The sequence below is a fragment of the Mauremys reevesii genome, linkage group 15 (assembly GCF_016161935.1).
Source record: "Mauremys reevesii isolate NIE-2019 linkage group 15, ASM1616193v1, whole genome shotgun sequence".
Taxonomy (NCBI): domain Eukaryota; kingdom Metazoa; phylum Chordata; order Testudines; family Geoemydidae; genus Mauremys; species Mauremys reevesii.
This window is the reverse complement of record NC_052637.1, coordinates 3762316-3833318: the sequence shown is the minus strand read 5'-3', so window position 1 is coordinate 3833318 and position 71003 is coordinate 3762316. Positions and strand designations below refer to the sequence as shown.

The 71003-nt window shown below is 49.9% G+C and overlaps 1 protein-coding gene across 1 annotated transcript; it reads left to right on the top strand.

The window, feature by feature from the left end:
• The first annotated feature begins 16058 nt into the window (after window positions 1-16058).
• On the top strand, window positions 16059-61380 carry LOC120383499 (butyrophilin subfamily 2 member A2-like). Its single transcript, XM_039501667.1, has 13 exons — window positions 16059-16367; window positions 19019-19135; window positions 22241-22588; window positions 23754-24035; window positions 25849-25953; window positions 26353-26370; window positions 28905-28931; window positions 34293-34798; window positions 55378-55524; window positions 56996-57018; window positions 57734-57849; window positions 60048-60107; window positions 60737-61380. Exons 2-13 carry the CDS (start codon window positions 19036-19038, stop codon window positions 61246-61248), a joined length of 2244 nt encoding a protein of 747 aa, XP_039357601.1. The 5' UTR covers window positions 16059-16367; window positions 19019-19035; the 3' UTR covers window positions 61249-61380.
• Window positions 61381-71003: the final 9623 nt, after the last annotated feature.

Sequence of the window (71003 nt, the reverse complement as noted above, 5' to 3'; positions counted from 1 at the left end):
AGGTAGTTTCTTCTCGGACCACAAAATAACTGTTGGGGATGTGCAGATGCCTACAGTGATCCTTGGGGACCCAGCCTACCTGCTAATGCCCTGGCTTGTGAAGCACTATACAGGCGCCTTGGACAGTGACAAGGAACTCTTCAAGTACCAGTGAGCAGCGTGACCTGTGATTGTTCAGTTTCTTTACAGAGAAGCTGAACCTGCCCCTGTTTCTTTACCAAGTTACTGTTGACTAGCATCTGCAGTTACATACCCTGTCCACCCCGCTTCCCCCACTTCCAACACATGTGTAAAAATAAAATACATGTTCCATTGTTACTTAACAAAGGTTTCTTTATTAATGACTTTGCGTTAAAGGGTTGAAACTGGGACGCAGACTGTGCTGAGTAGGGTGTGTGGTGATGTAAAAACCGCCTCTGAACTTGAGGAATGACAGGCTCCTGCTCCTAGAGCGGTCCGCAGTGCCGGACTGCTTGTTTCAACGGAGCCTGCCATCCCTCCTTTTTGGGATTCTGTGTGCGGGGGCTATGTGACCTTGTGGCGGAGGAGGACGGATACAGATTCCTCTGCTGCGTGACTCAGCGGTCCAGGACAAGGACCGCTGAATAAGATCTGTAACCCCCCTCCCCCGCTACAAAGTCACGCCCCCCCCACCCACACAGAACCTGGAAACCACCTCCCATACTGACCAGGGTGCCTACTGACTGCACTGTGTGTGTGACCTGCTGCAGATCCTGCCCCCTTGTCTGTATCCTGGTAAAGGTGACTGTCCTATGCAATTACCAACCCCCTTCCCCACCCACCCCTTCAAACACAGTCTTCTGTGAAAAAACGTGACGGAAACAGTAATTAACAGCAAAGTATTTTTAATAATTAACTAGACGGGATGAAACTGGGATTTGGGCTTGGGTGAGTCTGGAAGGGAAGGACTTCTCAAAATTGAGGGTATGAGAGCTTTTGGGTACTTGAGCACTCTGCTGGGGTGCAGTGACAGTTTTCACGGCCCCTGGTGGTTATTTTGGGTGAGGGGGGTATGGGACTTTGTGGCGGGGGAGGGCGGTTGCAGATACACTGCAGGGGCTCTGTCCTCCTGCCTGCGGTCCTGCAGAACATGCACAAGGCGCCGGAGCGTGTCCGTTTGCTCCCTCATTAGTCCAAGCAGCGTTTGAGTCGCCTGCTTGTCTTCCTCACGCCACCTCTCCTCCCGTTCGCTGTGTGAGCGCTGGTACAGAGAGAGGGTCTCCCTCCACTGGCTCTGCTGGTCCGCCTCGGCTCGGGAGCAGCCCATAAGTTCATGGCTCTGGAGATCTTCTCCTAGGTCTTTGCATTCCATTTTTTTGGAGCGCAGCTTCGAAAGCACAGACTCCTCGCCCCACACACAGATCAGATCCAAGACTTCCCGGTCAGTCTATGCTGGGGCCCTCTTTCTGTTCAGAGATTGCATGAACTCCTCTGCTGGAGAGTTCTGCATCGTTGCCGGTGCTGCTGAGCTCGCCCCGATGTCCAACCAGGAAATGAGATTCAAACTGGCCAGACACGAAAAGGAATTCAAATTTTCCCAGGGCTTTTCCTGTGTGCCTGATCAGAACATCCAAGCTCGGACTGCTGTCCAGAGCGTCAACAGAGTGGTGCAGTGTGGGATAGCTCCCGGAGCTACTAAGGTCGATTTGCATCCACACCTAGCCTAATTCGACATGGCCATGTCGAATTTAGTGCTACTCCCCTCGTCGGGGAGGAGTACAGAAGTCGAACTAAAGAGCCCTCTGTGTCGAATTAAATGGCTTCCTGGTGTGGACAGGTGCACGGTTAATTCGAATTAACGCTGCTAAATTCGAATTAACGTCCTAGTGTGGACCAGGCCTTAGAGTTTAACATGGGGGCCCTCTAGGCAAGCATAGAATAACTTTGGTTCATTCAGGCCTAATAAAGATGCCTGATGACACCAACAGATCTGTGTCCTTTGATCTCACTGGGGGCTCCCAGCCCGGGATCAGCAGGAGGGGAAGGGATAAGATCAGGGAAAGAAGAGAGCAGTCGAGGGGGATGATCTGTGACAGGGAGGAGAGAGACAGGGAAATAAAAAGGGATGTAAAATGAGGGCTAGAACAATGATGAATAGAAAAGGACAGTACGAAAGGAAAGGGAACGTGAGCGGGACGGATAAATTTATTATGTTACTGAAAGCGAGACTGTAATTCATTAATTCCCAATATTAATCCCTGGCCATTGGTGCTATTTTAGTGCAGTTAAGAAAACTGTTCTCAGTAGCTGGGGATCTCCTTGCTGTGCTGCTGGTTATTAAAGCTCCTTCTCTGCTCCTTTTACTTTGCTACTTTCCAGCAACTTATTGTAAATAAAACATTACAAACAATTCTTCTTGTTTGTTCCACTTTAATGTCCCAGCTGCAAGGAATATTGAGCCTCTAGGAAGAGAGTTTGGATTTCACTGTGTGATGTGTCACTAACCAGCCTGTGCTCTGCCTCTGTCCTGTGCACACCCATGTCAATCAGGAATTCCCCAGCTGTGCTCTGCGGAGAGGTGACTGGTTGCACAGGGGGCAATCCATGCAGGGACTCGGGTGCTGCAATGCTGAGCATCACAGTAATTTTTAGGCAGCGAGAAAATCACAGGAACAGCAACAGTGTGACCCTCAGAGCTGAGTCAGGGGCCTAAACTCCCTAGACAATGCATGGGCTACACAGGCACCTTACAATGCAATTCACAACTGCCACCTCAGTAGGCGGGGAGCCATGTAAACTGGCCAATGGGAGATGCTGACAAGGGGGGAAGGGATGTCCTAAGTCACACCCCTCTCATGGATAGGTGCCTAAATCTGGGCTGCAGAGAGTGTCTGTCTGTGCTTAGCAACCCACAAACAGGAACTCACCATCTGATGTCCGGGGCCTCCAGTTGCGGCAGCTGCCAGTGCCTGGTAGTGGTGGCAGCAGCTGGGAGCCCCAGGCCCTTTGAAATCGCCCCAGCAGGCTGCAGGGCTCCTAGGCGCACGTGCTGGGTGGGTGCAGTGGCACATTAGGGGAAGGTGAAGCCCCGGACCCTGGCAGGAGCCATGCTGGGCGGGGAGGGAGGAAAAGCCCTGAACCCCGGCAGGAGCTGCACTGGCCAGGGGTGGGGAGAAGAAGCCCCGGACCGTGGTAGCTGGGCAGGGGGTTGGGCAGGGTGGGTAGGAGAAGCCCTGGACTCCAGCAGGAACCACGCAGGGTGGGGTGGGGGGCAGAAGATGTGGGGCTGAAGCCCGACCCCCTTCTGTTCAGAGATGGCCTGTGTCCCTCTCTCTCCCCTGCCCCCTGCTCGGAGCTGCCTCTAACTCTCTGGCTGTAGAGAAATTCAGCCCAAATCTACTCACCTTGGTATCTCCGTTTCCCCCCTCACCACAAAGCCATGAAGGGATTCAGCCTAGGAGGCAGGGTCAGCATTAGCCGCATTTGGCAGATGGGATCTAAGGTACACAGAGGTGAAGTGACTTTCCCAAGGCTAAGCAGAGAATCAGTGGCAGAGCAAAGAACCAAACCCAGCACACCTGAGCCTCAGGCCTGAGGCTTAACCACTGGGTCACCCTTCCTATCCGAGGAGGGGAACCACCCTCTGCTGCTTTGAATGGGTGGGTGGGGGCACTAGACAGAGCCACCAGGAGATGGGGAGCAGAGAGAGATGAGAAAATGGACATGGGTGGGTGGGAAGCAAGAAGGGGAAACATCAGGAAGGGGAGCAAGGACTTAGAGAAGAAACAAGAGCGAGGGAAAGGGGCAGGGAGAGTGATAGGAAGGGAGAGAGGAAAACTCCCCCCTGCTTGCGTCTCCCATCCACCTTCTTCCCACAGCCGTCAGTGGCCCTCAGCTCCCAAACAGGCCCTAAGCAGGGGTGAAGCACAGAGACTGGGGTGTTACTGAAGACAGCTTGTAGCTGAGTGCAATGATTTTAATACACTGTAATTCATGGTAATGTAATGCTGTAGTTCACTGCTATTTTAATAATGACATTGCTGCGATACCAGTGATAGACACACATTCAATAACTAGAGTATGAAAGAAGTGTATAAATATGCTGAAAATTGTCAGTTCTGGGGACAGACTGAGCCCCCCCAGACACACACACCTCACCCTTCAGGCAGGAGGGGCAGAAAGGAGTGAGCAGTGGGTAGGCGGTGGCGGTCGGGGGTGGGGACTTGGGCGCGGGGGCAGCGCAGGGGCAGAAGCGGTGGTGGGGGGTGAAGTGGGGGCTTGGCCTCAGGGAAGGGGGAGGAGACGGGATGGGGCACCCACCGGCACAACCAAAAGTCAGCACCTCTGGCGCGTGGGGTGGTACTAGCGGCAGGAGCGAAGGCAGGCGGGTGGGCATGTGGAAGCCCTGGCCATGCCGGAAGAGCCCCCAGCAGCGCAGTTGAGTGGGGGGCCGAGTGCAGTCTAGCGCAGGCGCAGCACCACCCAAATGTCAGGCAGACGGAGTCCACATGGGCGCAGCTTGTGCATGCGGGCACCAGTGGGGGCCCATTGACTGTTCTGCCCTGGGGCCCGGAATTGCTGTGGTTAGGCCTGGGGGGACTGTGCTCATGTCCTGCTTGGGGCCCACAGCCCAGCTCTGTGCGTTCCCATACCTTGTTCTCTATCTGTTTCCTTTTCTGTTCACTGTGCTGGTTTAGATCAATGATGACACTCATTTAGGGGGCTTCCCTTGGGTAACTGAGAGAGATTTATGGTCTGAATTCTCACTGGCACAGCACTGCCAACCCCAGGCATTTAAAAATCTTAAATCAGGCCAGCCCCTCAAAATCATGAGATTTAATAATAATAAATAGTAACTATTAGTATTATTTTATTTGCCTTTTGGTTTCTCAGAGCTTTAGACTGCACTCAGGGCCCCATATGGCTGGGGCGAGGATTGGTACACTTTACCAAGGCCCGGAGACCCTGGGGGCCCAGCCCAGGCTGCAACCTCCATTACCATGTGTGGGAGGGGGCCTGAATTACAAGTTTGTACTGGGCCTGAAAAAATTATGCTTGAGCCTTGACTGCACTGGGGTGAAATTTTTATGTTTTATTTCTGCAACAAAAAGAGCTAGATTCTTTCTTTGTTTAGAAAACAAAAGCTGAGAGTCTCACCTCCTCACATGCTTCCAGGAGCTGGGGCTTCATCAAACACAACAAATATCACAAGACTCATGATAAAATAATGAAAGTTGGTGATGCTGCAGCCCCTTTCCACTGGAACAAGCAGCGTTAGTGTAAACGAGAATCAGGTCTTGAAAACACTTATTCCAGTTTAACCCAGCTTTTAGCCTGAGAGTTTGTCATCACAAGGCTTGGAAGAATTAGCTTTTATTCATAAATGTTGGCAAATGTTCCTTTTGCTGTCTCCACACAGACCAATGAAAAAATATTTCAATTGATAATAAATGATAATTGGAGATACGCAAAGTAAGAACAAGGCTGCTTGAGAACTTATTTGTGTTTGATTGAAGGCCAGTGACTCTGTATCTTTTGGCAGGTGATGTGACCATCTGTGTTTTCATGGTTATAAAACTTCAACCTTTTGAATCTACTGACATTAAATCATTGGGGTCTGACTCACTATTGACATATTCCCCTAATTTCCTGCAATTGTGAAAATTGAATTTGAGAGCAATTGGAAGGAAATGCTAAACCCCAGATTTATATACAATTGTGAACATTTAACTCAAATATTGGGAAAATGCTTAAAACTGACATATATTTAATATATCAGTGAATTCTCGATATGTAACGACAGAAACATGAACCGCTCCCGATTCGCTACTTTGGCTGCACTGAGCATGCGCCTGAACTGAGCATGCCCAGTAACCACCGCCGTCTCCCCGGCCCTCTCTCTGCCCTCACTTCTACTCACGAATTGCGGCCTGCTCGGTGGGGGCGTTTCACACGCTCAAGGGTGCTAATCGCAGCGGGGGGGCTGCCAGGCTCTGAGCGGGGGACAGAAATTTACTGGCCAGAGGGGTTCAAGCTGCTCTAGGCAGCGGCAGGAGAGAGGATGAAGGGGAAAATTCAGGGGGGGGGGTAGCCGGGGTTAAGCCCGGGGGCGGGGGGGAGATGCTGCCAGACCCTGTGCGGGGACAAAACCCCGTTTAGGAGGGGTGTGGGGAACAGTGGCCCTTGGGATGAGCCACCTGCTGGGCCTGCAGATCTGGGGGTGTCGGGGCTGCGGGGGGCGGGGAGAGGCTGTTTTCAGTTCTGCCGCGTGTCAGCCCCAGAGCAGGGGCGGGTTCCTGGGGCTGGGTCTTAAAGGCACAGGCAGCCCAATTCCTAGACTGGCAAAGCTCAGACACCGCAGCTCCTCTCGATCCTGTACAAGTGCTGCGGGGCTCTTACTGCTCCAGCCAGGAGACTGAATGCGGGGAAATATTGTACAGATGCCCCCTCCCTCCCTCCCTCCCTCACACTCTGCCTCTCACATTTTGACTATGTAAAAGTGTCTTCTATCAGTTTCTATGTCTATATGAAATCCCTGCAGCTCCTTTCTCTTATACAACGTGCTGATTTGGTAACTCCTCCCAGAGCCCACATGTCTGCACCTCCTGTACCCGAATCCCTGCCCCAGGTCAGAGCCTGCACCCGTCACTCAAACTCTACATAGCCTGCAACCCTCCTGCACCCCCAACTCCATCCCAGAGCCTGCACCCCAAACAGGGCCGGATTAACCTGTTGTGGGCCCGGTGCTAAACATATTTGTGGGTCCCCATGGGGGAAATGGGGACATGGGGCAGGGGGGCAGAGTCCTCAGAGCGAGGGGCTGGCCGGGGGCAATGGGAGATGAGTCATGGCACGGCAGGGACAGCCCCACTCCACCCAGCCCAGTACAAGGGCATTGTTTACAAACCAGGAGCTGCCAGACCCACGCTGTCCAGCCCAGCCCTGCACTGCCATTGTGCTTCTTCCCCTTGGGGGTGGGCCCATGCTGCACCATGCTACCCCCTGCCCAGCACCCCTCTGACTCCCTACACCCAGTGCCACACCACCCAGAGACCCCCACAAACCCCCTGCCCTGTACCCCTCTGACTCCCTTCGCCCAGTGCCACACCACCCCGAGACCCCCACACACCCCCTGCCCAGCACCCCACCGACTCCCTACGCGCAGTGCCACACCACCCAGAGCCCCCCACAAATCCCTGTCCTGCACCCTCTGACTCCCGTCGCCCAGTGCTGCACCATCCAGAGACCCCCACAAACCCCTACCCAGTGCACTCCAAGATCACTCCCCACCCACTCAGAACCCCACAGATCCTCTCACTGACCAGTGCCCCAGCTGAAGACCCCCACAGCCCTCCCACAACTGCACAGTGCCCCACACCTTCCCACCCAGAGCCCCCTACAGATCCCCTCACTGTCCAGTGCCCACCACCACCACAACTGCAGTGACCCGCACAGACCCCCCACACTTCCCAGCGCCCACACACACACAGATCTCCCCCACTGACAGCCCCCCAACACATAGATCTCCCCACCCCCCCAGTGCCCAGCACCTACCCAGACCCCCTAGAGACCTACTCTCCCACACCCTAACCCCCAGCCACAGTAGCCGGCCCTGATGGGAGGTGACTGTGGCTGCGAGGCTGAGATGGCAGCGCAGCCAGAACTGGTCCTGGGGCAGGATAACTCTGGCCTCTTGGGAGTGGTGGAAGCAGCCAGGCTGGAGCAGGAGCAGAGCCTACCCGGGCCAGGCTCTCTCAGGACCCAGCTGAGCCTCCCCCCTCCCCGACTGTTCCCTGTGAGTGGCTGAGACTGGCCCAGCCTCTGCACCAGTCCCAGGTGGCTCTTCCCCCAGGGAGGCAGGTGGGACCCCACAGGTCCCAGGCAGTGGAGACAGCTCAGAGCTGGAGCAGTGCTGGGGAGTGGGCAGATCCCTGAGACGTGACTCCCTCGATCCTACCCAGCCCACCCACACCCATTGGCCCCGTGGCCAGCAGCCTTGCAGAGCACACACCTCTCTCTCTCCCTGCTTTCCTATCACCAGTTATGTTACTACAGGAATGAAATCGAGACATCCTGTAAAACAGCTAGTTCCACGTTGTTCTTCAAACCTCAGATCATTGAAATGTAGCTTTGCATTTCAGATACTATATGACTGTAGTACATTTTGCACTGCCTGCATCTACACTGACATCAGGAGAGGAGAAGAGGACAAGACTGTCCCTAGCATATATGATTTTAAAGAAAGGTGAGACACACCCACCCACTATCAATACAACAAGAAGGGAGAACAGTAGCTGGTGCCAAGAGAGAAGATGCAATGAAACCCTTCTGTACCCACAACTGATGTCTGAAAAGCATCAGTCACTCTGCAGATCAAAGAAAGAAAGAGCAGCCAGTTTCAGACAGATAGGATCCTTATGACCTATATAGGAGAAGTGTACTTCCCTATAGCAGTTTCCCAACATAATAAATAAATCCATAAGAAAACTAAGCAAAAATTAAGATTAGGAGTCTGATTGAAATTATGTACATTTTCAGTGTTAGTTTAGTATGAAAATATTGCAGCTACTTTTCTTTTACTCCTGCCTTCATAAAAAGCAACAGAGTTATAACATATAATTACAAAGACTAAAGTGCATGCTTTACTATAATTAGGACTGGGCAACCCAAGATGAAAACTACACCATGGCAGAGTCCTACAACCAGGTATTTGAGGCCAATCCCTTTATCAATGGAATCCTCAACCAAAATATGAGGAAGGAGCTGAGTCACCCTCAATCTTTTGACAATAGCTCAAGGTCAGACACCCAGAAGACCAGCGCCATTCGTATTCTGGTTTTGGATAAAATACTTGATCTTGCCTACATCATAGAAACCTTCCTCTCTCCAAGTCCCACTACACCCTTTAGCGATAAAGTAACCATTAAAGAAGTTCTGAATCAGTCATCTTTCTTCCCAATTTAGGTTTAACAATAAAGCTGCAACCTGAGTAGCTATAGGCTAATTCAACCAATTCCCCTGAATCGGGCCTTGCCCCTAAGAGGGTCCCGCACCCAAGCCCCGGTTTGGTGTATTGGCAAGAGTCAGTGCACTGTACCGGGGTGGCCCGGCTTCTCCAGGGGACAATTTAAAGGGCCTGGGGGCCCTTTAAATTGCCACCACAGCCACACTGCTGGAGCCCTGGGGTAGGGCTGTTGGGATCTGTGGGCTACTTAAAAAGTCTGTGGCTCCCATTGCTTCTATCGCCCCAGCCCTTTAAATAGCCACTGGAGCCCCGCCGCTTCCCCAGGGCTCCGGCAGCTGTGTACATGGCCAGGGCTGTGGAAGCAGGGGAGCCCCAGGTGGCTGCTGCTACTCTGGGGGAGGAGGGAGGAGGAGGAGGGAGCACTTACCATACCGGGTGGTCTGTACCCCCTGTACCTGCACCCCCTGCCCTGTCTCCAGCCAACCCCTGCTGCACCCCCCCTGCCTGAAGCCAGCCATTCCTGCACTCCTCTGTCTTCAGCACTGCCAATCTATGCCACATCCCCCTATGGCCCTGCTTGAAGCCAGCCAGCCCACCCCACCCCACACACCCCTGTCTCCAGCCATTGCTGCACCCCTTGCCCTGCCTGCAGCCAGCCCCATGTCCACTGGTGCCCTGCAATTCCCTGGGCAGTAACCCTGCACACCTGCTTCAATGATGGGAGAAGAGAGCAGCTGGTACCCACACACATGTGCACACCCTTAGGTGACCAGACATCAAGTGTGAAAAATCAGGATGGGGTGGAGGTTAATAGGATCCTATATAAGAAAAAGACCCCAAGATTGGGACTGTCTCTATAAAATCGGGACATCTGGTCACCCTAGCACACTCCCAGGAGTGGCGGGGACCCACACATGTGAAGCGGAGTTCATTTCTAGTTCAGGCCCATCTTTTTAAAAAAGAACTGTAGGTAGTGTTAACATACAGCCATATTTTCCTGGACATGTCAGACTTTTTGGTTCTTAAATTGCTGTCCGGGAGGAATTTTTAAATCTGGAAATATAGTAACCCTATTGGTACCAGAAATACATATTCTGGCACATCCCTTAAATCAGAACTTTTTATAGGGAACCGGTTGCTAAGAAAGGAAAGGCTTTTTTTCCCCCACCTTTTTTTCCTTTTTTTTAAAGTCATCCCTGCTGGGGCCCCATCGAAAATGTTTGAATTGAGTGGGCCCCAAACTTCCTAAAGCCGGCCCTAACTAGTCTGTTCAGTGTTACAGCTTTTAATATGCTACTGCAAACACTGTAATAGAGCATTAATGTCCCAATGTACTGGTGCTTGTTTTAACTTACCGTAATACTAGAAGTGGTGCAGGTGAACATTGCCGTAACGAGGGCAAGGCGAGTGAGGCACTTGCCTCGGGCACGGAAAGTGAGGGGCTCAGAAAGTCTCTCCTTCAGCAGCAATTCGGCAGCAAGTCCTTCCCTCTGAGAGGGACTGTGGTACTCGTTGCCGAAAGTGCCGCTGGTTGTCTTCAATGGAGAGGGGCGGCGCATACGGCTCTTTTGCAGAAATTTGTTGGTGGATCCTTCCCTCCAATAGGGAAGAGCCAGACATGCTGCCTCTGTTCCTTGCCTTGTGTGCCAAAAATCCCTAGTGACGGCTCTGCATGTGAAGCTCTCTTAAAAGCTGACACTACAGTAGTGATATTCCCAAGCCAGCATGCATAGGGCTGGGAGTGGGAAAGGGGAGTGCATTTAGGTATACCCCCAAACCTTACCTCCCTTTTCACGTACTCACACACAAACGAGTGAAAGAGCACGCCTCACTCATCCAATAGGTCAATTTGGCACATTAGCCAGGAGGAAGCAAATCGTGAGAGTTTTGACCACAAACCCCATCCCTCCAGATTTGCAACAAACGCTGGACCAGTGACAGGGCACAGCCATCCCTGGACCAGTGACACGGGCATAGGCAGCCAAATCATTGGAAATAATCAAGGAGGAAGCCAGTGGAAAAATTAAAGGAGCCAATCTGGTTATCACCTTGGAGTCAGGGCATCCTCTGTACCCCAAACCTTACCTCCCTTTTCACGTATTCACACACAAAACAGTGAAAGCATGCACCTCACTCATCCAATAGGTCAATCTGGCACATTAGCCAGGAGGAAGCAAATTGTGAGAGTTTTCGACCACAAACCCCATCCCTCCAGATTTGCAACCATCCCTGGACCAGTGACAGGGGCACAACCATCCCCGGACCAGTGACAGGGGCACAACCATCCCTGGACCGGTGACAGGGGCACAACCATCCCTGGACCGGTGACAGGGGCATAGGCAGCCAAGTCCTTGGAAATAATCAAGGAGGAAGCCAGTGGAGAAAATGAATGGGGCCACTCTGGTTACCACCTTGGGGTCAGGGGAGTGCTCTGTACCCCAAACCTTACCTCCTTTTCATATATTCACACACAAAAAGTGAAAGAGCATGCCTCAAGCCTCCAAAGATCAGGGTTCGCAACCTTTCAGAAGAGCTGTGCCGAGTCTTCATTTAGTCTCTCTGATTTAAGGTTTACTGCCAGTAATACATTTTAATATTTTTAGAAGGTCTCTTTTATGGCTATAATATATAACTAAACTATTGTTGTATATAAAGAAAATAAGGTTTTTTAAATGCTTAAGAAGCTTCATTTAAAATTAAATGAAAACGCAGAACCCCCCAGACCTCTGTAATTGGTCAATTTGGCACATTAGCCAGGAGGAAGCAGAATATGAGTATTTTTGACCACAAACCCTGTCCCTCCTGATTCGCAACCCCATGGACCAGGCGGCAGCAAGTCCTGAGCAGGAGCCCAGACAGTTACGTTATGTGGCAGAAACTGCAACTAGTAGCAAAATGCGAGGGTTTCGAAATGTGTCGGTACACCTGCCCCTGGTTGCCACTACCACCACCCCCAGCCCTGGAGCATCCCCGCCCACCCAGTAGCGTAGTGGGCTGGAAGGGGGGAAGCAGCCGCTCCCTTTTGAGCACATTTTACAAAATCAGCACCTTTTCAGGCAGCCAGCACTGGGCTCCGGACTTGGAGTCCGGACCGGGTTTTGCACGTGGCTGCCAGCTGGCTCTGGGCTCTGCACCGCCCTCCTGCAGGGGGCTGCAGGCAGGTCTGCTGGTTGCCGGGCTCCCCGGGGGTGAGGAGGAGGAGGCGCCCATCCTCTCGCAGCTGCCCAGTACCCTGAGCCGGCCGGGTGGGCTCTGCCGGGAGGGCTGCAGGGCAGCCCCCCCAAGTGCGGCGGGGGACTGAGGAGCAACAGCCCGGTGCAGAGCAAGGCAGCCGTGCGGCAGGCAAGGGGGCTCTGAAGCCCAGCTGGTGCCCGTGGAGAGGGAAGGAAAAGGGGAGGGGGGATGTTTTTTTCTCCTGGTCTCTCTTCAGCGGAGGGGGCTGAGGGATCAGCAGGGCCAGGAGGCAAAGGAGCGACTTTGGGTTATTGCCCCCCCCCACTTACCCTCCCTCAGTGTTGCACCTGGGGCTGTGAAACGGTGCTTAGTGCAGCTTGTGAAGGGGGTGGGGGTAAAGGTGCTTTAAGGTGCCAGTTGTGTCTCCTCAGTCTCACTGCTGACTAGCTGCAGCCCCAGTGCTCAGAACTCAGCAATGTTCTCAGGGACTATGCAGTGCTCTATAGGAGCTTTCAATTACCTGCTAAATGCTTCCGCAATGCCATCTTTTCACTCAGCTACATCCTGAATAGTGGGGACTAGGGGTGGGGGAGGGGGGAGTGTAGCTGATGCCAATTTGAGGTGAATAGTCTCTTGGCCAGATTCTACTGTGTTTATGGTGCTTTGTGCCATGGGCTGGAGCAAAGTGGCTGGTGGATAACCAGGAATCTGGTTAATAATTGTTCTCTAAATTCAGCTTTCTTCTTTCTCTCTCTCTCTCTAATTATCACTAATTCAAAATAGTAGCATGCAAGCTGACTGGATAATGATAATAGCATAATCTCTTGTTATAGCACTGTAAACCTACTACCTGATTAGTAATTGGATATGTTGGCTGGCATCTTTTTTTACGTGTTCGCTCCCCCTGATGTTAGAACCTGGCTACACCACTGGGGAGGGGAGCTTCCTAGACCTAAGCAGCTGGGGCTTGGATGAATTTTGTGATACTCTGCCCCTCCCCAGCCACCACCCTGCACCCCCCACTCCTGCACCATGCTGGGCAAGGGGCAGCCCCATCCCCAGTGAGGCTATGGTGAGGGGTGGCAGCAGGGGAGGCCACACGTGATGGCAACTCCCAGCCCGGTACCCACCATAGGGGAGGCGGCGGGCTTTCTGGACCTGAGAGGGACCCTAGGAGCATGTGCAGTGACTGGGGAGAGGAGGGTCCCTCCTGGAGCTTGCTGCTGCCAGGAGGGTGGAGGAGTCCTCTCTGGCCTAGCCCTGGGGCAGCCTGTCTGCACCCCAAGTTCCTTATCCCCAGCCCTGCCCCGAGTCCTCACCTGACGGGAAAAACACGCTACTTAAATTTGGTGGTCAATTTAGAGTATCATAGAATATCAGGGTTTGAAGGGACCTCAGGAGGTATCTAGTCCAACCCCCTGCTCAAAGCAGGACCAACCCCAACTAAATCATCCCAGCCAGCGCTTTGTCAAGCCTGACCTTAAAAACCTCTAAAGGAGGAGATTCCACCACCTCCCTAGGTAACCCATTCCAGTGCTTCACCACCCTACTAGTGAAAAAGTTTTTCTTAATATCCAACCTAAACCTCCCCCACTGCAACTTGAGACCATTACTCTTTGTTCTGTCCTCTGCTACCACTGAGAACAGTCTAGATCCATCCTCTTTGGAACCCTCTTTCAGGTAGTTGAAAGCAGCTATCAAATCCTCCTCATTCTTCTCTTCTGCAGACTAAACAATCCCAGTTCCCTCAGCCTCTCCTCAGAAGTCATGTGCTCCAGCCCCTAATCATTTTTGTTGCCCTCCACTGGACTCTCCAATTTTTCCACATCCTTCTTTGCAATGTGGGCCCAAAACTGGACATAGTACTCTAGATGAGGCCTCACCAATGTTTAATAGAGGAGAATGATCATGTCTCTCGATCTGCTGGCAGTGCCCCTACTTATACAGCCCAAAATGCTGTTAGCCTTCTTGACAAAGGCCAGAGGAGGGAGTGTCAGTGCCTGTGAGGACTTCCGGGAAGTGCATGGTGTGGAAGGGGATGCTGGGATGCTCTGGAACCACTCCTTCAAAGCCAGTCAGGACTCTGGGGGACCCTCCTCTCTGAGCATACTGTCTCCAGGGCAAGAAGCTTACACCTTCCTGGGTCTGACCTCAGAGCATTCAGCATGCTCTTCCACACTGTGTGCTTTCCGCAGTGAGTCCTCCCAGGCAGGGTCCTGGGGCAGCCAGAGATCCCTGCACCCCAACTCCGCAGTCAGATGTGACTCACAGCCAGACTGTAAAATAGAAGGTTTATTAGATGACAGGGATACAGTCTAAAACAGAGCTTGTGGGTACAGAAAACAGGACCCCTCAGTCAGGTCCATCTTGGGGGGTGGGGAGCCCAGACCCAGGTTCTGGGCCTCTCCCCATTTCCCCAGCCAGCTCCAAACTGACACTCCCTCCTCTGGCCTTTGTGTCTCGATTCCGGACAAGGAGGCCACCTGATCTTTGTCCCCAACACCTTCAGTTGGCACCTTGCAGGGGAAGCTGACGCACCCACACAGTATTCAGAGAAAATATTAAGAACATTCCCACTTCATCACAACAGGTGCAACAAAATATAATACTGTATATTGAAGTAGGCAAGTGCTGCTTCTGACTTTCCACTTTTAATTGACCCTTGTAATCTTGTGGCACTGACACGTTGTAGCTTCATTTTATATCGGCTTGCGGGGGGGGGGGGGAAGGCACCATTTTGGGCCCCACCAAAAATTATACAAACTTGCCGCCTATGGGTGTTGGAAGAGGGCAGGGGAGTTCTGTGGGTTGTGGGGGGGTTGCTAGGGGTCAGGGTGGTCAGAGGGCAGGAAACGGGGATTGAATGGGGGCAAGGGTCCTGGAGGGGCAGTCAGGAAGGATCTGGGGTTGGATGAGGTGGTGGGGGGCAGTCAGGGACAGAGAGAAGGGGTGATTGGATGGGGCAGGGGTCCCGGGGGGCCATCAAGGATGAGAGGAGGGGTTGGATCGGGCAGTCAGGGGACAGGGAAGGGGGGTGGATGGGTCAGGGGTCCCCGGGGGAGGTGTCAAGGAACATGGGTTGGATGGGGCATGACCCCCTCGTGAGGTGAGGAGGAGGGAACCTGTTGTTAATATTTTGGCAGCTCATCACTGCCTCTACCCCTTGGTCTAGCTACACCTCACACCAGGAATCCAGCTGGGGTGCGTTCAGATCATTTCCCAGTGACCAGTGACAGCCCCATGAGGGCAGTGTTAAGGTTGCACTGGCCTGTACCTTAACTCTGTATTTCTTGGTTTTCAGACATTTGAGTTTTGATGAACTTACACCAGGTGGGGGAGATAAAATCTTTTACGGGACCAACTCCTGTTGTTGGTTGAGACGAGCTTTGGAGCTGCACCGAGCTCTTCTTTAGGGCTGTGTTGCTGGGAAGCTCGTCTCTGTCCCCAACAGAAGTTGATCCAATAAAAGATCTCACATCATCCACCTTGTCTGTGTAATAGACCGGGGCCAACATGGCTGCAACAACACAGCAAATCACTTCTGATGAACCTGATGTTTTGGAAGGTCGCGATCTTCAGTGGGAAACCGGAACTTCCTTTTTGAACTCATGACTGATTCAGAGTCAGTTGTTCATCCAGTCATGATTTCAAAGAGAATCTTCTTCCTGCTTTTTCTGAATATAATAAAGGAAACAGGGCCACCCAGAGGATTCAGGGGGCCTGGGGCAAAGCAATTTCAGGGAACCCTTCCATAAAAAAAATTGCAATACTATAGAATATTATATTCTCATGGGGGCCCCTGTGGGGCCTGGGGCAAATTGCCCCACTTGCCCCCGGGCGGCCCTGAAACAAAATGGCAAAAAACACCCCTCCCCCCAAACAACAATGCCCCTTTTATTAACATGAAGTTCCGGTTTCTCACACACTCGCGGTGCAGCAGGACCGGGGCTGTTTCTTTAAGAGAAGACTCGACCCTCCCCACGTGACAGGGTTTGTAATGAGGTAATTGACAGTGTTACTTTCACTTCCCCCCGGCGAACGCTGCGAGCCGAACGCAGGTTCATCGATTCGGAATAAAACCAAATTTCTTTTAACAACGTTCTGCGGAAAAGCCAGGACACGAAATTGCAGCTCTTTGATCGCCAAAATTTGCTGAGCAACGTGCGTGAGAATCGGGACCAGTCAGTGACCATGTCACTGTCCCAGCCAAAGGGGTGAAGTCTGGCCACACCCGGGAGATTTTAAACTTCCCAGAAGACCCAACCAGGTGGGTGAATTTTGCTTCAGAAGGGCTGTTTGTAACGCCTGATACCCGATACTTATTGCGGGTTAAGAACTTCCTTTTCTCCTTCTGTTCAAAACACAGGGAGTAAATAATCGTAGAAACTTGACAGAACAGCTACATTCAAAGTGATTTGCCGTCAAATACGTTGCAGTTTGTTTTCATATCAATGTAACACGAGACTTTTACAGCTTGTGGAATGAGTCATTTCTTTGTTTTGCTGAATTTTATTCAAGAACAGGGGGCCCAATACTGTTCTTGGGGGAGAGTTGTAACTTCCTGTAGTTTGAATAGAGGAAACTTACTGCACCAAACCCAGCTGCCATCAGTCTAGTTTTCGCCCTGTGCTGACATTGCAGTTTTCTGCCTCTTGACTGGGGGGCGGGGTGAATCCTTTTATTTTTTAAAAATAAAATTATGCTCAGAATCAATCGAAACAGAAAACTGTCTCCTTTTCTCCTTCTGAACTCACTGGGAATTAAGCATGTGCCTATTGTTGATCCTGTGTTCAAGAGTGTCACTGAATAGGGACTTCAGGCTATATTAAAAAGGGACATTTATATATTGTGTAACAGATTATCTCCTCCTATGTGAAAAGCCATTCAAGGGGCAATACCATGAAGAAACATATAGGAGTGCAGCTATTTTAAATGGCAGTATTGTTGTGAAATTATGTTTTTGTTTTGTTTAAAACATTTTGCTTATTTTTAAATTTTTAATCACGTCTTATTGCACAAAATATTAGATTTTAGGGTGTTTTTTTCAGTTTTCATTTTTCCTCCCTTTTCTCCTTTGAGACAGGATAAGGGATGGGTGAATAAAATGTTTTGTTTCCATTTGATTCGGGTTTCTCATTTTGAATCAATTTGAAATATATTTTTCATTTAGCATCATTTTGTTGAAAAATTAGAAACATTGAAATAATAGGAAAAACAGTTTTTTTAAAAAACTGTCAGCCATATTCTATTGAAGAAAAATCATTTTTGTTTAAGTATTTTGGACCAGGTTCAGTATTGTCAACTCTCAGAGTTATTTGTGATTTTTGTGATTTAAGTCTCACAGTATTTGGTAATTTTCTGAAAGCCCTAATGTTCTAGTTTTTGAGTTTGTGAGAATATTTGATTTCATTTAAAGTAAAAAATAAATCTCTAGCCTTTATAGTTGCAGGGAAAAGTTTAAGATTGAGGCTCAAAAATCAAATGGCAAAAAATAGGAACTCAAAATGTATATTTAAAATATTGATTTTTAAGTCAATCAAATACCTTTTTTGACCCAATTTGTGATTTTTTAAAAAAATGTGTGTGTACATGGGGGGGGGGGGATTTTTTGTATTGATTTTCATAAAGCAACAAATATTCTAAAGCACAAAAAAAACCCACCCCACAAAAATGTACAGCTTGTATATGTTCCCATAATTAAGCAATTATGCAGTTTTACAGCTAATCAAAGCTACAAGACCAGACAATCATAGGTGCGGGAAGTAGGGATGTTTGCGGGGTGCAGTTTCCCCAGGTTTTATGCGAGGCTCCATTCCTGGTCCCAGGGCTCCGATCATGGTCCTGCACGTGGGGATCCACTCCTGCCCGCCACTAGCTGTGGCCCCAGCCTCAGTCCCTTTACCCCTGTCTGTGCCCCACCCTTCTGCAGATACAGCCCTGCTCCCAGCTCCAGCTCTGAGGAGGGCATGTGGGTGTGAACAGGGGTAAAGGGGGCACAAGGTAAAATTTTGGGGGCACTTTGACTGGCTTTCAGCACCCCCACTGTAAAAACTGTTCAAGTGCCACTGCAGACAGCACGAGACCATACAGTACCACACACAACTAACACACTGGGGGGTTACATTGACTTTTGAATCCTGGTTTTGGCAGTGCTGCTGCTCTGTTTTTGAAAGACTCAAACAAATTTCAGTTTTCTGCAATAATTCATCCAATCTACACAAAGCAGTGTATCACACCTATTAATTTAATTCATCAAAGTGCTGTAGTTCTTTGGCAATAAGGGTCTGAAGGAAATGTCAGACACTCAGGGTGGATGAAAATTGATCTTTAAAAAATTAAATGAGAGGCTTTTCTTTCACTTGGATTTTTTTAATTTGAATTAAATACTAGTTTATCTTTCAAATTAGAATTATGATAACTGAGGCTAAGGCATATAGATATAGATATATAATGTATATATGTATAACATTCAGCAGTATATGTTTGCTTCAAAAGTTTTAAAGAAAATCAGATCAATGAAGCGGTGGCAGTCACTGGCTAAGCACCTGGAAGCTCACCCAGCTTGAAGGGTCACCCAGCATTTAACAACAGTAGCCTCTTCTGCAGGTACAGAGAAAATATTTTATTCACTTCAGTGTACCCAACTTGCTGAATTCAATGACTCGTCCATTCAAAGTTGAGAAACCAGTTGGGAGTTGAAAAATCAGGAAAGTTTGTTTTCCGCTCTGAAATTGTCATTAAATACTAGGTGTGAGAGGATGAGATCTACGCTATCTAAAATCTTGAAGGACAAGGTGACCAGAAACAATCAGTTCAATTCACTAACTACAGATAATAGTTCCTTTTTCTAACAAATCAGATTTGAATGCAAAACATGTTTTAGTGAAGTATTTTTCTCTTCCCTATCCTGTTGTCCAGATCAAGTTACAGTGAAGATGAAGGTTCTTTGCATCTGTTCTAGCTCCACAGTGAGCGCCTCTCTGCCTGATTTCATCATTTTCTTCATTATTTATCACATTCACAAGTTGGAATCAGGTAGGAATCCCACTGGTCCTGCTGCTCCTTGTAGGATTTGTTTCATTGTAGGGATTATAAATCATGCCTATTCCACTCCTTTGTACAAAACTGAAAAACAAAAACAAACAAAAAAACCCAAACCCACCCCTACAACAAATTTCAGATTGGCTCAATATCAGTAAATAAGTCTCCATTTCCTCCCCAACCCTTCTGGAGGAGTAATTCTCCACGTGCTGCATATGAGGCAATTCAGTTTCTCTATCTATCTAGGTACTTATATCATCATAGTATCTGAGTGTGAGGCTGTATGGAATATGGGTGACCATTTATAATAGCATTGATACCAATATTACAAAATCACAATAAATCTTATACAAGATATGCCATGAGAAGTAATTATGCCGCTCTACCCTGTGCTGATTAGGCCTCAACTAGAGTCTTGGGCCCAGTTCTGGGTACCACATTTCAGAAAAGATATGGACAAATTGGAGCGAGTCCAGAGAAGAGCAACAAGGATGATTAGGGTCTGGAAAACATTTCTTATGAGGGAAGGTTGAAAGAACTGGGTTTGTTTAGTCTGGAAAAGAGAAGACTGAGAGGGGACATAACAGTTTTCAAATACCTAAAAGGTTGTTATAAGGAGGAGGGAGAAAAATTGTTCTCCTTAACCTGTGATGATCGGACAAGAAGCAATGGGCTTAAATTGCAGCAAGAGAGGTTTAGGTTGGACATTAGGAAAAACTTTCTAACTGTGAGGGTGGCTGAGCACTGGAATAAATTGCCTAGGGAGGTTGTAGAATCTCCATCATTGGAGATTTTTAAGAGCAGGTTAAACAGCTGTCAGGGGTGGTCTAGATGGTGCTGGTTCTGCCATGAGTGCAGGGGGCTGGACTTGACGACCTCTCAAGGCCCCTTCCAGGTCTATGATTCTATGTAAGGTATCAGTGGAAAAGGCTTGATTTGCTAAATATGATAAGCTTGTTTATAGGTCTGTATCATCTTTGTATGGTGAGATATAAATATGTGCAGTATATTTGTGTCTCAAACTTGTGCTGTGCATTTGGGTGATACCCCCAGACAGACCGGCATCAGCACTATCCGGCCTGCTGTAGAATGAACCTTTGAGAGAAGCCGGGGTTATGAGTCAACAGGACATGTAGACAAGTATCAGGGGGTAGCTATGTTAGTTTGGATCCACAAAAACAATGAGGAGCCTGCTGGTACCTTAAAGACTAACAGATTTATTTGGGGAAAGCTTATGCCCAAAATAAGTCTCAGTCTTTAAGGTGCCACTGGACTCCCTGTTTTTTCAGGACATGTAGGGACATGCATAGGTGCCGACTTCTACTGGTGCCGGTGGGTGCTTGACTCCCACCCCCCGCCCTGCCTCTGCCCTGACTCCACTCCTCCCCCATTCCAACCCCTTCCCCAAAGTCCCCACCCCAACCCCGCGCCCTCCCACTCCCATTCGGACGCCTTCCCCAAATCCCTGCCCCAGACCCGACTCTTCCCTACCTCCTCCCCTGAGTACGTTCCCACTCTTCCCCCCTCCCTCCTAGAACACCCACTAACTTTTTTTCTGAGGGTGCTCCAGCCCTGGATCACCCACAGAGTCGGAGCCTATGGGGTCATGCCGATGGACAGGGGACTCCAAGTACCTTTTCATGCACATGTGCTGTGAGTTTGTGTTTGGGGCAAAGGATATAAATGCATCTTCTCCATTTTGTCTGCAATCCTGCTTCTCGTGTCTGGAGTAACTTCCCTACAAACTGAAGCTTTGAACAAAGGACTGATAGACCCATCCAAGCTTTGGATGTGTTCCAGAGGGACTTTGCAAGCTAGCAAACTCACCAGTGCTGCTAAGAACCTGATATGTCGATTCTAAAGTCTCTCTCTCTGTATATGTGTGTGTGTATATATATGAAAGTATCTGACTGCTTTGACCATTTAGCAACTCTCTTCTTTTTAGTTCCTTTTCTTTTCTAATAAAACCTTTAGATTTAGATACTAAAGGATGGGCTAGCAGCGTGGTATTTTGGGTAAGATTCAAACTGGTATTGATCTGGTAATGTCTGGTCCTTTGGGGAATTAAAAGAACATTTTGTAAAGTGAATACATTTTTTTTAAGTAACTTCTCACAGTACTGAACCTATTTGCTGATTGGGAGCCAGAGAGTGGAATGCAGTAAAGGGGGCTGTGTGATTTCTTTTCTTGATAACCAGTGTGGGGGATCAGGAGCACAGTTTGTGACTGGTTGGTGAATCTAACTATAGTGTAAACCACCAGTTTTGGGAGAATCTTCTCTCATTTTTGCAGCCTTCCCTGATGTTGGCATTTCCACTGTGGGCTGCCCTACGCACCTCTGGTCACGCCGAGCATCCTACTTCACATGCTTGCATCCTCTGTGACCCAGTCCTTTCTCAAACACCAAGGCAACCTGGCTAAAAGCTGAAGTGATTTGGGGTCAGTGGGGCCAAGGCATGTGAGTCCCAGAGTTGAAGACTCTATACTGAAAATGTCCTGGCAGTGACCTTGTCTCACTAAAAACAGGTGGAGGGGGCAAAGGAGGAAAACTCAGGAACCTCCACTCATCTCAATGAAAATTGTGTCCTTATACGATGTGATAGGTGGTGGTCTCCAAAGAGGCTGGATCCCAAAACACTAGGTTGAAATCCTAAGAGATCTCCATTGACTTCAGTGGAGTCAGGATTTCATCTTTTCAGCCTTCTCATATTAATACCAGTGCTGAGAATCACATCAGAAATATAGTGAAGGCTGGAACAGATCACAGAGCTCAGGTATACAGTGTATATACTCAAGTCACCCTGTCCGGTCACGGGGCACTGAAATGGCTCTGTGGCATGTCAAATTAATATAAGGGGAGTTATCAGTGACACCCATACCTGAGCTGGCCTGTCACTTTTTAATGTAACTCTCCCCTCCCCCTCCCTTCCTTTTCAGTTGTTTGTTATTGTGCCAAATTTTCAATGTTCAGGCTGGAAATTTGATTGCCAGGTGTCTGCCCCAGGCTGAATTTTTGGAAAGTTTGAACCTATTGAATCAGTCATTAATATATTTTTTCCCTCTGAGTTTGTTCTGTTTTTGCTTTGGTGTCTTTCACAGCCCAATTCAGAGTGATGGGTCCTGGTCACCCTGTCACTGCCATTGTGGGTGAGAACATTGTGTTACCCTGTCACCTGTCCCCCAGGTTGAGCGCTGTGAACATGGAGGTGAGATGGTTCCGATCTGAGTTCACTTCAGTTGTTCACCAGTATCATGAAGGAAAGGATCAGTATGGAGAACAGATGCCAGACTATCATGAAAGGACCGAGCTTTTGAAAGCTGGCATCACGGATGGGAATGTTTCCTTGCAGATTCTTAATATCAGACCCTCAGATGAAGGACAATACAGCTGCTTTGTTCAAGATGGTTCTTTTTATGAAGAAGCCCTATTGGAACTGAAGGTAGCAGGTCAGCAGCTCTTGTCTGTATTATCTTAGTCTGGGCTGGAGTTTTTATTCTTTCCTACTGCAACAACTGTGACTAGCAACTTGTGAATTATTTTAGAGTAACACAGTGTGACTAGATTTCAGCACACGACCACATTCATACACTTTGGAAAATATGCTGAAAACTTTCCCAACGTTTTATTAAAGACCTTTTCAGAATGGTCAAGAGATTTCCTTGCCCAAAAGATGTTTTTGGCTGATTTCAAAAGGAGGGAGAGAAAGGAGGGAAAAGACATCTAGACAAACATGGACCTGGTTTATACTAGAAAAGTAGGTCAGCTTAACTGTCACTCAGGGGTGTGAAAAATACAGTTCCCATGCGTGACAAAACTAAGCTGACCTAAGTCCCCATGCCGGCAGGGCTGGGTCGACAGAAGAATTCTTCTGTCGACCCAGCTACTGCCTCTCAGAGTGGTGTATTACCTATGACACCAGGAGAAGTCCCCTGTTGGTGTAAGTAGTGTCTACACTGAAGCACCACAGTGGTGAAGCTGTGCTGCTGTAGCCTGTCAAGTGTGGACAGCCTGTGGTCTTCCAATTTCTCTGCAGTCATTCTGAGGCGTGGCTAAGGTGGGACTGCCAGGTTTATAGGGCCTTCTTACGTGGTCACTACTGGTGGTTATTGAGGGGTACAGTCAAAATTAGTTGCAGCTTTCTGATTGGCTGAGGCCACATAAAGATGATGGTGGAGGACGAAGTTATGTATTTACCGCTAGCAGATGAGGCCGAGCATTTGTCCCCTGCTGCTCTGACACAGGAACCATGGAGCCAGTTAGATTTATTTATTTATTTAAAAAGAAAACAAACAAAATGTTCATCCAATATACTAAAAACTGGCTTTTTGAAAAATTCATATCCCACTAGGTATTTAAATGAAGTGGTCAAATTTCCAAAGGTGTTGAATGCTCCATTGTTCTTGGGTGGAGAGGACAATATCTCTCACTGTCTCAGTGAAATTATTTTAAATATTTGTTCATATGTTTTCCTGTGTCCATGTGTATTGGGAATTCAGAAATTCCAGTGTTCATTTCTCCCTTCTACGTGATCAGGTGATATCTACAATCACTCACTTTTAGCTTTTAAGTTACCGCATTGATTTATCACACATTTATGTAATTTTCTTCTAGTTTTGGGCTCCAATCCTCTCATCTCTGTGGAGAGCCACCAGGATGGAGGGATCCGGGTGGTTTGTCAATCGGCTGGATGGTACCCAGAGCCCAAGGTGCTATGGAGAGATCACAGTGGGCAAGAATTACCATCACTCTCTGAAGCAAAATCGCTAGGAGATAGTGGCCTGTTTGAAACAGAAAATTCTATTATTATAAAAGAAAATTCAAACCAGAACCTGTCCTGTTGGATCAGGAACACCGTTCTCAATCAAGAAAAGGAATCAACAGTTTATATAGCAGGTCAGTTACCAGCTAAACCCCACATGCTGAAATCACTTCCATCAGAAACAAAACAAAACACAAGAAACAAAGAACTGAAGCATCTGTTGTGCAGATTTTACAATCTAGATACAAACAAAAGTTCAGAAACTGGCATCTTAACAGGGTCACATCTCAGGCAAACTGATTGCCTTACTTTTGAATATTCAGAGTTATCAGAGTTTTGGGTTTCATGTCAATTTAATCTTAACTCTGACACTCCTGAAACTCTTATTTAAAAAAAAAACAAAAGATTTTGACAAGAAATATTCACCAAACTTTGAAAGTGTTTGTTTCTACAAACTTAACTTCACCTCAGTGAATTTGTGAATGTAGCAATTTTTACACTATGGTTTGTTTGCTACCTTTTCAATGAGTGAAATGTCACCAAATTATGTGGTGCTGTTTCTATTGACATTCAATGGGACTTGTGCTGATAACTCACTTTGCCTTTGTCTACACACAAAAGTTGCACTGATTATCTACAGAGTTATTGATGAAACCCCTTGTCTAAACACTCTTAATTCAGTTTCAGAGTGTCCTGTGTATTTAGCTTAAGCCAGTTCCTTACTGCTTTATACCAAATGGAAAAAGGACATTATTCAGCTGATTGACAAAACCTTAAATTGTAAATCAGTTAAGTTAAATTGGGGTAATCCTTTTACGTGGTCATCTGTGGAACCAATATAAGAATAACTACTGAGTGTTGCACCGATTTCACTAAACCAGTGCAGAAATAGAGTGTGGAGAAGGCATTAGGCCTGTTTGAAATGTCCACCCTTCCTAGAAATCTTAAATGCTGTAAACACAAGAACAGCAAAAGAAGATTAATTAATCTGCAGCACTTAATGTTTGGATTAATTGCAATTATGATTCATCAAAATAATTGGCGAAAAAAGTGACTCACAAAAATATTCTCCATATTGTACATTGGCCAAACCGGACAGTCTCTATGCAAAAGAATAATGGACACAAATCAGACATCAGGAATGATAACATACAAAAGCCAGTAAGAGAACACTTCAGTCTCCCTGGACATTCAATAACAGATTGAAAAGTAGCCATCCTTCAACCAAAAAACTTCAAAAACAGACTTCAAAGAGCTACAGTTCCTTTGCAAACTTAACACTATTAATTTGGGCTTGGATAGGGACTGGGAGTAGCTGGCTCATTATATAAACAATTTTCCCTCTCTTGGTATTGACCCCTCCTCATCAGTTATTGGGAGTGGACCACTTTCACCCTGACTGAATTGGCCTTGTCAGCACTGGTTCTCCACTTGTAAGGTAACTCCCTTCTCTTCGTGCCAGGAAATTTATGCCTGATCTGTAATTTTCACTCCATGCATCTGACGAAGTGGGCTTTTTAAAATATGAAAGCTTATGCCCAAATAAATCTGTTAGTCTTTAAGGTGCCACCGGACTTGTCATTGGTTTTTTTTGTCCCCAAAAATATTCTAAATACTCCTGCAATTTCTGAACTGTAAGGATCAAATTATTTGCTGGCACAACTCCACTGAAGTCAATACAGTTGTGTGAGCAGAGAATTTGCCCCTGAACTCAATGAAGCTCTGAATACCATGAATCAAACCAGGCCTGTTCATTCACAGGTTAATCAGTGCTGGTTGGAGTAATTTTTAAAATCAGTTTCTAGTCTTTTGTGTAGCATAGAGGGGGTCATGTTTTCACTCTGATCTTACACATGTTCTGCTGGGGCCTATTTTGTGCTATAGAAAAATACTGAGTTTTGTCCCTGCTTGCGAACTAATGCAAGTCGGGGGGGCGTTATTTTTCAGATTCCTTTTTCCCGAGGGTGAATCCATGGATGGTGGCTCTGAGTGTGATCCTGGTGGTTTTGTTTGTTTCCATTGGCCTCACTGTTTATCTATTTAAAATAAAAGGTAAACATCACAGGGGAAAATACAGTGAAATTAACAAGAAATTGTCTTCTAATAAATGGAAAAAAAGGAAGAATGAAATTTTACACTGGGCCAAGCAGGGGACACATGTAGCTGCACTGCCCTTTTCCCACAGCAGCACAGGGAAGGAAACGTTACTAAGGTTCTCATTTGCTCCAGGGGCAGTGATCTGCAGCAGCCCTTTCCAGGCACAGAATATTTCTCCCCTAGAACTGCCTTGGTTAAACTGAATGGAGCACTTGAGACAGCCAGGGGAGGGGGAGGTTGACCCAAACCCCATCCACTTGCAGGGTCCCAGAGCTCGAGCTGCAGCCTGAGGCCAAACATCTACACCACAATTTTACAGGCCCCCAGCCCAAGTCCCATAAGCCTGAGTCAGCTGACATGGGCCAGCCGCAGGTATTTAATTGCTGTGTTGTCACCGTATGGGACTTTGCAGGTGCTCTGTGCCCTGCCCGTGGGTTGGAAAGGGACTCTTCTCCCCAGACCTCAGTAGTATCCCTGGTTTGTGAGGGGCAGGCTGCGTAAAGGGAAGCTTGAGTTAATTCCATCCCATAGGAGAAGCATTTAATTAGTGTGTATTTGTTTCTCATTCTCTATTCCCTAGATGCTCTTCAAAGAGAACTCAGTAAGTGTTTCTATTTCTCAAATGAAGCCTTGTCCATGTTATTGAAACTATCCCTGGATCCGTCACCCTCCTTGATCCATCACCCTTCTGGATTTATCACCCCTGGATCTGTCACCGATCTGTCACCCTGCTGCCGGGTGGAGTCGGCAGCAGCAAAGGCTGGGTTTACTATCAGGGGGTTCCTCTGAACAATCCAAAACAGAAACAACTTCAGCCTCCACCCAGTAATCTGGGAAAACTTAGCACTGCCTCTGGGCCCCTCTAAGAGGCAAAACGTCCCACTCACCTGCACTGAGTCCATGTGGAACAAAAGAAAACTTTCATTACAAGGGAAAGGGAACCCAGCAACATTTTTAGGAAACACCACAGCCGCGATTCCAAACCGTAAGCAAGCACCCACCCTACAGCGCCTTGGCCAGTGTCCTTTGCCTCAGTTTCCTAACTTGCCGTGTGAAAATTTGATAAATGAATGTCTAGTTAACGCACCTCTCCCTTCACTGCACCCCACTCCCAGTCAGTTGTGCTTAATTAGCAAAGACCCAGCCTTCAGAGGTGCCCTCACATGGGTTCACCTCCCGCACCTGAAAGGTGGGGGAGGGGACATTGAGCAATGCATCTGCTTCTGCCTCTGCAACTCCGCCAGCACTTGCTGATGCCTTTGCCACAGCTGCTGCTGCTGCTGGTTTCTCTGTTGCTCTCCAGTCACTATGTCTGCTGCTATCTCTGCCACCGCACAGCTCCACTGCTGTTACTTATCACTGCTGCTAATGACCACATACTGCCATGTCTGCAATGCTGCATTCTGAGGTTCCACCAGCTACCCAGTGAGTTCAGCAGGCATTGGGGAACCTGACTACTGAAATCACCATTATTTTTCATTGCCACGTTGTCCTTACACCAGATCAAGGTTTGGATCCTAGACCTGCTCATCAATTGTTTCAGTTCTAACAATCACTCAACAGAAACAAGGACTCTCCATTGAGTCAAGTCAGCTCTGGCTTTAAACACTGGAGAGAGGAGGGTAAAATAGCATTTGGACTTTTTAAGGAGAGTTCATACCATCAGGCAGGAACATCTATCCCTCCCCCCCTCCTTTAATTTTCAGTGGGATTTGGCATTCCTATGTCTGCTTAACAAGTGACTAAGTACAGTTCTGCTGCCCTTTACTCATAGAATATGGATACCAACATTTCGTTACCCCTGCATTCAATGCTAAAGTGAATTGTGATCCAAAACCAGATGAAATTAATCATTTTGGCAAAAGCAACTCTGTTTGCAGAGCACCTAAGCAGGGTAGGAGTGTCTGTGCAAAAATGGGCTGCCGCTGAAGTCTTTTCCCCAGTTCATAAGTAGAGAGTTCATTCACGCCCTGCTCATCTATTTTATATTGCTTCTGATCACTGTACTATCTGAAGACCTTGACAGAATTTCAGTAGAAATAAGGTCCATGGTCAATTTCATAGAGTCTCTGGCTCTTCTCCTTTTCAGGGCAAAAACTCTACTAGGGGTAGGGTTGGGGTTGGTACAAGATGTATCATAGTTGTGAATTTCACTCTTGCTGTGACAGAAAGGTGCTTTTGATCAGAAGGGTGTTACAGCAATTCCTAAAGCAATTCCAGATGCTAGGTTCCCCTGATCTCCTCTGCAAGTTTGTTCCATCGCCAGATCGCTTCAACCAAGAATGCTTCATCTCCAGCTATTATGCATGTCCTGCTGGGATTTGTGATCTGCATTGGCTCAGACGAGCACAGCGGTTGTGACATTGAACTTTGGCCATTAATGTAGCTGGGGCTTGATCCTTGACTTGTTCTGTAGATTAGGACTGACTTGCAGCCAGTGGAGAGACTGGAAAATGGGCCTGATGTGTCACGGTGGCCTAAGCCCTGGAGAAGGCCGGCAGCTGCGTTAGGTACCAGCTGGAGCCTTCACACTCAGCTGTGGATTCAGTGAACTACAGTAACCCAGCCTGGCGGTGGCAGAGGCAGGGATCACTTGTGCACAGGAAGATGCAGAGTTTCCTAGTGAGCTGGGATGTTTGGACACTGATGCTACATGGTCCCCTGAGCCTAGTGATGGGTCACATAGGACCTGAGTATTTTCACCTCAACTTTGGTGAATGGGGCTGTACAAATTCAATGGAATGAAGGGGAGAGTCTCATCTAGTTCTTCAAAATGTGTCCCTGCTTCTGAATCACTTTGCTCTTCTCTGGGTTCAGCTTAGGCCAGCTGCTCTTCATCCCAGAGCCCTGGTGTTGCTGCATTTGCTCAGCTGAGTTCTCATCCCTCTCTCTGTGTTTGGTTTCAGACTGGAGAAGAAACATCGTCTATCCAGGTAACTACAGCTCCTATTGCATCAATATCCAGAGCTCCTCTGCCCTGAGATTTCCCGTCCCTTTTGCTCATACACAGGGCCAGCTCCAGGCACCAGCCTACCAAGCATGTGCTTGGGGCGGCACCTTGGGAGGGGGCGGCGATCGGGGTTTGTTTTTGTTGTTTTTGGTTTGGCCAGGGGACGCTGGGGGGGGGGACTTGGGCGGCGCTGGGGGAGGCAGGGACTTGGGCAGCACGATGCGATGCGGCGCTGGAGGGGCGGGACTTGGGCGGCCCGACACGGCGCTCGGGGTGGGGACTTGGGCGGCGCAACGTGGCGCTGGGGGGACGGAGACTTGGGCGGTCTGACGTGACGCTTGGGGGGGCGGGGACTTGGGTGGTGCGACGTGGCACGGGGGGGGGACTTGGGCAGCGCGATGCGACGCACCTCTGGCGGGGGCAGAGACTTGGGCGGTGCGACGCGGCGCTGGGGGCGGGGACATGGGTGGTGAGATGTGAAGCGGTGCTGGGGGGGGCGGGGACGTGAGCGGTGGGATGTGACTCGGCGCTGGGGGGGCGGGGACTTGGGCGGGGCGACGCGGCGCTGGAGGGGCAGAGACTTGGGCGGTGCGACGCGACGCTCAGGGAGGGGTTGGGGCGGCGCTCATTTTTTTTGCTTGGGGCGGCAAAAATGTTAGAGCCGGCCCCGCTCATACAGTTAACATTTTACACTAGCTCTTTGGGGCAGGGACGGCTCTGTACTAAGGTGAAAAAACTCAGTCTTGTGTGGTCAGAGCTGCTGGTCTGGGTGCCTAAAAGGTTCCTTTGTGCATGCTGGGAGCTCAGAAGATTCTCAGCGAGATGCTGTTAGTGGCCCTGATGGGGCTGGAGGCTCAGGGAGGGCAGGTGGATAAAGGGCTGGGCCAGGGCAGGTTAATGTCTAGGCTGCTCATTTCAGTTTTCAGAAGCCCTAACAGGGCTGCATGTGCCCAGACAGGTGCTGCTGCTTTAGCCATGGCACCAGCACATAGCAGCCAGCAGGGGTAATTTGGCACATTCACTGCACACGGACACCCATTGGCTCAGGTGGATGCAGCAGGCACAGAGATAGAGACCCCATCGCACCCTGACTGCAACCCCCCAAACACACGGCAGGATCCAAGCTACATGAGGAGCCCAGGAGCCGTAAGGGCCCAGAGAGAGCCAGTGTGCTCTGGAATTCCTTGGGCAGGAGAGGAGTGTTATGGGAAGGGGTAAGCTTAGGGCTATGGAGTGGGAGAGGAATGGAGGGATGCACAGGGGATCTGGGGAGTGGGGCCTGTGGGGATTGATACCTCTTCAAGGGGGCTGTGGCTGAGGCTGGCAACCAACAATACACCCATTGATCATTCCACCGATATTCAGTGGGGAAGTGAGAGAGATACCAGTGGGGGAGGGGGAGAGGAAAGGGAGGAGAGCTGAGAATATTGCTCAGAAGCTAAAGTACTTTTTTATATCAGGTACTACCGGAGAGTGAGGTGTCAGAGGAAGGAAATGATAATTATGAAGTAAAAACTCACCAGCTACAGCTGGCACATCCAAGACTGTTGGAGGAGCTAGACTGGAGAATTGTAGGGTAGCAAACTTGGTACCTATATAATATATGGAGATATACCGATCTCATAGAGCTGGAAGGGACTATGAAAGGTCATTGAGTCCAGCCCCCTGCCTTCCCTAGCAGGACCAAGTACTGATTTTGCCCCAGATTCCTAAGAGGCCCCTGGGTTTAGCAGGCTAATGGTCAAACCACTGAGCTATCTCTCCCTCGTAATGTTAAAAGGCACCTAGGGGTGTGCCAGGGAATGACACATTGGGAAGTTTTACAGCTTACCTGGTAAATTGCCATAAATGATCATTCAAAAGAGACTCACAAAACACCTGAAATATCATGGTAAAATTGTCTGGCCAGCAACATTCCTGCAAATTAAAATTGTGACTCACTTTTCATCTGTTAAGATTCTTTTTGATCATGTCAGTAAAGTAGCATGTAAAGGATAAGGTGATACCATATATTTAGATCTTGAAAAGGCTTTTGATTAAGTCCCTCACAAGAATCTATTTAAGAAACTAAGTGGTAATGCTGGTATAAATGTGTTAGTCTCTAAGGTGCCACAAGTACTCCTGTTCTTTTTAAGTGGTAATGGAGTAAGACAAAGTATTGTATTGTCAAGGATAAAAAAACTTACTAGGGGACAGAAATCAAATAATAGAAATAATTTATCTGTTATCATAGCAAAGTTTAACTGCAAGGGTTCCTCAACTTTACAGGGAGTAGGTTCTGTTTATTTATTAATAATCATGAAACCCAGGGGCACGAGCAGTGTAATTGAAAGCTAAACCAATTGTGATGTTGAGCTGTGGCACCATCTGTAACATAACTTACCTGAGCTGGTACCAGCCAAGCTAGCCGTGCATTACAGTATTGTTGCAGGGTAGGCCTGCACCGCTGTAGCTCCTAGTGAAGACACTATCCATGCCAATGGGAGAGCTCCTATCAGCATCAGGGCTGACTTTAGGCAGATTCCCCCGAATCAGGCCCCGCGCCTAAGAGGGTCCTGCACCCAGTGGCCTTTTTAATTTTTACTCACCTGGCGGCGCAACTGATCTTTGGCGGCGGGTACTTCACTCGCTCTGGGTCTTCAGCGGTGGGTCCTTCACTTGCTTCAAGTCTTCGGCAGCACTGAAGGACCCACCGCCGAAGACTCGGAGCGAGGGAAGGACCCGCCGCCGAAGTGCCACTGAAGACTCGGAGTGCCACCCAGTGAGTACAAGCCCCACGAATCAGGCCCCACACTTGCTTAAGCCAGCCCTGATCAGTGTAGTTAATCCACCTCCGCAAGAGATGATAGCTGTGTCAGCAGGAGATGCCCTCCCACCAACATAGGCCTGCTTACATCGGGAGTTGTCAGTTTTATTACATCCTGCAGAGGTGTGGATTTTTCACATCCCTGAGCGATGTAGTTATACTGGTGTAAGTTTGTAGTGTAGATTTAATTAAGTTGACTCAGCAACATTGCTTAGCTGTGTGAAACAGGCACACCCCAAGCAATGTCGATGAGCTAATCTAACCCTCGGTGTAGACAGCTACCACTGCTTGGGGAGATGGGTTAACTAGAGTGATGGAAGAATCCCTCCCGTTGCTGTAGTGAGTGTCTGCACTGTAGCTGCACCAGTGCCCATGTAGACTAGCCCTTATGAGAAGACATCTCTTGTGCCTCTCTCCAGGATGGGAGCTGCGGCGGGGAGCCCAGAGCCCTTTAAATCCCTGCCGCGGAATCCGGTGCCGTCCAGCACGGCGTACTGGCTCTTGCCGGTACACCGTACCGGAGGGGACCAGCTTACTTTCACCTCTGGGTAACATGGACATGAGTTTCATGGTTGGGAGAGAAGACTGGACTTAAACTCCCAGGATCCTTTAGAAAATGGGGCCTAGGAACGCTGGATTTTGAAAATTGTACCCAAAGCCAACAAGTTCATGCTCATTCTCTAGCTTTAGTTAAGGAGAGCGACCCCTGACCTCAGCGACTGTCTGAAGGGACAAAAACCTGCTACAGTGGACAACTTGGAAGGGAAAATATCAGATCTTCTCCTATGCCCCAGCTGCCCTCTGTTCTTTATATCATATTCACAGGAGCCAAAAGAAAACCCTTTTCTCCCACTCAGGGCTGCCGACGAGGGGGCAGGGGAGAGGCAAAAGGGGCAACTGCCCTGGGGCCCTGGCCGCCATGGTTGCGGCCAGAGTCCCAGGCCCTTTAAATCACCGCCAGAGCCCTGGGCGGAGGGCCGGTCAGTGCTGCAGGGTTGAGTGAGGGAAACTATCCCTCAATTCTGTTTTTCTGAATTATTCTCAGTTCAGTCCTGCTTTCAAAATTCTCAGTTCAGTCCCTTTCAAAATTCCTCTCCATGCCTCAGGCCTCCCATTGAATTCCAGGGGAAATTGGCCAGTGACATGAATGGCAGCTGGACCAGGTCTTTGGTAGCAGGCTGGCAATGTCTCTTCAGAGTGTCAGAAGGGAAAGTCTAACTTATTAATAATTATAAAAGTGATAGAAATTCTGCTAAGGAAAAAAAGTGTCTGTTAAAATTGTAGCCGCTGACAGAGAAATGCTCACATGTGTATTTGGGGATTGTGTGGGGATCCCCAGGGCTGTTCCTTCTCACAGCCCCCTCCCTGCCTGAGGCCCTGGGGGCCAGAGCCACGGGCTGTGGACCAGGAGCAAACTGAATTCTGGGTCTGTCAAATGCCCAGTAACTGAGGATCAACAATTCAGAGTTTGGAAACCGAGGAAATGACGTGTAAATGCTAAAATTCAGAGATTAGAGAGAGAGAAACAAAGATATTTCAAGTGACAAAACAGGGAGGTGAGGAAATAAAATATGCCCGGTGACGAGAACCCTGGTGCTAGAGCACAGGGAGAGCCCAGGGGGAAAGTCACGAGAGTGCAAAGAGGGAAACACATCGGGATTGGGAAGGGCCCAGAAGACTGAGGGATGGGGCAGCGTTTGGAAGGGTCTGGAGGGCCGGCAGTGCCTGGCAGGAACAGGAGGGTGGGGAGAGCAGCAGGCCCTCAGCTGAATGGGGCTGGTGCAGAGGCAGTAGGAGTGGGGGCAGGTGGAGGGGCCTGGAGCTTTGGTGATGGTGGTTGCTTGGAGGGAACAGGCAGGTGAGTTGCTGTTTTCACCTTCACAGCAAACTCTCTATAACCTTTCACATTCTGCTGACCTGGGCCTCCCCGCCCCATCTCCTCCTCATCCAATACGGTTTTCTCTCCCCTCTGGGATCCCTTCCTTCATGTCTCCATTCACCTCTCTGCTTGCTCCCCCTCCTTCCCCTCCCGCTCCTTCTCCCCCAACACTCCCCTTGCTCTCACGTAGGCTGAGGGCGCAGGGATGGGAAGCATCTGTTCTCCTCTCCCAGCGATGTTCTTTCACATCTGGGAATATGGGGTTTAAGATGGGAAACGGCAGGAAGAGGTGAGGTGAGTCAGTGAGCACTGAGGGGAGACAGCTCAGTTTCTCACCACTATGTTGCCCCCCATCCCCCTGACATGTGGGGCTCTAGTCCCCTCCCTGGAGAGATGTGCAGCAGGACAGGACAGAGCCTGAGTCCCAGACCTGCCTCAAGTGACCCTTTTGCTGCAGGGCCCATCTCTGCCAGGGGCGTGACTCTCCCCTGCACTGTGCTGACATCTCAGAGCTACTCCCCATTCAGAGCTGACCAGTAAATCCTGCTGGAAGGAGGTTCAGAGTCACTCCCCAGCTGGGGCAGATTCTGTCACTGACACCATCAAACCCTCCCCCAGGGCTGAGCTCTGCCCCTAACGCTCTGATTCTCTCTCCCCAGCACATGTGACTCTGGATCCAGACACGGCTCATCCCCAACTCATCATCTCCGAGGATCGGAAAAGTGTGAGATGGGCACACCGACGGCAGCGACTCCCCAACAACCCTGAGAGATTTGACTCTGATCCCTGTGTGCTGGGCTGTGAGGGATTCACCTTGGGGAGATGTTGCTGGGAGGTGGAGGTGGGAGGTGGGCGATACTGGGCTGTGGGGGTGGCCAGAGTGTCTGTGGGGAGGAAGGGAGAGATCAGCCGTAGCCCTGAGGTGGGGATCTGGGCTGTGGAGCAGTGCGGGGGTCAGTTCCAGGCTCTCACCTCCCCTGTGACCCCCCTGCCCCTGAGCCGGGCCCCCAGCAGGATCTGGGTTTGTCTGGACTGTGACCGGGGGCAGGTGACATTTATCGATGCTGGTGACGAGGCCCCGATCTTCACTTTCCCGCCGGGCTCCATCCCTGGGGAGAGAATCCGACCCTGGCTCTGGGTGGGGACATGGGGATCCCAGCTCAGACTGTGTCCCTGAGACACACAGCAGAGGCAGAAACTGGAAATCAGCCTCTCTAGCCTCGTGGACTCAAGTCTCTATGAGCTTGGAGGACTCCCATCTACCCAGCCCCTTTCTCCTCATTTCTATGGCTGCTGGAAGCTCCTCCCCCTCCTCTCTGCAGCCTCAGGGATGGGGGCAGGAGGGGGAAGACCCCTGGGGCTGCAGGACGGGCCCAGAGGGGCAGAGGTGGGGGCGGGGCAGGGGGCAGAAGTAACAGCCGGGCTGGGAACAGGCGGAGGTGGGGGTGGCAGGGACACAGCATGAATCAATCAGGGTTTGGGGGGGGGTTGGGGAGAAGCCGCAGTCGGGAGCCTTTTGTACAGATCTGTGTCCTTAGATCTCACTGGGGACTCCCAGCCCGGGATCAGCACGAGGGGAAGGGATAAGATCAGGGAAAGAAGAGAGCAGCCAAGGGGGATGATCTGTGACAGGGAGGAGAGACACAGGGAAATAAACAGGGATGGGGAGTGAGGCTAGAACAATAATGAATAGAAAAGGACAGTATGGAAGAAAAGGGAACGTGAGCGGGACGGGGAGATTTATTACATGTTACTGAAAGTGAGACTGTAGCTCATTAATTCCCTATATTAATCCCTGGCCACTGGAGCTATTTTAGTGCCATAAAGAAAACTGTTCTCAGTAGCTGGGGATCTCCTTGCCATGCTGTGGTTATTAAAGCTCCTTCTCACCTCCTTTTACTTTGCTACTTTCCAGCTAATTATGTAAATAAAACATTACAAACAATTCTTCTTTTTTGTTCCACTTTACTGTCCCAGCTGCAGGTGCTGGGGGCAGCATCATGGGATTTGCTTCCCAACTTGGGGCGACAAGAAAGCTGGAGCCGGCATTTATTGCACCTCTAGGAAGAGAGTTTGGGTTTTACTCTGTAATGTGTCACTAATCAGCCTGTGCTCCGGCTCTGTCCTGTGCACACCCATGTCAATCAGGAATTGCTCAGCTGTGCTCTGCAGAGAGGTGACTGGTTGCACAGGGGGCGATCCATGCAAGGACTCGGGTGCTGCAATGCTGAGTGTCACAGTGAGTAACTTTTAGGCAGCAAGAAAATCACTGGAACAGCAGCACTGTGACCCTCGGAGCTGAGTCAGGGGTCTAAACTCCCTAGACAATGTCAATCTATGGGCACCTCAGTAGGCGGGGAGCCATGTAAACTAGCCAATGGGAGATCCTGACAAGGGGGGAACTGGTGCCCTAAGTCACACCCCTCTCACTGATAGGTGCCTCAATCTGGGCTGCAGAGGGGTGTGTGTCTCTGCTTAGCAACCCACAAACAGGAACCCACCACCTGACGTCTGGGGCCTCCAATCACGGCAGCTGCCATTGCCTGGTAGTGGTGGCAGCAGCTGGGAGCCCCAGGCCCTTTGAAATTGCCCCAGCAGGCTGCAGGGCTCCTAGGCGCACGCGCTGGATGGGTGCAGTGGCACATTAGGGGAAGGAAAAGTCCTAGACCCCGGCAGGAGCCGCACTGAGCAGGGGTGGGGAGAAGCAGCCCTGGACACTGGCTGCTGGGTGGGGGCAGGGGAAGTCCCGGACTGCGACAAAAGCCATGCAGGGTGGGTGGGAGAAGCCCTGGACCCTGGCAGGAGCCACACTGTGTGGAAGGGGAGAAAAAGAAGCCCATGACCCTGGCGGAGGATGGGCTGATGCCCCACCCCCACAGAGCTGGCCTGAGCCCCTCCACCTACTGTGCCCCCCTGCGTGGATCCCAAACTACTCACCTTGGTATCTCCATTTCCCCCCTCACCACACAGCCATGAAGGGATTCAGCCTAGGAGGCAGGGTCAGCATTAGCCCCATTTGTCAGGTGGGATCTAGGGTACACAGAGGTGAAGTGACTTTCCCAAGGCTAAGCAGGGGAGTCAATGGCAGAGCAGAGAACCAAACCCAGGACACCTGAGCCCCAGGCCTGTGCTTGAACCACTAGGCCACCCTTCCTACCTGAGGAGGGGCAACCTCCTCTGTGGGCAGTAGGCAGAGCCCCCAGGAGATGTGGAGCAGAGAGAGATGAGAAAAGGGACAGAGGTGGGAAGCAAGAAGGGGAAACATCAGGAAGGTGGGGAGCAAGGACTTAGAAAAGAAACAAGAGGGAGGAACAGGGGCAGGGAGCGGAGAAAAGAGGAAGGGGGATGGAAAAGACTCCCCACTGCTTGTGAGTCCCATCCACCTTCTTCCCACAGCCATCAGTGGCCCTCAGCTCCCAAGCAGGCGCTAAGCCGGGGTGAGGCACAGAGTGAACACAGTGTCTTTACACAGGGGTGTCAGTGAAGGCAGCTTGTAGCTGAGTGTAATGATTTTAATACACTGTAATTCATGGTAATGTAATGCTGTAGTTCATTACTATTTTAATATTGACATTGCTGTGATACCAGTGACAGACACACATTCAATAACTAGAATATGAAGGAAGTGTGTGTATAAATATGCTGGAAATTGCCATTTTGGACGGGGAGACTGAGCCAAACACACACACCTCACCCTTAAAGCAGGAGGAAGCAGAAAGGAGTTGGCAGTGGGCAGGAGGTGCTCAGAGGAGGGAATCAAGGGGGCAGAGCGGGGGAGGAAGAGGTGGAGTGTGGTGAAGTGGGGGCTTGACCTTTGGGAACGGGGCAGAGTCGAGAAGGGGCATCCACTGGCAAAACCAAAAATCAGCACCTATGGCGCGTGGGGTGATGATATCAGCGGTGGCGGCGAAGGCAGCCGGGGGGCATATGGAAGGCCTGGCCATGCCGGAAGAGTGCGCCCAGCAGCACAGCCGGCAGCTCGCTGGGCACCAGCCAGCACAGGCTCTGCTCAAATGTCAGGTGGAGGGGTCCACGTGAGCGTGGCTTGTGCATGCGGGCACCAGCGGGGGCCCATTGACTGTTCTGCCCTGGGGCCTGGAATTGCTGTTGTTGGGCCTGGGGGGACTGTGCTCATGTCCTGCTTGGGGCCCACAGCCCAGCTCTGCGCATTCCCATAGGTTGTCCTCTGTGTCCGTTCCCCTTTCTGTTCACTGTGCTGGTTTAGATCAACGATGACACTCATTTAGGGGGCTTCCCTTGGGTAACAGAGAGATTTACGCTCTGAATTCTCACTGGCACGGTGCTTTAAAAATCTTAAGCAGGCCAGCCCCCCACAATCATGAGGTTTAATAAGAACAATATAGTAAGTATTCGTATTACTTTATTTGCCTTTTGGTGTCTCAGATGTTTAAACTGCACTGCGGTGAAATTTTTAAGTGTTTCTCTGCAACAAAGTTGGGGGGACTTGGGCGGTGCAACGCGGCGCTGGGGGGGCGGGGACTTGGGCGGTGCGACGTGAAACTCTGGGAGGGGTCAGGCAGCGCTCGCGGGGGTGGGGCAGCGCTCTTTTTTTTCTGCTTGGGTGGCAAAAATTTTAGAGCTGGCCCTGGCCCTGGGGCACATGTCACACAAACGCCTGCAGGCTGCAATGTTCCCGGGGGCTCCTCCCCGCTCAGCAGCAGCCGAGTCAGTCCCAGGAAGGGAAACACCCGGCGGCTGCTGCAGGAGCTGCCAAGGCAGAGCCCGGCCGGCCTCGCACGGCTTCTCTCCTGCAGCGAATGTTGCTTGTTCTGGGGCTGCCCCTGGGGGCGGGGCTTCTGCCTCTTTTGTTGGTTGGTTTTTAATTCCCCCCCTAGAGCGTGATTGGCTCCCAGTTACACAATCGGCTTTAAAAAAGCTTTAAAGGCTCGTTACTGCGCTTGCGCGATTTTTGGTTTCGCTTTCGCCGTGTCTGGCTGCTGCTGGCCCCGTTCCTCCTGCAGCGCCACGTGGCTGCTGCGGGCGGCTGGCTCGAGTGCAGGGGCCTTTACTTGCTCGTTGGGGGGGAGGGCGGCTGCCGACTACCCCCCGACCACCTCCTGCACCCAACACCCCCACGTGGCTGCGCCTGGGTCACTGCGGGGGGTTGCGGTTGGCGGGGGACAAATAGCTGTAGCTGCAGTGGGGCAGCATCGATTTACCTGCCCCTGCCCGGCTCGCCTGGCAGTTGCATTCCCTGTGGGGGGGGACACACATGCTGTGTGGGGGAGGGGCAGGTGGAGGCTACAGCAGGGTTTGGGGGAGTTGGATGGGTTGGCACAGTTGGTCTTGGGACAGCGGGGGTGGCTCCACTGGGCTGATGGGGGGAGGGGAGTGGCATCTACTGTCCGGTGCTAATTATTGGTCAATCTTTGGGCACTGGGGTGCACCAGCTGGGGGTGGGGTCTACTGGGGTTCTGGTCCAGTTGTGTAATGGTTCTGTGTGTCTTAGGTCAGTTCAGAGTGGGGATGCATTATAAATATGGAAGCAGGAAATCTGTCCACCCACACACCCATAGAGAGTATTGTGCCCCTAGGAGAAGAGTTTGGTGTTTACTGGGATGTGTCACTTACCTGTGGCCAGGAGCTGCACAGGCTGGAATCTGGTTAAAGCCACCAGCTGCCTATCCTGACCACAGAGAATGATGGAAGCAGTGGAACAGCATCAGAGGGGTAGCCGTGTTAGTCTGGATGTGTAAAAGCAGCAAAGAATCCTGTGGCACCTTATAGACTAACAGATGTTTTGGAGCATGAGCTTTCATGGGTGAATACCCATTTCGTAGAACAGCAGGCAGTCTCTCCCCAGCCAAGGAAGAACCATTAATAGAAACCTCTCACCCCAAGGCAAAGGGCAGCCCTGTAGGGAGAGCCTCTCCTAAATACAGAAACAAGAAGAAGCATTTAGGAAAGAGCCTCTCCTAAATACAGAAATACAGGATCCTCTCCTAAATACAGAAACAAGGAGAAGCATTTAGGAGAAGCATTTAAGAAAGAGCCCTCCTCAGTCTAAGGCAAAGGGATGTGACAGCCCTGAGGGGGAGATCTCTCCATTCATGTCTCCGAATTTAATATTTCAGACCTGTAGAAATATTCACCAGAACCCACATGGTCAGAATTAAGGGTGTTCAAATACTGTGCCATGAGAAGGTTTCTGTTTACTAGTGTGTGTGTGTGTGTGTGCATCCCAGATCTGGTTAGGTACTACCGGACTGTTGTCAGGGGAATGCAGGTATCTGTTCAAAGTAGAAGATTTCCTTTTGGGCACTATCTTGATGTTTGACCAGCAAAGGCAACCTTGAGAGGCCATCTGCATTGCCGTGCAGAGTGGATTTCCGGTATTTGATTTCATATGTGTGTGCTGAAACTAACAATGCTCAGCGTTGCATACGACTAGCAGCTAATGGGGGAATGCCTGTGTAGGGTCCAAAAATTGACGTCAGAGGTCAATGGTCTGTGAAAAGAGTAAACTTTCGCCCAAACAGGTACTGATGAAACTTCCGAATTCCAAAAACAATTCCTAATGCCTCACGTTAGATTTGGGCGTAGTTAGTTTCTGCTTTGCTTAGAGTGCGTGAAGCAAAATCAATAGGTCTCTCTTCTCCCGAAGGCATAATGTGTGACACGACTGCTCCCACTCCATAAGGGGAGGCATCGCAGGCCAATTGTAGGGATAAGGATGGATCAAAGTGCGTTAGAACTTCAGAATTTAGCAATGCATTCTTTGCTTTGTTAAATGCAACATCACAGGCTTCAGTCCACTTCCAGGCCTTGTTCTGCCCAAGGAGCTCATGAAGTGGTTTTAGCAGTGTGGCTAACTGTGAGATGAACTTTCCATAATAGTTCAGTAGTCCTAGAAACGAGCGCAGCTGGCTTACATTTCGAGGTGGGGGAGCCTCCACAATAGTTTTAACTTTTGCAGGGACCTTATAAAGACCTGCAGAATCAATGATGTGTCCCAAATATTCAAAAAATAATTTTTAACACCCCTGGAGCTCAGCATCAGCTCATTTATGTTAAGGGTGAAAGATCAAGGGCTTGAAGAATTCACACTTGTCTTTGTGAACTCGTAGGCTATACTCTTCCAGTCTTTGTAGGGTAGCCTCTACATTCTTTAAGTGATCCTCTTCATTTCTTCCAGTGACCAGGATATCATCCAGATAGCACTGAACTCCTGACAAGCCACACAAGATCTGGTCCATAGCCCTCTGGAACAGGGCGGGAGCAGATGTTATTCCGAAGGGTATGTGGAAGTATCAATAAAGCCCCTTATGAGTCACAATAGTCAACAGCTCTTGGGACTTTTCATCAACGTGCATCTGTAAATATGCTTGACTCAGATCAATCTTACTGAACTTTTGTCCCCCAGCCAGGCCTGCGAAGAGGTCATCGATGCGGGGAAGCGGGTATTGCTCTGCACATAACACTGGGTTGACAGTGACTTTAAAATCACCGCAAATCCGGAGAGAGCCATCTTTCTTCACTATTGGAACGATAGGAGTGGCCCATGAACTATGGGTAACTGGTATTAGGACTCCATTGGTGACCAGGCGCTCCAGGTCTGCTTCAACCTTTGGCCTGATGGCATATGGCATAGTTCGGGCTTTCAGATATTTTGGTGGACTGTCAGGTTTAATGTTCAATGTCACAGTGATTCCCTTCATACTTCCCAAATCATCTCCAAAAACAGCAGCATGTTTCCTTAGTATAGGGGTTAGACTGGTTTCTTCTTTAGTCATCCGGTGCACTTCTGCCCAGTTCAGTTGAATCTTCCCAAGCCAAGACCTACCCATTAAGGCTGGGTAGTTACCTCTCACCACAAACAGTGGCAATTTAGCCACCTGTCCATTGAGCTCCACCTTAACATCAATAGTTCCCAGCATAGGCACAGCTTCTCCTGTATACGTCTTCAGAACAGTTTTTGTTGCCTTAAGCGGAAGATGCTGTAGCTTTTCTTTATACACAGTCTCGGAGATCAGTGAGACGGCTGCGCCGGTGTGCAGTTCCATGCGTATACATTTGCCATCCAATAACGGGGTTACCCAGTATTCATGTCAGCCCACTGCCAAAGACAAAACAGGCAGTGGCACTTTCTCTTGCGCTGAGGTGTCACCTTGATCATCCTGGGTCTGCTCTAGCATATGCAAGGTTCCTCTTTTTGTCAGCCAGACCACAGGCCTCCTTTTCTTTTGTTTACAGGCACACTCAATGTGTCCCTTTTTGCCACAGTGTCGACACACCAGGTCCTTACACCAGCATTCTGATGCCTGGTGACCCGGCTTACCACAGCGGTAACATTCTTGACTCTGCCCCGTTTTGTGGGTCAGTTCTTGTGACACTTTTTTCACCCTAGGGGATGCACCGATGTATTGCGCCTCCCTTGTAGCCAGTTCCATGGAGACAGCAATATCAACAGCCTTCTGTAAGGTAAGCTGAGCCTCTATCAGTAGGCACTTCCGTATAGCTTCACTGTACAGGCCACACACTAACCTGTTACGCAGGGCATCATTTAACATCTCTTTAAATTCACAGTGTTCTGCTAGCTTTTTTTAAATTGCTACAAATTGTACAACTGTTTCATCTTCCTTTTGGTCTCTTTTGTGGAACCTATATCTTTCAGCAATTACCAGTGGTTGTGGGGAAAAATGGGACCCCAGGATTTCCACAATGTCACTGTAAGATTTAGTCTCAGGCTTAACAGGGTGTAGTAAGCTGCGTAGCAGGGAGTAGGTTTTAGCCCCTACAACAGTTAAGAATATTGGCACCTTCTTCGCTTCTGTAATGTCATTTGCAATAACAAAAAGCTCAAAACGCTCAGTATACACATGCCACTGCTCTATATTCTCATCAAAAGGTTCCAGTGGCCTGGTCAGAGTAGCCATGATTTTAGTTTCACTTTCACAGTCAGTGCAAACAAGCAGTATTTTTATTTGTTTGTTCTGTACCTTGACTTCTACTTCCTTCTGTTACTGGAGCAGCACCAGGATCCCATACTCGTCACCACTTGTTATATCCTTGGGGGCAGCCGGTTTAGGAAGAAATCACTTGAGGGCAGACAGCTAACAAAACCACCATTTTATTTACAGACTCAGAGAACTCACCCAGCCGGCTGAAGCTGGCTGAGCTATCCCCTAATAATCTAACTCAGTTACCATAGGAACCAAAAACCATGACAACCAAATACACAACACCCCTCTCCCACTAAGACAGATGAACTTTTCTTGGTGGCCAGTCAAGATCAGGTCCATCTGAGGGACTCCAGTTTCTGCACGGTATCATTGGCAGAGTGTTGAGGTCTGGCAGCTCTGATCTTTGGGGCCGTGTCCTGGAGTTGGCTCCCCAAAGAACTTCCTTTTGGACCCCAGTTTATAGAGTGAAACTTGAGTCCTGCTTAGCTCTACCTTAACCAATCATTATATTAAACTGTTACTAACCAATCCTTACATATTGTAATGTAATTCTCTAACCAATTATATCCCAACCCCTTAATTGATTTACACCAAAAAAATTAATTATACAACAGACAGAAACTATCAAAGAACCAGACAAACAATAGGGAAGTGGGGACCATAAAGAGAAAACAACAAAGAAATGAGGATTTCACAACTACAACTATTGATAGCATTCTGTCTGACAAGAAATTACTTATCGAACTAAGTTTTCTTTAACCATCTTAAGGTCTGTTTCCTTATCTGGTGACAGTGGGGGCCATTAGAATGGGGCCTCCTTCTTAACAGCCCGATATTATATTGTTTGAATGTAACTTAGATGGAATGTGAGGATGTGACTTCCTGCTTCTCAGCTAAGGGCTGCTGCTCTTCTAATCTGGCTGCAGACGAAGACCTTAGGCCTTACAATAAAGCTACAGAAAAAGGCCTGATCCTTACAAAACCACTGCCCTGGGCAGCCTCCAAGATGCCCAAGAGCAGCCCTTGACCTTTGTCCCTGCACCTTGGGGCAGGTGGAGGATTTGGGACTTCCCACAGCAGCCCAGGCTCCCTGGGCAGCTCTTACCACAACCCGGCTCTGGCTCCCAGCCTGGCCAGGGGACAGGACCTTGGGGGAAGAGGAGGAACAGTGGGCAGGGCGTGATCAGCTCCTCCAATGCGAATCGCAGCCCCTGCCTCTGCTGCTTCGTGCCCATATTAAAAAGTGAAGAGACCATTGTTGCCGGCAGAGAGGCCCCGAGGCAGCAACAGTGGTTCGTTGCCCGGTGTGCTTCGCTCCAATAAACACACCAAGGTGGGGAAGCAGACAAAGTTTATTTGAGCCCAAATAAGGTGCAAGGGAGACATAGCAATCTCAAATCCTGCACACCGATACAAGCCGTTTTTCTCTTCTTATACATGATTTCAGCTAAGTGTTCGCCCTTACCCCCCCTTCTTCCCCCTCCCGTCTATTTTCTATAGCAAATACATCATGCAAGTAGCAATTACACTAAGCAGGTTAAATCATACTTGGCAAAAACCACTTTAGCTCGTTAGTAACTCTTCTGTGAACAGTTATCTTGTTTTACTCCCTCTTTGAGCAAGCAGGCCTCATTATAGCAGGCCTTGTTATTACCTTCTGGTACTGGTGTTGTAACTGATAACCATTCTTTGTTGCCGGCCTGTTAGGTCAATTAAAGTTCAAAGATAAACATGGAAGCGCTTTGGTCAGACATGGAGTGACTTTAGTTCATTCAGGCCTAATACAGATGCCTGATGACACCAACACCATGGCCCCCCTGGACCCTCCTGGATCTGGCACCACTGCACTGAGTGAGTTTAGGCACCTATAGGATTCATTGGGAATTTTTGGCATTGAAGTGTTTCTGAAACTGAGACTTAAGCATCTTAAACAGGGACTTTGGTACTGAACTGTTTGTGTGTATCCAGGGTAACATTGTTATCCTATGGGCAAGTTCACGTTGCCTTGTATTTTTTGTGGCTGCAGAGCTATGGAGTAGAACAGGGGTAGGCAACCTATGGCACGTGCGCCAAAGGCGGCACGCAAGCTGATTTTTCAGTGGCACTCACACTGCCAGAGTCCTGGCCACCAGTCCGGGGGGCTCTGCATTTTAATTTAATTTTAAATAAAGCTTCTTAAACATTTAAAAAACCTTGTTTACTTTACATATAACAATAGTTTAGTTATATATTATAGACTTGTAGAGAGACCTTCGAAAAATGTTAAAATGTATTACTGGCACGTGAAACCTTAAATTAGAGTGAATAAATGAAGACTCGGCACAGCACTTCTGAAAGGTTGCTGACCCCTGGAATAGAGGATAGCAGGGGTGATTTATGGTTCTGTGTTTGGAGAAGGTCTGATGACATGCCTGTGAGAGAGGCAGTGTAACATATTGTGAGACAGATTGTTCTCTGCCCTGTGAAAATCCTCATTTTCATGAGCAAATCTGCGGGCATGTTTAACCCATGAAAATTATTTTTCAACACTACTTTTGAACAAAATTATTTTTGTTTCATTTTTACAATTCTGTTTTTTAATGAATCAACTGAAAAGAATGTCTTTCATAAAACAAATGGAATGGAATAAAAACTAACATTTTAGTTATTTATTTATTTGTATTTTTCCACTATCTACATAACAATTTATGATCCGGAGCAGAAGCAGAGAGAACAGAAGCACAGAGATCCCAGCAGCCATGGCCTCAGGGACTCCTGTACGGGAAATCCAAGAGGAAACCAACTGTCCCATCTGCCTGGAATATCTGACGGACCCAGTCACCATACAGTGCGGGCACAACTTCTGCTGAGGCTGCATCACTCAGTTCTGTGAGACATGGGAAGAGCAGGACTCTGACCCCTTGTGCTGCCCCAGCTGCAGAGCCCAAATCCAGAAAGGGACTCTCCGAAAAAACTATCAGCTAGCAAATATAGTGGAAAAAATCAAACAACTGGATTTTAAACCAGGAAAAGAGAATCTGTGTGAGGTGCACAACAAAGCCCTGGATCTGTTCTGTGAAGAGGACGGGGAAGCCGTGTGTGTGGTTTGTTGGAGATCCCCACAGCACAGATCTCACACGGTGCTGCTCATGGAAGAGGCTGCCCAGAAATACAAGGTAGGACACACTGTGGATCCGGGTTAATTCAATTCTTTCCTTTTCAGACTCAGTCTCTCAGAGCCACAGAATCTCCTAATTTCCCAGATTTTCTCCCTGATCTCTGGATCCTCCCAAATCTCTCCCCTGCAGTCTCCTTCCTGTGGGCAGGTGCAGGGAGCCTTGGCCACTGATGGCCGGCACCCAGCCTGTCATTAGGGAGACATGGGCACTAGAGCTCCATGTGAGGCACTTTCCTCACACACAGGACTGAAGCAAGATGTGTCCATGGTGCTGCCAGGCCAGGCATGGAAGGCATGAGCTGCGCTCACCACACCCCTGACAGCATGGGCGGCGGGTACCAGAGGCAGGGCAAGGCAATGCCTTCCCAAACTGCCAGGTGTAGCCCCACCCATACTCCGCCCCCAGGCACCTCCCCTGCTTCCGCCACCTCCAGGGGCTGCCTGGGCTTTAGGCTGGGGCAGGCTGGGGCCGGGCGCCATCCCTGTGCTCCGGGGCCATGGAGAGCTGGGGCCACATTCTCCCCACTTAGCGGGTGAGTGGGAGATTGGGGGTGCTCAGGGGCTGGGGTCCTGCCCCCATAGAAACAGCTGAGTTTAGAGGCTGCACAGGGGGCAGGAGGGAAGAGGGTGTGTGGGGAACACCAGGAAGAGGCTCTGAAACTGTTCTGTGTGAAGAGGATCTAAGTTCAATTTGTCGGGTTTTGCGTCTGTCCTGGGCTCACAGAGCTCACACGGTGGTTCCCATCAAGCAAGCTGTCCGGGAGCACAAGATACAGAGTTGCTGTTCACTCTAATGGGTAATAACTTTGGATTTTAATTACAGGTTAATGGCATCACAAGTTGCCTGACACTAGGGCTGCAGACAGACTTGCCAGGCCTCTGGGCAAGACGGGGGGAGGGAGGGGCAGCTCCAGGCCTCCAGAAGGGGCAGGGCCTCAGGGAGAAGGGGCAGGGTTGGGGCTAGCCTACCCCAGACAGCCCTTCAGCACTGCCCAGGCCACATCACTTGGAGCTCCAGCAGCGATTTAAAGGGCCTGGGGCTCTGGCCACCACTGTTCTTGCAGGAGCAGCGGCGGCTGCCAGGAGCCCCGGGCCCTTTGAAATCACCGAACCCCAGGGCAGCAGCCCCTTTTGCCTCCCTTGTGGGTGGCCTTGCCTGACACAGGTGTGTAACTGCATCATTCAGCTGTGTGTAGCCTACATTGCGTGAAAATGGATATACACATAAACGATACTCCAGCCTCGCACGGAAAGCAACAGAGGAAGATTTTAAATTTGTCTGATGCGGGGGGTGTTTCTCTGAGCAGCTGAATCCTTTTCAAACCCAGCTCCCACCAGTGAACTATGAGACCTTCCTACAGCCCAGAAATTGTTAAATGATCAGTGAGGTTTGATTCTAGGTGGTGCTGGATTCACAAGAGCTGCAGGCCAGTCTGTGTGAGAGTGCTGCTTTCAGCTCGCAGAAGGGGGAGTTACAAGCTGGGACTGTTATTACTGATTGGATCACAGGGTTTAATATTGTTATTTGCATCCCAGCAGCCCCCAGATGAGATCTGACCTCGATTGTGGGGGGCCCTGCACAAAACTCTGAGCCATTACAGTCTAACTGGACAAGACAGACAACGGGTGGGAGGGGAAACTCAGGCATAGTGAGGGGAAGTGACTTGTCCAAGGTCATTTAGTGGGTCAGTGGCAGAGCTGGGTATAACCCCCACTTTTCCAAGTGGAAGTGCAGTGTTCTATCCACTAAACTATGCTGCCTCCCCCCAGGGCCGTCCTTAGGCATAGGCAGAATAGGCAGCCGCCTAGGGCACCACTAGGTCTGGGGGCACCGCTCTGCCGGGAACCCGGACAGATGGGAAGCAGTAGAGCATGTAAGAGCAGGCTGCTGGGTCCTAGAGAGAGCCGAATGAGTAACGAGGACCTTGTTGAGGACATTGTTGTAGGGGACAACCTTGGCTCGAGTGATCATGAGCTAATTCGTTTCCAAATAAATGGGAGGATAATCAATAGTGCATCTGAGACTAGGGTGTATGATTTCAAAAGGGCTAATTTTACTAAATTAAGGCGACTAGTTAGGGAAGTGGACTGGGCTAACATATTTAGGGATCTAAGAGCAGATGACGCCTGGGGTTACTTCAGGTTGAAGTTGCAGGAGTTGTCAGAGGCATGTATCCCGAGAAGGGGGAAACGGCTCATAGGTAGCAGTTTTAGACCGAGCTGGATGAGCAAGCGTCTTAGAGGGGTCATTAAGAAAAAACAGAAAGCGTATCAGGAGTGGAAAATGGGAGGGATCAGCAAGGAAACCTACCTTATTGAGGTCAGAGGGTGCAGGGAAGCTGTGAGAAAGGCAAAGCGACAAGTGGAGATGGACCTAGCGAAGGGATTAAAACCAATAGCAAACGGTTTTTAGCCATATAAATAGGAAGAAAACCAAGAAAGAAGAAGTGGGACCGCTTAAAACTTTAAACGGAGTGGAGATTAGGGATAATCTTGGAATGGCACAATATCTGAACGAATACTTTGCCTCGGTCTTTAATGAGGCTAATGAAGGGCTAAGGAATAGTGATAGAGGACCGATGGGAATGAAGATATGGGGTAGACATTACGGTATCTGAGGTAGAAGCCAAACTTGAACAGCTTAACGGAAGTAAATCGGGGCGGATAATCTTCATCCTAGAATATTAAGGGAATTGGCGAGGGTGCTTGCTAGCCCGTTAGCGATAATCTTTAATAAATCCCTAAATTCGGGGATTGTACCGACTGACTGGAGATTAGCTAATGTAGTTCCTATATTCAAGAAGGGGAAAAAAAGTGACCCGGGGAATTATAGGCCTGTTAGTCTAACATCTGTAGTATGCAAAGTCATGGAAAAAATCTTAAAAGAGAGAGTGGTTCCGGAGCATGAGGCCGATGGCAACTGGGATAGATTACAGCATGGATTTACGAAAGGTAGATCGTGCCAAACCAACTTGATCTCCTTCTTTGAGAGAGTAACAGATTTTTTAGACAAGGGAAATGCGGTGGATCTCATATATCTGGATTTCAGTAAGGCGTTTGATACGGTACCGCATGAAGAATTACTGGTTAAATTGGAAAAGATGGGGATCGAAATGAAAATCCAGAGGTGGATAAGGAGCTGGTTAAAGGGGAGACTGCAGAGGGTAGTATTGAAGGGGGAACTGTCCGGTTGGAGGGGGGTTACCAGTGGAGTTCCTCAAGGCTCGGTTTTGGGTCCGATTTTATTCAATCTATTTATTGCTGACCTGGGAACCAAGAGTAGGAGAGGGCTGATAAAGTTTGCGGATGACACCAAGTTGGGGGGTATTGTCAATTCGGAAGAGGATCTGGATATTCTCCAGGGAGATTTAGATGACCTTGTAAACTGGAGTATTAGTAACAGGATGAAATTCAATAGTGAGAAGTGTAAGGTTATGCATTTAGGGATGTCAAACAAGAACTTTAGTTATAAGCTGGGGACGCACCAGTTGGAAGTAACGGAGGAGGAGAAGGACCTAGGAGTTCTGGTTGATCGCAGGATGACTATGAGTAGGCAATGTGATGTGGCCGTTAAAAAAGCTAATGCGGTCTTGGGTTGCATTAGGCGAGGTATTTCTAGTAGGGATAAGGAGGTGCTAGTCCCGTTATATAAGGCGTTGGTGAGACCTCATTTGGAGTATTGTGTGCAGTTTTGGTCTCCCATGTTTAAGAAGGATGAATTCAAACTAGAACAGGTACAAAGAAGGGCCACTAGAATGATCCGAGGAATGGAAGGCCTTTCGTATGAAAGGAGACTTGAGGAGCTCGGTTTGTTTTCCTTAACCAAAAGAAGGATAAGAGGAGATATGATTACACTCTTTAAATATATCAGAGGGATAAATACCAGGGAAGGAGAAGAATTATTTCAGCTCAGTGCTAATGTGGACACGAGGACGAACGGATATAAACTGTCAGTCAGGAAATTCAGGCTTGAAATTAGACGAAGGTTTCTAACCATCAGGGGAGTGCAATACTGGAACAGCCTACCGAGGGAAACAGTGGGGGCGAAGGACCTCCATGACTTTAAGATTAAGCTAGATAAGTTTATGGAGGGGATGGTATGATAGTCAATAGGTCAATTAAGTGCCACACTGGTAAATAGTACAATGGGTCAATGGTAGGATATAATCTTTTCCAGAGGGTTTGGCTGGAGAGTCTTGCCCGCATGCTCGGGGTTCAGCTGACCGCCATATTTGGGGTCGGGAAGGAATTTTCCTCCAGGGAAGATTGGCAATGGCCCTGGAGGTTTTTCGCCTTCCTCCGAAGCATGGGGCAGGGGTCGCTTGCTAAGGAGTGGGTGGATCAGCTTATGTGGCCTGCATCTTGCAGGAGGTCAGACTAGATGATCATAATGGTCCCTTCTGATCTTGAATTCTATGATTCTATGAATGCAGCACAGGCTGAGGGAGGGGATTGGCTGCTGGGGTCTCTGGGAAGGGGAGGTGGTGGTAGGGGTTGGGGAAGGAGCTCACCTGTGAGTGTGACTCTTCCTCCTCCCCCCCCCCCCGGCTGAGGCAGGCTCTGCGGCTCTGGAACCAGTATCCTTTGTTGTCCCCCATACAGGGGCGGCTCTAGACCCCAGCGCGCCAAGCAGGCGCTTGGGGCGGCCGTTTCCCGGGGGGGGCGGCATTTGGCTCCAGTGGAGCTCCCGCCGGCATGCCTGCGGCGGGTCCCGTCTTCCCGCGGCTCCGGTTGAGCTCCCGCAGGCATGACTGCGGCAGGTCCGCTCGTCCCGGGCTCCGGTGGACCTGCCGCAGGCATGCCGGCAGGAGCTCAACCGGAGCCGCGGGAAGAGGGGACCCGCCGCGGGACCAGGGAAGGGCGGCGCAGCGCTCCGCGCTGCTTGGGGCAGCCCGATTTCTAGAGCCACCCCTGCCCCCATAACATCCATTCTTCTTCCCCCTGCCCCACGGAGCACCCCCTTCTTTCTCCCTCCTCCCCAGGAGCATCCCTCTCTCTCTCCTCCCTCCCCTAAGTCAGGGCTGGGTTGGGTGAGGTGCTGGGGGGAGGCTGGCTGCCTGCTGAGGAATTAAAGTGAAAGTAACTCACTTCCTCGGCCAGGATTGGAATGTCACACAGGGCTGGGCTGGGGTTAGCCAGATGTGTGAAAAATCAGGACAGGGGGTTGGGGTAGGGTAAGCAGATATCCCTATTTTATAGGGCCAGTCCCAATTTTGGGGTCTTTTTCTTATATAGGCTCCTTTTACCCCCACCCCGTCCTGATTTTTCACACTTGCTGTCTGGTCACTCTAGGTGGGGGTAATTGGTGCCTATATAAGACAAAGCCCCAAATATCGGGACTGGCCCTATAAAATCAGGACATCTGGATCTGGGCACCCTAGCTGGGGAGTGCCTTTCCCCCAGGCTGGCAGCTGCCAGCGATCCACCTCATCCGGGGGGAGCTACACAGGGCAGGATGAGCTGCTGTGGCTCCATGGGTGACCTGTCCCTGAGATCAGATGCTGTGCTAAATTTACCATGGTCCGTAAGGCTGGTGGTGGTGCCCATTGGCGTGTGATTGGACCTGAGGGTTTGCTGCTGCTGTTGCCACTCTGCACCCCAAGAGGTGAATTTTGGGGTCTACTGCAGCTGTTGGACCAGCAGGCTGGGGGGTGAGCCAAGCATGAAAGCAGTACTGTGTTGCCATTTAGATTGTCATTTAACAACTTTGTTTGCCAAAAATGCTTGCTAACAATCCTGAATACAATTTCAATATTTTTTTTAAATCAATATCTTAGCCAAAAACAGAAAATTAAGTTGTTGACAATTATTAGTGACAGGTTTGGTTTGAGGCAGGGAGTGGGCCAGTTTTCATCAGAGAAACAAAAAATGTTGACTGACTTTCCTATAGCCTGTTACTCCTGATAAGAGCCCTCCAATAACTGTAATATGCTCATCTCCTTACTAGTGTATAAAGCAGGGGTCGGCAACCTATGGCACACGCGCCAAAGGTGGCAGGTGAGCTGATTTTTGATGGTACGCAGCGGCAGGCTGAGCGGCTCAGCCCATCACTGCTCTGGGGTTCCGGCTGCTGCCCTATTACCAGCTGGGATACCGGCCGTCGGCCCCACTCAGCACCTGCTGCTGGCCTGGGGACCCCCAAGGAACCCCAGGCTGGCAGCGGGCTGAGCAGGCCGGCTGAACCACTCAACCTGCTGTCAGCCTGGGGTTCCATTCATTCAGCCGGCAGTGGGCTGGTGGCGGGCTGAGCAGGGCCGGTGGACGGTTGAGTGGCTCAGTCTGCTGCCAGTCTGGGGTGCCGGCAGCACTCAGCCTACTGCTACTCCGGGGTTCCGGCTGCCAGCCCCTTGCCAGTCAGGAGCCCAGCCACCGGCCCCACTCTGCCTCCTGCCAGCCTGGGTGAGCAGAATCCCAGGCTGGTAGCAGGCTGAGGGGGGTTGGCAGCCAGGATCCTGGCTGGCAGGAGTTGGTGGTCAGAACCCCAGACCAGCAGTGGGCTGAGCAGGGCCTGGGATCCTTGTCTAGGGTTCCAGCCACCAGTCCCACTCAGCCCGCTGCCGGTCTGGGGTTTCATTTACTCAGCTGGCAGTGGCCTGAGCAGGACCGGTGGCCAGGACCTCAGATAATAACAATAGTTTATTTATATAATATAGACATAGAGAGATACCTTCTACAAACGTTAAAATGTATTACTGGCACGAGAAACCTTAAATTACAGTGAACTTGGCACACCACTTCTGAAAGGTTGCCGACCCCTGGTATAGACTGACCATATGTTGTACTAAGATTCTCCTGCATTTTTTTTTTCCTGTGAGTCAGTATAGCTTTTGCCAGCCCAGAAGTTGGGCAGCCAATGTTTTACATTTTCACAATGTTTTCTCCAACTTTCATAAAGTAAATACATAGTTAATATGAGTTAAAAAGGCCAGGGACACTTCCTTGTGAAGAATCTGTACAGCAGATCATGCTAGAGCTGTGAAAATATCAGTTTTTGATGGAACTTTAGAGGCAGTGATTTATCATGTATTTTATCATGTGAATGTGCTGCTATTGCTAATGTCTTTCCAAACAAAAATAAGGTACAATAGGACTTCTGTAACATTTCTGTGCTACCTTAATCTAGATGAGATGATTCTGTGCTGACTTCATTTTGGTCACTCTGTGCTTTACCTAGCAGTAAAACTAGGGTTATATTTTCCCAACTGTTTGGAAACCCAGCTTGTTAAATTGATTTTACAGCCAAAAAAGCCAGAAAGATTGCTTTTAATTAAAAACAAATCTTTGTTTCAATACCTCTTCATATAAATTTCCAATAAAATTTTGACAAATTAAAAAAATTATATTATTTGCATCATTCTGTCAAATCAGAATTTTTTCTATAGTGCTACTTCTTTAGTGCTAGTGCATCAGCATTAAAGTGTGCTTAATTAAGTTAAACTGGTTTTAATAACGTGAATGTGGCAAGTTTTCCAATACTGTATGCTTATATTTGTGTTGCTAAGAGCAGATCAGGCACAGGGGCACCAGTTTAATAATCTCGCCTAGGGCACCAGAAATCCTAAGGACGGCCCTGCCTCCCCCTCCCCACCCCCAGCAGAAATGAGCAGTGATGAAGTGTGGCCATTAGGAGGAAAAGACGCCTTGATAAAGGTCCCAGGCCCTGCAGGGCGATGACGTTTCCCACTGGGATTCTGAACTCCTGTGCTGCTCCATGAGGGGTTAAACTCAGATGCTGCCGGCCTGCACTAGAGGAGATCACTGGGCTAAACACTGTGTGGGACCCCGAGCACCATCAGTCCGCACACAAAAGGGCTCCAGACAGCTCAGGTCCATGCCAAGTACCACTGGGATTTCACTGGGTTGTAGCAAAACCAGCCCCAGGCTGGAGCTGGCCGGTGCCAGTCTGACCTGCTCTGTTGTGTACGTGGGCAAGGACCAGCCAAAGTGGTTCCATTAGTCCCACCAGGCAGCCTTTTGTAATCTCCCAGGATGCACTGCTTCCGGGATCTTTACCAGGCAATGGGACTGTGGGGTACCTGCCCAGGGGACATTGCCATGGAAAGGGGTTAGGACAGCACTGGGGCAACCCCCAACCCGTTCTTTATACAAATCTGCATCATGTCTAATTAGGGAGGTCACTGAGGCATCCCCAGAACATCGGCTATACCCACGTCTGCCTGCTTGGGCCCGTCCTCACCAGTATCAGTCACCCTGTGTGGACCCCCCCACCACTTTTTTCAGCGTGCCACTCACCTGCATCATTCTGCATGAAGGTGCCACCACAGCCCTGCCCCCACCCTCACGGGTGTCCTCCTGCAGCCTCAGTCTCCTCCTCTCCCTTTTGCACCAGACAAAGCCACGTCCAGTGCTGAGTCCCTGCCGGACAGGGACAGTGCTCCACAAAACTGGACTGTGCAGCTTCAAACCAGACGAATGGCCTCCCGACATCTCACGAGTTTTGCCCTGGTGCTTAGACCAGCTCTGTCCAACCAGTGCAGCCTCAGGGCTGAAATCCCAGCCCCTATTTAAACCCTGGTGGCTTCTGAGATTTGTATCCCTTTGTTTGTTAAACCTTCAAAAAACAGGTTTATTGATTCACCCACATGTGTCTCCAGTGCCCTGTTATGCTCTGTACCATTAATCAATTCACAAATACCAGTAAAGCGTGGGTATAATGGTGATCTCTTGCTAATTACTAAAAACACTGAACCAGAATTGGTAACGAGTCTGAATGTGACACGCTCCTAGTTTCCATTAATTAGGTTTCATCTCCTTGGTGGTCCTGATGTCACAAAGTGATTAGACCCACAGTCATCTTGGGTTTCGGGTGGAAAAACACCCACTTCCAAGCACCTCAAAACTATCCAGATGAAACCTCCCAAATCATTTCTGTTTCTTCAGGAAAGAATCCAGGCCCATTTGAAAACTCTGAGGGAAGAGAGAGAAAAGCTGCTGGGATTGAAAGCGACTGGAGAGAGGAATTGCCGGAAATATCTGGTAGGTGCCTGTTATGAATCAACTGTGGGACTGGCAGTGGGAGGTTTGTTTGGAGGCAGACTCCTGTGTGGCCTACGTGAACATGGGCTTTGTGTGTGTTTCTCCATAATCACGGATTGCTGGGTTTGATTCATGTGTAGACAAGCCCTAAGCTTTCATTTCAGTTGATGAGTAGCCCTTGTCGCTTGCCTGAATTCATACAAATGTCCCCGTGAAGTGCTTGTCCACTGTGTCTAGACATTTTGTGCATTTTTAAAACATTTGTTTCTTTTAACTCCCCTGACGTCTCTGTCAGTGTAGTGCTGAGTCCTGCCTCCTGCTGCTCTGGGTCTGAATTTCCACAGACCATAAATAACAGAAGATGGTGACCATGACTGACAGAGAAACATCCCTTTCACAGGGACACAGGGGCCAAAAGGGAAGGTGTGAGAGAATCCCCTGCCTAGTACCCACAGGGTAGAATCAAATGTCAGAAATCTGAGGATTTTCACAGAAAATCACCCTCCTGCACACTCAGCTCTCCATGAAAGGACCCCGGGCTCCATCCATGTCCCTGACCAGCCCTTGCCCTATTTCATACAGAAACAAACACAGACCGAGAGGCAGAAGATTGTGTCTGAATTTCAGCAAGTGCAGCAGTTCCTGGAGGAACAAGAGCGACTCCTGCTGGCCCAGCTGGAGAAGCTGGACAAGGAGATTGTGAGGATCCAGAATGAAAATGTCAGTAAACGCTCCGAGCAGATTTCCTGTCTGAGTGAGCTGATCAATGAGCTGGAGGGGAAGTGTCAGAAGCCAGCGAGTGAATTCCTACAGGTGAGACTGAATGAGAAACATAGGTGGGTGCTCCAGGACAGCCAGCTCTCCCCCTCAGTGCTACCCACCGTCAGCTCTGCAGATCAACTCCTCCTCCTTCTTCCAGCACCATCTGCCTGCTGCAATCAGCTGTTCCACTGTGTGCAGGAGATGCTGGGAGGGAGGGGGAGGAGCGGGGAGGGAGTGTGCTCAGGTTAGGATTCCCTCCCCACTTTGAACTCTGGGGGACAGATGTGGGGACCCACATGAAAGACCCCCTAATCTTATATTCCATCAGCTTAGGTTAAAAACTTCCCAAAGGCACAAATTCCTTTCCTTATCCTTGCTGCCACCACCAAGTGGATTTAAACAAAAATTCAGAGATGGGTCACTTGGAATCCCTATTCCCCCAAAATATCCCCCCAAGCACCTTCACCCCCTTTCCTGGGGAGGCTTGAGAATAATATACCAACCAATTGCCTTTAATGTAACTACAGAGCAGACGTTTATCTTTACGACACTAAAATCAATCCGGTTCTTTAAAGAAGAACTGTATTATAAAGAAAAAAGTACAAGAATCACACCTGCAAAATCAGGATGGAAGGTAACTTTACAGGGTAATAAAGATTTAAAACACAGAGGACTCCCCTCTGGACTCAGCTTCACAGTTACAAAAACAGGAGTAAAACTACCTCTTAGCATAGGGAAAATTCACAAGCTAAAACAAAAAAATAACCTAACGCATTTCCTTGCCTTAGTTAGAATTTTTGTAATCTTAGATGGATCATTTCAGGTAGCGTTTCAGGAGATGTTGTACCTGCTTCGTCTATCTCTCTATCAGGAGAGGGAACAAACAAACAGAGCCCAAACAAAACCTCCCCCAACCCACCAGATTTCAAAGTAACTTCTTTCCTTATCGGTCCTTCTGGTCAGGAGCCAACCAGGTTATCTGAGCTGCTTAACCCCTTAGAGGTAAAGCGATTCAGTACAGCTGCAAGGAGGTATTTTATGTTACTCTTTCCTTTACATTTATGGCAGCTCACAAGAGGAGGCGAGGAAGAGACAGGGTGGAGGTTGAGTGGGAGTGGGAAGAGTTGAGTTGGGGTGTGGCATTGGGGAAAGGTTTGGAATGGAGGTGGGGCATAGGGTTGAGCACCCCCAGGGACAATTGGAAACCAGCACTCATCATTAGAAACATGCCAGACTCCCACAGAGGGAGGAGCGGGCTGCTGAATCATAAGCACTGGAGTCCAGCAGTCGGAGATCTCAGTGTCACTCAGCATGTGCATTGCTGACATCTGAGTGAGTATTATTCTTAGCAGAGTCACCGAGATATGAAAGATGGAAAAGCCCCATTCGCTCAGGGAATCAATGGCCCTGGGGCCAGGGCAGAGGCTCTTCCCCCATACTTCCTAAATCCCTTCCCTGGAATCCCCTGTGTGTGTGTGTGTGTCAGAGAGGACTGAAATTCTTTTGTCTCTCTCTCCTCTAGGATGTCAGAGCCACCTTGAGCAGGTATGTGTCTCCCTCGTACTCCACAATGCTGGGAAAGAGCTTGATGATGAGGGTAGCACCGCATCTCCTTGGGGCTCTACAGCAAAATGTGTGGGGAGATCACATGTTGGATACAAATCTCTCTGATCAACTCCATCCTGGGGTGCTAACTCTTTTACAGAAGACTCTGGAATTCTCCAGTCAATGGGAAGGACTGACCTCAAGTGTTTCCTAGAGATGTCACATCCCTGGGGGACTGGCTGCCTCAGGATAGTGGAGATGGACTATGGGCCTGTCACTGCTGGGTCCTGGTCACTATTCAGCCCAGGGCAGTAATTTTCAAGAGCCTTTCCCCATCTGAGGGCTGTTTGGAGACCGGAGAAATGAGCTGGGGAAGGGGGAGTTGGTGTCTCAGTCTAGTTCCTAGAGGCAGATTTCTACAGCACTTCACCTGGGAACCTCCTGTCCCTCAGAGCATGGAGGCCTAGGAGTGAATTGGCCATGGAGACTCAATTCCCCTTTTGTCCCCAGAGCTGGTCTCTCCAGACCAGAGTGGAAGAATATTAATGACCTTTGAAGGGAAGGTTGCTTGGCCCTGGGTTGTGTTGCACCTGCTCTGAGGTTGGGAGAAGTTGAGGAATTCTAACTCCAGGCCCATTAGAGCAGCGACTTACTAGCCAGAATTGATAATGAGTCACACAGTAAAATATAATCATGTGAAATTGTTTCTCTCCAGGTGTGAGATGGGGAAGTTCCAGCAGCCAGAGGAGATTTCTACTGAACTGGAAGAGCAAGTCAGTGGTTTCTCCCAGAAAACGATTGTGTTATTGGAGATTCTGGGGAAGTTCAAAGGTACCTAGAAGGGATCTAGGAATTGAAATTGAGATGAGCCTCTGAGAAGAGAATGGTGCTGATCAATTGGTTCATACTTAGATGATGCTGTTAAAGTCTTTGAGTCATTTCTTAACTTAAGGCCAGAAGGGACCATCATGATCATCCAGTCTGACCAACTGCACATTGCAAGCCACAAATCTCACCCACCCACTCCTGCAATTGACGCCTAACCTCTGGCCAAGTTACTGAAGTCCTTAAATCATGATTTTAAAACTTCAAGTGTAACAGGTTGAGCACTCAGAGGTGTGGCGTCTACTGTTGGTCACTCAGGGAATTAGCTTTTCCGCTCCAGAGCGCCCACTGCTGGCCAGTGTCTCTCCTGCCTCAGGCCCCCCTATGTCCCTCCTGGACCCCAGTGCCCCTTACCTTGGGGTTCTGCCCACAGCAGTACCCCCACACTCTGGGTCTCCTCTCCCAGGGGAGCCCCAACCCTGTATACCCACCTTGCCTCAGTGGTTACTGCCAGTCATCATCTACCCCCCTTTCTCTGGGGCAGACTGCAGTGTGCAGTGACCACTCATCATTAGCAAGGGGGTTGGACCTGCTGCCTTTCTAGCCCCAGCTGCCTCCCTTCAGCCCTTGTACCATCCCTGGCCCTTAACAAGGCCTCAGCCTGGGAACTTGCCAGGCCAGAGTTCCCCAGCTCTGCCTGCCCTGCCCTGTGTTGCCCTCCCCCTCCCCAGCACTGCTCTGTCTAAGGTACCCTGTGCTCCCAGGCAGCCCTGCAGTGAGACTCTTGCCTGCCTAGCTCCCAGCCCTTTGATCAGGGCCAATTGTGGCCTAATTGGGTGTGGCCCCAGCTGTGGCTGCCTCCCCAGTCAGCCGACCTCAGCTGCTTTTCACCTTTTACCTCCTTTTATCCCAGGAACAGGGTAACTGCCCCACTACACAAGTTACAGAGAATCCACCATTGACTCTAGTTTAAATCTGCAACTGACCCGCGCCCCACGCTGCAGAGGAAGGAAGGAAGGAAAAAAATCCCCAGGCTCTCTGTCAATCTGACTTGGGGGGAAATTCCTTCCCCACCCCAGATATGATGGTCAGTTGGGTACCGAGCATTTTGGCAAGACCCAACAGCCAGACACGTGGCAAAGAACTCTCTATAGCTCAGAGCCCTCCCCGTCTACTGCCCCATCACCAGCCATGGGGCATGTTTCTCAAAACTGGACCCAGCCCATCACTATGCTCTGGTCCCGCACAGCAGCTAGTCTGGGCACATGGGCGATAAGGAAGGTTAAAGCCCGTCCCCTATGGTCAGGGATCCCTCCAGCACTGGAGCCTCTTGTGCCTCCTCCCCAGCAGCTGCAGGCACAAGGTGTGTTCCTGAGAGGGCTGGGAATGGGGTGGGGGTGGTGAGGGTGGGTGGACGAGGGAGGGGAAGGACGTGGGCAGTGTAAAGCTGGGCCTTGGGCACTCGGCACGCTGGGCAAGACCCATGGGGGCCATTGTCACAGGGATTTAGCTCTGGCTGGTTCAGAACTTCCTCAGCCTGTGCCAAGGTCTGCACCGGCCCCTGCAGCCACTGAACAGCAGAGTCACAAATGGCCCCTCCCCTCTCTCCTTTTCCCAGTACAGGGGGGAATTAGACCCTTTGAGCCAACCCTCCCCCACCTCAATTTCCACCTTGATAAAATAATTTTACTATTATTTCTATTTCTGCCTATGGAGGATGAGGTCCCGTCATGCTGCTCTCCGTAGAGACGCTGAGTAAACAGACCCAACAGTTCACAATTAGAGCCAGAATTTCACAAACTCTGAACATCCCATTAGTGTCAAAGGGACCAAAGTGGGTAAAGTTACTTTTATGCCAAAGTCTTTGTATGATCTGGGTCTAGGTTAGGACAAAAGGCAGTAAGTGAATGAGACAAACCAACTGGAGTCTGAAGGGAGGGAGGGGATGAGGAGGGAAAAGTAAATCTCTTACAGATTGTGTGTCCTGAGATAGTTGTGAGGCTGCAGGGATGCTGGCTCCATTGCTGAGAGATGCCTGATTGAGAGGGAAAATAGGTTTCAGACCTTTTTATATTAAATACCTGAGTGTGTCTCTGTGCGTCTGTCTGTTTCTCTGTCATAATTATAAAACAGTTTCAGAGTGGGGATGCTCTTATGAACATGAAAGACTGAAATCTCACCTCTCTTCTCCTTTCTCCCCCAAGACACTCTGCCGTCTGAACTGGAGAGAAAAAGGGGAGAATCATTTGGAGCACACAGACAGGGTGAGTCTGCAGGTGAAGATTGCCTTTAAATTGTGAGAAAATTCCAGAGAAAACGTAGCTAAAGTTACCAACCAAACTGACAGTGACCATGACACACACACCCCGTAAAAATAAGACATTAAACGGTAAGGAGATCCAGGAGCCCATGTCTTCCCCACACACACTTTTAAAGGTGGGATGACCAGGACACTTTTCAGCATGGGCATAGTTTGGGGGAAGAGGGCCACGTTGCCCCCCACACACACTGCAAGCCTTGGCAGGTGTGGAGCATTGCAGGCAGTATCTATGCTTTGGGCAGGGCAGCTGAGCAGCTCCTCTCTGTGTAGTGCAGCCCCTGCCCGCAGCACCAATCTCTCCATGGTGCTGGCCTCTCTCAATGGCCCCACCCCTTCTCCTCTTTCCCTGAGGCCCTGGCCAGGCCAGAAGCCAGAACCAGGCTGCCATCCAGGGACTGCACCGGGGAGCCCTGGATCCTCCACCTGCCCAGTGTGCTGCACCCCGGGGAGTGGGGACATGGGCTGGGGACTGCTGCCAAAGGCCCATGGACCCATGTCCAGGGCAGGTGGAGTGTCGGGCTCTCCATAGTGGGCAAGTCTCCCAGCCTGACACCGCTCTGATTCTCTCTCCAGCGAATGTGACTCTGGATCTAGACACGGCTCATCCCAACCTCGTCCTGTCTGAGGATCAGAAAAGTGTGAGATGGGGAGACACGTGGCAGCAACTGCCCAACAACCCTGAGAGATTTGACTATTGGTCCTGTGTGCTGGGCTGTGAGGGATTCACCTCGGGGAGACATTGCTGGGAGGTGGAGGTGGGGGGTGGGCGATACTGGGCTGTGGGGGTGGCCAGAGAGTCTGTGGGGAGGAAGGGACTGATCAACCTTAGCCCTGGGGGCGGGATCTGGGCTGTGGAGTGGCAGGGTCTGTTCCACGCTCTCACCTCCCCTGACACCCGCCTGCCCCTGAGCCGGGCCCCCAGCAGGATCCGGGTTTGTCTGGACTGTGACCGGGGGCAGGTAACCTTCATCGATGCTGGTGACGAGGCCCCGATCTTCACTTTCCCGCCGGGCTCCGTCTCTGGGGAGAGAATCCGACCCTGGCTCTGGGTGTGGGTGGGATCCCAGCTCAGATTGTGTCCCTGAGACACACAGCAGAACTGGAAATCAGCCTGTCTAGCCACACACAGCCTAGTCTCTATGACCTTGGAGGACTCCCATCTATCCAGTCTCTGGCTCCTCATCTGTATGGCCCCTGGAAGCACCTCCCCTGCCCTATCTGCAGCCCCAGGGATGGGAGGGAGAAGAACCCCTGAAGCTACAGGAAGGCCCCGGGGGGGCAGTGGTGGGGACTCAGTAGGGGGCAGCACTAACAGCTGGGCAGGGGGCAGGCGGAGGTGGGGGTGGCAGGGACACAGCATGAATCAATCAGGGTTTGGGGGTTGGGGAGAAGCAGCAGCAGCCAGGAGCATTTTGTACAGATCTGTGTCATTAGATCTCACTGGGGGCTCCCAGCCCGGGATCAGCACGAGGGGAAGGGATAAGATCAGGGAAAGAAGAGAGCAGCCAAGGGGGATGATCTGTGACAGGGAGGAGAGACACAGGGAAATAAACAGGGAAGGAAATTGAGACTAGAACAATGATGAATAGAAAAGGACAGTATGGAAGGAAAGGGAACGTGAGCGGGACGGGGAGATTTATTACATGTTACTTAAAGTTAGACTGTGACTCATTAATTCCCTGTATTAATTCCTGGCCATTGGTGCTATCTTAGTGCCATAAAGAAAACTGTTCTCAGTAGTTGGGGATCTCCTGGCTGTGCTGTGGTTATTAAAGCTTCTTCTTAGCTCCTTTTACTTTGCTACTTTCCAGCTACTTACTGTAAATAAAACATTACAAAGAATTCTTCTTCTTTGTTCCACTTTACTGTCAAAGCTGCAAGGAATATTGTGCCTCTGGGAAGAGAGTTTGGATTTTACTGTGTGATGTGTCACTTTCCAGCCTGTGCTCTGCCTCTGTCCTGTTCACACCCATGTCAATCGGGAATTGCTCAGCTGTGCTCTGCAGAGAGGAGACTGGTTGCACAGGGTGCAGTCAATGCAGGGACTCGGTTTTGCAATGCTGAGTGTCACAGGCCTGGTCTACACTACGCGTTTAAACTGGTTTTAGGAGCGTTAAACCGATTTAACGTCACACCCGTCCACACTAAGAGGCCCCTTATATCGATTTTAATGGCTCTTTAAATCGGTTTCTGTACTCCTCCCCGACGAGAGGAGTAGTGCTAATATCGGGATTAACATATCGGAATAGGGTTAGTGTGGCCGCAAATCGACGGTATTGGCCTCCGGGAGCTATCCCACAGTGCACCACTGTGACCGCTCTGGACAGCAATGTGAACTTGGGTGCAGTGGCCAGGTAGACAGGAAAAGTCCCGCGAACTTTTGAAATTCATTTCCTGCTTCCCCAGCGTGGAGAGCTCATCAGCCCAGGTGACCACGCACAGCTCATCTGCACAGGTAACAATGCAGTCTCCTGGGAATCGAAAAAGAATCCCAGCATGGACTGCACGGGAGGTACTGGATCTGATCGCTATCTGGGAAGAGGATTCAGTGCTAACAGAATTGCGTTCAAAAAGACGAAATGAAAAAGTATTTGAAAGAATTGCAAGGTCTATGACGGATAAAGGCCACAGCAGGGACTCCCTGCAGTGCAGAGTGAAAGTTAAGGAGCTCAGACAAGCCTACCAGAAAACCAAGGAAGCAAACGGAAGGTCTGGGGCAGGACCAAAAACATGCCGCTTCTACGCTGAGCTGCATGCAATTTTAGGGGGCTGCGCCACAAGTACACCACCCCTGTCCGTGGATTCCGAGATGGGGGTTGTAATCTCTGCCATGGCTGAGGATTATGCGGACGGGGAAGATGAAGAAGAGGAGGACGAGCTAGCAGAGAGCACACAGCACTCCGTGAGCCCCAACAGCCAGGACCTTTTTCTCACCCTGACGGAAATACCCTCTCAAGCCACTACCCCAGATAATGACGCCATGGAAGGGACCTCTGGTGAGTGTACCTTTGCAAATATCAAACATTGTTTTTTAAGCAAGCGTTTTTTAATGATTGATTTGCCCTGAGGACTTGGGACGCTTTTGCAGACAGTATAGTCACTTAGAAAAGTTTGTTAACATGTCTGGGGATTGAGCGGAAATCCTCCAGGGACATCTCGATGAAGCGCTCCTGCAGGTACTCCAGAAGCCTTTGCAGAAGGTTTCTGGGTAAGGCAGCCTTGTTCCGTCCACCATGGTAGGACACTTTACCACACCATGCATGTAGCAAGTAATCAGGTATCATTGCATGGCAAAGCATAGCTGCGTATGGTCCTGGTGATTGCTGGCATTCAAGAAGCATCCGTTCTTTATCTCGCTGTGTTATCGTCAGCAAAGTGATATCGTTCAGGGTAACCTGGTTGAAAATCAGGAATTTAAGTAAGGGGGATGGCCATTTTCCTACTGGGTACGTGGACTGCAGCAGCTTAAAAAAATTCATGTCCTGCACGTAGGCAAGCGGGGGGAGGAGAGGAATGAAATGCCGATGATCTTTTTCGCGTTTGGTCAGCGGGGAGCTTTCCAGCTACCAGCAACGCAGTGGGGGGGGACGCGGCAGGGTGTTGATGAGCAGTGAGCTAGCATGGTATTAGCCATGCGTTGGGAGGGTAAATCACTGCAGAATCCGAAAGACAGTGGCTTATCATGGCCGCATGCAAGCTGAATTCTGATGCCCGGACCTGTGTCTGTGAGATCTGTAACCCCAGAGCTGCAGGAACTCAGTATTAAGACGAAAAATGCGACCTTGTAGGGAAATCACATGTGCTATGTAAGGTGAATAGTGCTGTTCACTGTGAAAGAGTATAACCATTGTTCTGTAAAATGTATCTTTTTAAATACTTCTCTCCCGCATGCAGCTGCAACTTTATCAAGCCTCCCTACTCCATCCCAAAGGCTAGCCCAGATAAGGCGGAGGAAAAAGAAGACACGAGATGAAATGTTCTCGGATATTATGGAAGTTACACTCAAGGAAAGAGCTCATCTGAATGAGTGGAAGGAGGTTGTATCAAATTACAGGAAAGATGCCAGTGAACGTGAGGACAGGAGAGACACCAGAGATGAGAGGTGGCGGCAGGAAGACCAGCAGGAAAATCAGAGGTGGCGGCAGGAAGATCAGCGGTGGCGGGATGCAACTCTGGGGCTGCTGCGTAATCAAACTGACATGCTCCGGCGTCTGGTGGACCTTCAGGAGCGGCAGCAGGATCACAGAGTGCCGCTGCAGCCCCTGTATAACCACCCTCAGCCCTCACCATGTTCCACATCCTCCTCACCCAGATGTGTAAGAACGCGTAGGGGGAGGCTCCGTGCACCCGCCCACTCCACCCCCGTGGACAGCCCAACCAGAAGGCTGTCAATAATGTGAAATTTTTTTACTGCCCTTCTCCAACCCTCTTATCCTCCTCCCAAACCACACCCTTACTTCTCTCCCTCTTTTTATAATGAATTAATAAACAAATCATGATTTGTAAAGTATAGTGATTTTATTTGCATAAGTAAGCTGTAGTCGAAGGGGGAGGGGGAGTTGCTTACAGGGAATGAGTCAATCAAGGAGGGTGGGTGTGCATCAACAAACAGCAGTCACACTGTACCCTGGCCAGTGATGAAGCTCGTTTCCAAAGCGTCTCTGATGCGCACCGCTTCCTGGTGTGCTCTTCTAATCTCCCTGGTGTCTGGCTGCGCGTAATCAGCGGCCAGGTGATTTGCCTCTGCCTCCCACCCCACCATAAAGGTCTCCCCCTTACTCTCACAGAGATTGTGGAGAACACAGCAAGCAGCAATAACATAGGGGACATTGGTTTGGCTGAGGTCTGAGCGAGTCAGTAATGTGCGCCAGCGCGCCTTTAAACGGCCAAATGCACATTCCACCACCATTCTGCACTTGCTCAGCCTGTAATTGAACAGATCCTGACCACTGTCCAGGCTGCCTGTGTATGGCTTCATGAGCCATGGCATCAAGGGGTAGGCTGGGTCCCCCAGGATAACGACAGGCATTTCAACATCCCCAACTGTTATTTTCTGGTCTGGGAAGTAATTCCCTTGCTGCAGCCGTTTAAACAGAGTAGTGATTCTGAAGACGCGAGCGTCATGAACCCTCCCTGGCCATCCCGCGTGGATGTTGGTGAAACGTCCCTTGTGATCCACCAGTGCTTGCAGCACCATTGAAAAGTACCCCTTCCGGTTTACGTACTGGGTGCCCTGGTGCTCCGGTGCCAAGATAGGAATAGCAACAAAGAATCCTGTGGCACCTTATAGACTAACAGACGTTTTGCAGCATGAGCTTTCGTGGGTGAATACCCACTTCTTCGGATGCAAGTGGTGGAAATTTCCAGGGGCAGGTTTATATATGCAAGCAAGAAGCAAGCTAGAGATAACGAGGTTAGTTCAATCAGGGAGGATGAGGCCCTGTTCTAGCAGTTGAGGTGTGAAAACCAAGGGAGGAGAAACAGGTTCTGTAATTGGCAAGCCATTCACAGTCTTTGTTTAATCCTGAGCTGATGGTGTCAAATTTGCAGATGAACTGGAGCTCAGGAGTTTCTCTTTGAAGTCTGGTCCTGAAGTTTTTTTGCTGCAGGATGGCCACCTTAAGATCTGCTATTGTGTGGCCAGGGAGGTTGAAGTGTTCTCCTACAGGTTTTTGTATATTGCCATTCCTAATATCTGATTTGTGTCCATTTATCCTTTTCCTTAGAGACTGTCCAGTTTGGCCGATGTACATAGCAGAGGGGCATTGCTGGCATATGATGGCATATATTACATTGGTGGACGTGCAGGTGAATGAACCGGTGATGGTGTGGCTGATCTGGTTAGGTCCTGTGATGGTGTTGCTGGTGTAGATATGTGGGCAGAGTTGGCATCGAGGTTTGTTGCATGGGTTGGTTCCTGAGCTGGAGTTACTATGGTGCGGTGTGCAGTCACTGGTGAGAATATGCTTCAGGTTGGCAGGTTGTCTGTGGGCGAGGACTGGCCTGCCACCCAAGGCCTGTGAAAGTGTGGGATCATTCTCCAGGATGGGTTGTAGATCCCTGATGATGCGCTGGAGGGTTTTAGCTGGGGACTGTATGTGATGGCCAGTGGAGTCCTGTTGGTTTCTTTCTTGGGTTTGTCTTGCAGTAGGAGGCTTCTGGGTACACGTCTGGCTCTGTTGATCTTCCTTATTTCCTCGTCAGTACTGTAGTTTTGAGAATGCTTGGTGGAGATTTTGTAGGTGTTGGTCTCTGTCTGTGGGGTTAGAGCAGATGCGGTTGTACCTCAGTGCTTGGCTGTAGACAATGGATCTTGTGGTGTGCCTGGGATGGAAGCTGGAGGCATGAAGGTAGGCATAGCGGTCGGTAGGTTTTCGGTATAGGGTGGTGTTAATGTGACCATCAATTATTTGCACCGTAGTGTCTAGGAAGTGGACCTCCCGTGTAGATTGGTCCAGGCTGAGGTTGATGGTGGGGTGGAAGCTGTTGAAATCGTGGTGGAATTTTTCCAGAGTCTCTTTCCCATGGGTCCAGATGATGAAGATGTCATCAATGTAGCGTAGGTAGAGAAGGGGCGTGAGTGGACGGGAGCTGAGGAAGCGTTGTTCCAGGTCAGCCATAAAAGTATTGGCATATTGTGGGGCCATGCGGGTGCCCATAGCGGTGCCACTGATCTGGAGATATATATTATCATCAGATTTGAAATAGTTGTGTCTGAGGATAAAGGCACAGAGCTCAGCAACCAGTTGTGCTGTGGCATCATCAGGGATACTGTTCCTGACAGCTTGTATTCCATCAGCGTGTGGGATGTTGGTGTAGAGAGCCTCTACATCCATGGTGGCCAGGATGGTGTTTTCTGGAAGGTCACCAATGCATTGTAGTTTCCTCAGGAAAACACAAATCAGATATTAGGAATGGCAATATACAAAAACCTGTAGGAGAACACTTCAACCTCCCTGGCCACACAATAGCAGATCTTAAGGTGGCCATCCTGCAGCAAAAAAACTTCAGGACCAGACTTCAAAGAGAAACTCCTGAGCTCCAGTTCATCTGCAAATTTGACACCATCAGCTCAGGATTAAACAAAGACTGTGAATGGCTTGCCAATTACAGAACCAGTTTCTCCTCCCTTGGTTTTCACACCTCAACTGCTAGAACAGGGCCTCATCCTCCCTGATTGAACTAACCTCGTTATCTCTAGCTTGCTTCTTGCTTGCATATATAAACCTGCCCCTGGAAATTTCCACCACTTGCATCCGAAGAAGTGGGCATTCACCCACGAAAGCTCATGCTGCAAAACGTCTGTTAGTCTATAAGGTGCCACAGGATTCTTTGTTGCTTTTACAGATCCAGACTAACACGGCTACCCCTCTGAAGATAGGAATATGGGTTCCATCTATCGCCCCCCCACAGTTAGGGAATCCCAGTGCAGCAAAGCCATCCACGTTTCCCAGAGTCCCAACCTTTCGTAGCAGCAGCTTAGTGATTGCTTTGGCTACTTGCATCACAGCAGCCCCCACAGTAGATTTTCCAACTCCAAACTGATTCCCGAATGACCGGTAGCTGTCTGGCGTTGCAAGCTTCCACAGGGCTATTGCCACTCGCTTCTCTACTGTGAGGGCTGCTCTCATCTTGGTATTATGGCGTTTCAGGGCAGGGGAAAGCAAGTCACAAAGTTCCATGAAAGTGCACTTACGCATGCAAAAGTTTCGCAGCCACTGGGAATCGTCCCACACCTGCAACACAATGCGGTCCCACCAGTCTGTGCTTGTTTCCCGGGCCCAAAATCAGCGTTCAAGGGATAGAATCTGCCCCATTACCAGCAGGATCTCCGGAGCGCAGGGGCCCGCCGTTTGAGAGAATTCTGTGTCTACGTCCTCATCACTGTCATCGCCGCGCTGCCGTATCCAACTCCTCCTCGCCTCGGTTTGAAGGTCCTGGTTCACCATATACTGCACAAGAGTGCGCGAGGTGTTTAAAACATCCACGATTGCAGTATTGAGCTGAGCAGGGTCCATGCTTGCTGCGTTATGGCGTCTGCACAGTTCACGAAGCAAAAAAGGTGCGAAACGGTTGTCTGCTGCTTTCAGGGAGGGAGGGGTGAGGCTGTACTCAGAACCACCCGCGACAATGATTTTTGCCCCATCAGGCACTGGGAACTCAACCCAGAATTCAAAGGGGCGGGGGAGGCTGTGGGAACTATGGGATAGCAACGGAATACCTATCCACAGTGCAACGCTCCAGAAATCGATGATAGCCTCGGACCGTGGACGCACACCACCGAATTAATGTGCTTAGTGTGGCTGCATGCAATCGATTTTATACAATCTGTTTTTAAAAAACGGTGTATGTAAAATCGGAATAATCCTGTAGTGTAGACGTACCCACAGTGAGTAATTTTCAGGGAGCAAGAAAATCACAGGAACAGCAGCACTGTGACCCTCAGAGTTGAGTCAGGGGCCTAAACTCCCTAGACAATGCCAGGGCTACACAGGCACCTTACAATGCGATTCACAAAAGCCACCTCAGTAGGCGGGGAGCCATGTAAGCTAGCCAATGGGAGATGCCAACAAGGGGGGAAGGGGTGTCCTAGGTCACACCCCTCTCATGGATAGGTGCTTAAATCTGGGCTGCAGAGGGGTGTGTGTCTCTGCTTAGCAACCCACAAACAGGAACCCACCACCTGATGTCCGGGGCCTCCAGTCATGGCAGCTGCCAGTGCCAGGTAGTGGTGGTGGCGGCTGGGAGCCCCAGGCCCTTTGAAATCGCCCCAGGAGGCTGCAGGGCTCCTAGTCGCATGCGCTGGATTGGTGCAGTGGCACATTAGGGGAAGGTGAAGCCCTGGACCCCGGCAGGAGCCACACTGGCCAGGGGTGGGGAGAAGAAGCCCCGGACCGTGGTAGCTGGGCGGGGGGTTGGGCAGGGTGGGCAGGAGAAGCCCTGGACTCCGTCAGGAACTACACAGGGTGGAGTGGGGGGCAAGAAGATGTGGGGCTGAAGCCCCAACCCCCCTCTGTTCAGAGATGGCCTGAGTCCCTCTCTCTCCCGTGCCCCCCGCGCAGAGCTGGCTCTAACTCTCAGGCTGTGGAGAAATTCAGCCCAAATCTACTCACCTTGGTATCTCCGTTTCCCCCCTCACCACACAGCCATGAAGGGATTCAGCCTAGGAGGCAGGGTCAGCATTAGCCCCATGTGGCAGGTGGGATCTAAGGTACACAGAGGTGAAGTGATGTTCCCAAGGCTAAGCAGAGAGTCAATGGCAGAGCAGAGAACCAAACCCAGCACACCTGAGCCTCAGGCCTCTGTCTTAACCACTGGGCCACCCTTCCTACTTGAGAAGGGGGAACCACCCTCTGCTGTTTTGAGTGGGTGGGTGGGAGCAGGCACTAGACAGAGACACCAGGAGATGGGGAGCAGAGAGAGAGAGAAAATGGACATGGGTGGGTGGGAAGTAAGAAGGGGGAAACATCAGGAAGGGAAGCAAGGACTTAGAAAAGAAACGAGCGAGGGAAAGGGGCAGGGAGAGCGATAGGAAAGGAGAGAGGGAAAACTCCCCACTTCTTGTGTCTCCCATCCACCTTCTTCCCACAGCCGTCAGTAGCTCTCAGCTCCCAAACAGGCCCTAAGCAGGGGTGAAGCACAGAGACTGGGGTGTTACTGAAGACAGCTTGTAGCTGAGTGCAATGATTTTAATACACTGTAATTCATGATAATGTAACTCTGTAGTTCATTGCTATTTTAATAATGACATTGCTGTGACACCAATGATAGACACATTCAATAACTAGAGTATGAAAGAAGTGTATAAATATGCTGAAAATTGTGAGCTTTGGGGACAGACTGAGCCCCCCCAGACACACACCCCTCACCCTTAAGGCAGGAGGGGGCAGAAAGGAGTGAGCAGTGGGTAGAAGGAGGCTGTCAGGGGAGGGGACTTGGGGGAGGGGGCAGAGCAGGGGCAGGGAGCAGTGGAGTGGGGTGAAGTGGGGGCTTGGCCTTGGGGAAGGAGGAGGAGCCGGGATGGAGCACCACCCGCACAACCAAATGTCAGCACCTCTGGCGCGTGGGGTGGTACTAGCGGCAGGCGCGAAGGCAGGCGGGGGGGCATGTGGAAGCCCTGGCCATGCCGGAAGCGCCCCCAGCAGCGCAATTGAGTGGGGGCTCTGAGTGCAGTCTAGCGCAGGCGCAGCACCGCCCAAATGTCAGGCAGACGGAGTCCACATGGGCGCAGCTTGTGCATGCAGGCACCAGTGGGGGCCCATTGACTGTTCTGCCCTGGGGCCTGGAATTGCTGTTGTTGGGCCTGGGGGGACTCTGCTCATGTCCTGCTTGGGGCCCACAGCCCAGCTCTGTGGCCGTTTCCCCTTTCTGTTCACAGTGCTGTGTTAGATCAACGATGACACTCATTTAGGGGATTCACAGCACTGCCAAACCCAGGCATTTAAAATCTTAAATCAGGCCAGCCCCCCAAAATCATGAGATTTAATAATAATAAATGGTAAATATTAGTATTATTTTATTTGCCTTTTGGTTTCTCAGAGCTTTAGACTGCACTCAGGGGCCCCAAAATGAGGAGGGGGGGAGAAGGATACACTTTACCAAGGCCAGAGACCCTGGGAGCCCAGCCCAGGCTGCAACCCCCATTACCATGTGTGAGAGGGGGCCTGAGTTACAAGTTTGTACAGGGCCCAAAAATATTATGCTTGAGCCCTGACTGCACTGGGGTGAAATTTTTATGTTTTTTTTCCTGCAACAAAGAGAGCTAGATACAAAAACAATAGCTAGAAAACAAAAGCTGAGAGTCTCACCTCCTCACATGCTTCCAGGAGCTGGGGCTTCA

Excerpts from the sequence above, each read along its gene's own strand:
- LOC120383499 (XM_039501667.1), top strand. The coding sequence starts at position 19,036 with ATGAAGGTTCTTTGCATCTGTTCTAGCTCCACAGTGAGCGCCTCTCTG. Across the intron at positions 24,036-25,848 it reads ATCAACAGTTTATATAGCAG|ATTCCTTTTTCCCGAGGGTG; the intron begins GTCAGTTACCAG and ends GTTATTTTTCAG. Across the intron at positions 55,525-56,995 it reads CAGCGAGTGAATTCCTACAG|GATGTCAGAGCCACCTTGAG; the intron begins GTGAGACTGAAT and ends TCTCTCCTCTAG.